Source organism: Cydia strobilella, chromosome 14, assembly GCF_947568885.1.
Source record: "Cydia strobilella chromosome 14, ilCydStro3.1, whole genome shotgun sequence".
Lineage (NCBI taxonomy): Eukaryota > Metazoa > Arthropoda > Insecta > Lepidoptera > Tortricidae > Cydia > Cydia strobilella.
Window position 1 is genome coordinate 13,143,188 of NC_086054.1, and position 60,948 is coordinate 13,204,135.

Consider the following 60,948-nt stretch of genomic DNA (forward strand, 5'->3'; position numbering starts at 1 on the left):
CGGAGACCATTGGTTCTCATTCCATTTATGGATAAAATGTTTGCAAGTAGTAGTGGGTTCGTGTTGACCAAGATAACCACAGAGTTGGAGCGCCCCGAGTCGAACTGAGGAGTCGGCAGACCTCTTCGAAGATGGCGGGATAACTACTTTTTGATAACTGATCAAAATTAACACCAATGAGTGAAGACACGCGGCTCTCAATAATAATAAATAGGGTCCGTGTGTCTCTGCCCTTATATCCGCTTAGATCGGGTGATCGATGCGCGCCTTGTTAGAGAACGTTGCGTTTGTTCTGTAACCCGACCTTTTAAAGCAATACATTCCGATATATTATCCAGTATAGGTATTTAGGTCTCGCAATTTAACTTGCAATGAGTTCAGCTCCTTCTCTTCAGGTAATCGATGAGTTCGATCAAAAATAACATCACGCATTTTTAGAAGAAATTTTCATGTTAACCCTTAAATCGGCAAAGGAAAAAAGTCTCAAAAAAACTGTGTTGCCATCATTAATGTAAAAATTATATCAAAATATGATGTTTAATAATGACACTCCCCCACTTTGTTCGGTTCAAATCAGTGCAGAGTAAGCTCGGGGGACTCTATACGTGACGTATTTAATATATATGTCTTTACTTTAAATTTTTGCTTTACTTTATCTATATTTTAAAGACATCATCATCATCTTCCTCGCATTATAGGGTAGGGTCGGTTTTGCAACTAATCTCAAGAATTGGCGCAGGCACTAATAGTTTTTACGAAAGCGACTGCCAAGATGACCTTCCAACCTAGGGTAAACTAGACATTATTGGGATTAGTTCGGTTTCCTCACGAATATTTTCCTTCACCGAAAAGCGACTGGTAAATATCAAATGATATTTCGTACATAAGTAACGAAAAACTCATTGGTACAAGCCGGGGTTTGAACCGCGACCTCCGGACTGAAAGTCGCAGGCTCTTACCGCTAGGCCACCAGCGCTCTTTATATTTTAAAGACACAGTGCTCTTTAAAATTACTCTGAATTTAGTCAACGTACTTGACGGTAAAACATTGTAGACGTCTCAGTCGCAACGTCGCAACCATAAAAATAAAGTGAAAATTTAAATAAAACTATCACATAATACATTATGGCGACAAAAAGTCGCATGTTGAGCAAATGTATTCAAGGGGCCCATTTTGGATTCAGCGTCGCATCTGTCATAGACAGTGGGCCCCTGGGGAGCAAAAACTGAATATTACAGATACGAGTATTATGCTGCGTTACTATGGTTTCGAGCAGTGAGGATTTTTATATGGCATTAAACGGCCGTATCTTTTTTTAAGTTAACCTTAAAGTTTGATTTTTACACAGCTTCAAGGGGATGTAGACCTGAATATATGGTTTTAATTTCAACTCGATACCTCCACGCGTTCCCGAGATCGTTTTTTTAGGGTTCCGTACCTCAAAAGGAAAAAACGGAACCCTTATAGGATCACTCGTGCGTCTGTCTGTCTGTCTGTCCGTCTGTCACAGCCTATTTTCTCCGAAACTACTGGACCAATTAAGTTGAAATTTGGTACACATATGTAACTTTGTGACCCAAAGACGGACGTGTAACATAAACAAATGAATTTTAAACATGGGGGCCACTTTTGGGGGGTAAATGAGAAAATTAAAAAATAAAGTTTTTCGAACTATATCGTGTTACATACCTATCAAATGAAAGAGCTCATTGTGAAAATCTCAAAAATATTTTTTTTATAATTTTAGGATAAACAATTTAGAAAAGAAAATAAAATAGGCAAAAAATGACCATTCCCCCCCTTTATCTCCGAAACTACTGTGTCTAAAATTTTGAAAAAAATACACAAAATAGATCTTTACCTATAGATTACAGGTAAACCTATTAGAAATTGCAGTCAAGCGTGAGTCGAACTTAATTACTTAGTTTTTGATCCGACCCCACGGGTTTTTTACTCACGTTTCACATAAAAAATACATTGTCTAAATTGTGTTATGCACGGAACCCTTGGAACGCGAGTCCGACTCGCACTTGGCCGGTTTTCCTTTTGAGGTTCCGGAACCCTAAAAACTGACAGCGTAACAAAAGAACAAGGAAAATTTAAAAGAGAATGGTTAGTAACCAACTTTAAATCGAAGAGGATTTGGTCATTCAAAATGAAAAATGATCAAAGAAAACCTAGATGACGTTCAAATCCCCGTAACATATAGTATGAATCTTCTCAAATGATTTTTACGCCTAAGACCCTAATCTGTTAAACAAAAGGCATTGTTTCTTTTGTGCGAGCGTTGGGCTACCGTATCTGAGCGTGTGCCAAAGTAACAATGTCAGTTCAGTTTAAAAATTAAATGGATTCAGTCCATTGGGACAATTTAATTTAGGGAGCTATAATATAGACGAATATTGTACGGTTAGTGTTAGTAAGAGACAGTGTACGGTTATTAGCTCTAGTAAAGCGATAGCAGGACTATACAAGGGCCACGAGCTACTTGGCGTTGATGCCAGAACGGTGAATAAGTGGTGAATAAACTCGTATCTAGATTAATTCTTCATTATCCGCACACTTGCACATTAGTTTACTGTATAATAGGCTATCAGTATTACCCTTTATACAACGTTTAATGAGCAAAAACAAAAAAAAAAATCTCGACATGTCACCAAGATGGCGGTCGACAAGTAACTCCCAGTAACAGTGTCCCAGTAAACTGGTGGTAGTGGTGATGGTGTCTGATTGTTGAACCAACGTAAAAATCATCAAAAATCGGCGCACGCGTTTGGAAATTTTAATAACAAAACTTCCGTGAGACACAGACATATTAAATATATTAATAACGGGTCACTCACGTACGTATGGGATAAATACGTGAGTGACCCGTTATTAATATATTTAATACGCGTTTGGAAAATTATGGAACACGCATACATAGACTAGTTTGCGATGCTCAATCGGATATTAAAAAGGCAGTTTTTATAACTGTTTTAAAAACTTTTTCTTAAGATATTTTTACCATGTGCAAGACTCATAGTAGGGTGCCCACGCCGCCCCAAGCGTCTAATACATAATGGATAACGGCCAGGCTAGTTTCAATAAAAGGATTTTTTGTATGCCCCTACATTCCTGGATATTGTAACATCGTTTTCTTCTTCATATTTATTCTCTTTTTACACGAGTCACGTTTTAGCGCCGTTTATAAATGATGTATGGACTATTATGGAAGTCTATGCTGTCATTAGAGGTTATTTGAAGTAGGTAGGGTCAAGGAGGAAACAGTGGCTCGGTAGAAAAAGGCCGAGTACAGTGGCAGTGGCCAAATTTTAACACGAGAGAGGCGATATTTGGGCGACTGAGCTACTGTTTCCGCCTTGACCCTTCTCGGGGTTGCGTAGAAAACTTAGCAGGTATCTTTATCCTGACCAAAAAAAGTTTTTTTTTTGTAAGATTTTGTTGTTTCATATTTTTGGAGTGACTTGTGTAAGTAAACATTCGTATGGATTTTACTAACTAAACTTACTTACCTACTCTTGAAATAATAATAAAAAATTAAGCTCTAAAATATTAATACACGTCCAAATTATATTATTATATACCCAAAGAAAGTTTCTGTTTAATATTTTAGTTGTCCGTATAATAATAAGCCATTTTTATTTACCGATGACAATTATTTTACGCAAAATTTTATGAAATAAATTTAATGGAAACAAAAATAAACTTCTCAAACAACCTATTTTTAAACTAGGATTATAAGAAAACGAATCCTTTGAAATGTATTCAAACTCATTCTTCCTGAAAAATAATTGTCACGAGACTGAAACGGTTGTCCGCGAAGATTTATTTAAGGTTTCAGCTTAAAACGTAGTCTACATTTCTCGCTAGGTACACTGGATGATCGTCATTTACAGCTAGATAAAATAACAATTGGGATTATGGGCTAAAAACCTCACATTAGAGAATTAAACCCAATAGACACCTCAAGGAAAACAGTAAGAAGGCGTAGTTTTAGGTAGAATACCGTAAAATGGGGTGAGTAGGGTTCGCGGGGAGAGTTGGGTTATGAATGGGGAGAGAAGGTATAAAAGGGGGGTGAGATGAGTTTTTAGGGCTACTGCTACAAAAATAATGTATTCCAATTTAAAATGGAGCTATAGTAATAATCATAATTAAAAAAAACGATCTAACAATCTTCCAAAATCACCTTTGTATGAAAACCTATTTCACCCGAATTACGAGGGACTACGGGGTGAGGTGGTTTTTCCTGTTTATCGTCAAAGTTATGAAATGGAACTACCCAAAATAAAATAAAAACTAGTATACAAACGTCCGGAACACTTATTATATAACCATTCAGTTTGCATATGTAAAAATAAAATGTTATCGAGGTTTGAATGTCAGTTTTGCTCCTACTCACCCCATTTTACGGTACATATTATATTTTGGCAATAAGACGGCAATAATTCATCCTCATCATCATATGATTCGTACATAATAATAATAAAAAGTTTATTTATTTAGACAACAAGATCTATTTTGTTAGTAATCTACAAACTAAAACCTAAAAACTAGGTTAGTATTCGTAATTCACTAATGACAACGTATTTTTAATTGAGTGTTGCATTATTGAGCACTCATTCCTTACAGCAATAACAACACACCAACATACAATACACCACAATACAATAATGTACATATAACAGGTACATACAATGTACCTACTTAAGTTTTACTGTGATAAAACTTTAACGCAGTAAATAACGTCTTTAGCAAGAAAATTATAAATTTTCACCATGAATCTAATTCAATTATTATGCATTGCAGTCGTGAAAAATATAATATTCAGCTCACACCTGGCTCCGCATTGTCTCTGTATTAATATCGCAGATTACATGCAAAACAAATTCTAGTGCAGATACGCCACTTAGAATCAAATGCGTTCTCTCTTTTTACATTAAAAACTAGCCACTTTGTGTTTGTGAATTGTTTGCAAATAATATACCTAAATATCTTTGCATTTTCGAAACTAGAGAGATATAACATACGGTGTAATCGCTAAATTGCGATCTTATCCAATTCGCTGAAATTAATTACCATACCAAAGTCACTACTGTCCGTGGATTCAAAATCAAAGAATAAATATTAGAAATACCTACGTACCTACAATAAAAAAAACAGCGGTATTTTATAACATGTCCTGCCGGGCCGAGTGGCGTAATTTCAAAACTTGAAGATATCAATTGTTTACTAAAAAGTTGTAAAAATTTTAAGAGTTACACTTACAACCTCATACGTTAGGTAAATCAATATTATTTTTGAACAGGATAATTCAGAAAAGTTCTTTTAACATTTAAAATGTATATCAGATCGTTTTCGTGGGGGAGTTTAATTCGGCTATATTTCCAAAAGTTATAAAGATAGACGAAAGGCAGTGGTATGGTATTAAAAGATGCAGGAGCTTACGGAGCATCGTAGGGTACTAGGGTCCAGGGTTTAGGGTCCAGGTTCTAGGGTCCAGGGTTTAGGGTCCAGGGTCCAGGGTCTAGGGTCTAGGGTCTAGGGTCCAGGGTCTAGGGTCTTGTGTCCAGGGTCTAGGATTGTCTAGGATCTAAGGCTAGGGTCTAGGGTCGTTCTATCTAGCTGAACTACACACTAAGTACTTTTTTTTTTTTTTGATGTTCAATTTTCAATGCCATCCGATAGTTGCAAGAAGTGCGAAATCTGTAACTTTCTTTTCAGGAGTTACATATCTGCTGCAATAATGTAATCCTTGTTAATGCTCGGTTCGGTATGCCGCGGGCGGCAGTGATTTGCCGATGATGAGTGGTCTGGAATGCAAAGACGCGATGTCTTCAGCTTCGCTGCGGGCATATTCTGGAAGCCTGGTCGCCACATGGGCGTAGCCAAGGCGTGACTCCTTTGCCCCCCTCTTTAATTAAGCTTATGGCTGGTGGCTGAAAATATCTAAACATGCACATCTCTTTGGGATTGTTGAGAATACGAGCGTGTTCCAAGTGTTGATTAATATCAAACACATTGGTAATTTTTCAATATTATTAATGGCGCCACAAAACCAACTGTTTTATGAAAAAGATTCATTCTTCATCTTTGTTACTCTGGTATCATGTCGACTAACATGTCTGGTATCAAGTAACAGAGGTGGACCAGAAAAAGAAAAATTGTATTTTTTTTAAAAAGCTGGGGAGGTTCAGCTTTTTTCACAATCCATACATCCCGCAGGAACAATATAGGCATTTGTCCTTCAGTACACCTGCATTAATAAGATATTTTTGGAGCAAGTGTGATGAAAAAGGAATTATAAATTTAAAATCTTTTTCGCAAACAAAATGGACATTGTGATTTGGTGTAGTGTAGATGCTCATATAGCGATCCTGGCAGGATGTATTAAATTGATGCTTATGTAAGTGTATTCCAATGATATATAATCGATGATCTTATGAATAAAGAGTAGTCTTATTTACAATCTGGTTGTATCAATACGTGTCCCGACTTCCATCCACATATTTATTGGAAGCGTTGCCAAAAATCTTAAATCAGCATAAGTTACACTGAACATTACCTTTCACATGCCGGAACGTGAATCTACGTTAGTAGGCATTGAACTCTACAGTACGGCTACCATGAGTTCCGTAAATGACAGTCGAAAGTGAGAAAGTTAAGGAAAATGTATGGAGTAATTGTACAGTGCCTCTACCGGTCACTTAAAAAACTAAAAAAATCAACTGGCACCATGAGTCACAAACGTTTTAACGTGAGTTTTCGATACATGCCTAACTTCACACCTAAAACGTTCTCTTTCTAACTATATAAAGAAAACTGAGCCAGAATTATTCTAGGTAAATACTTTACGCCGTTTACGCGAATAAACGTGACAGATGTCATCGAAAAATACGTGCGTTTTCGATGTGACATTTCTGTTAACTTGGAAACAACAATATTTGAACGAAATATTTTTATTCGGATGTTTATTACCGTTATATCATGTTACAAATGCATTTCCGATTAAATTATCATTTATGTGCTTAGTTAATCATTGTAGTTTTATCACAACTTACCTAAAACACACGAAAAAACAGAAGTATTTGAACGTACGCGAGTGTCAAACAGTCAAACAAGAGGCAAGTGCCCGTTTAAATAAATGGTCTTCCGGTTCGAGCGCCATCTTGATAGTTAGCATCGTGATTAATTACTTTGTTTTTTGCTTATTAATATTGTTTAAAGTGTAATATCGATAGCTTATTATACAGTAAACTAATGTGGTAGTGTGCAGTGAATGGAGAATTAATTTTGAAGCGCGTTTAACCAACATCTTGGAGTCAACGGCCGGTAGTCCACGTGCTTCTTGTAAAGTCTAGCTATCGATTTACAAGAGCTAACAAATCACCGTACACTGTCTTGTACAACCGTACAATTTTTGTCGTTTGTAAACCTCTCAATACCTTGATACTGGCGAAATAGTCCCACTGGGCTGAAGCCATAATTTTAAAAGAAGAAGAAGAAGTTTAAATAAATAACTACACTGTGTAAAGTTCGGTCGAATTAAACGCCTTATAGTAAAACTTTTGTTCCTCCAAGAAAACAACCCCACAAATATAGGTAATGATGGAGTGTTATTGTAAGGCCTAATCCTATCAGACAACCTGCCATGTCTGTCCATCGATGTCTTTATGATGTCTCGATACCTTTTCAAAATGCAAGGTAAATATACCATATGATTTGTGACTAATGTATAAAGTATGAATGTGTATAATGCTTAACGTAGGTAGCAGTAAACTTACACCTAAATACTCGTAACCTATAAACTTATTCTTTTTCAGGAGTATAACAACAATGATAGTAGCTGATGAAACTTGGAAACTTAAGTAACAGCTATGGAACTGTATGATCACAGCCACATCATCTGATGTGGCCGAATGTGCAGTATTCTGGATCTGACTTGGCCAGTAAACATCATTACACATTCAGAAATTATAAAAAACAGGAAGATATCTGAAGAATATAGTGTTATACAGTGCTTTTTAAAAACTAAATAAGAACAAAATATGTTGGTAGTGAAAGTTAGATGAATAGTTGATAAATCACCTAAACCTGAGTAATCTTTAGGTACTTTAACCGCTTCGAACTACATATCAATGCAATTTGTAAATAAAACAGGCCACAGGCAACTCTTGAAATTCTAAAAATGTTATTTAGTCATAGAGGTAGATTATGTACCTTCTGGAACGCAGCAATATTTCCAAGGTTGTAATAAATAGTAATAAAATGAAGTGGTATTTTTTGTTTAATAGGTTTGTAGCATATTTGGTAAGTATGTACAACTAACAGTAATAACTACATCTCATACTAACTTCATATATAAGTATATAAATAAGACTATATGAGATTTAACTGGTGACCGAAGAGCTGGCGGCTTTCTCGCACAACGTATCAGCATTGCGATACAGCGGGGAAATGCCGCCAGCATCCTTGGTACAATGCCTCAAGGGCCTATTTTAGATTTAAGCTAGTTATTAATTTCGTTTACGTAGTACCACTGTATATATCTTGTATGTAAATAAATATGAGATTTGATAATTTAGATTATCATAGTAATACCATTTTTGTTTGCTTTTATGTGGATGTAATCTGCTTGTCATTAGACCCAGTTCACACATACAGTTTCTGATACAGAAAATCATGTGTAATCAAAACAACACTATGGTTTAGCAAGAGGTGCATGGGCATATATATATATATATATATATATATATGTATAACATTTAAAACTCTCGTTTTGAACACATATTAGATTAGGCCCCATTCGCACGAGAGCTTAAAAAGCGTCGCGTTAAAACCCGACGTTGGAGCTTTTTTACCGTTTGTGATATTTGTGTTCATATGAACGCTTACTCCTGCAGTCCCTGCCTTGTGGAAGTGTAGTAATAAAAACACGCTTCATTTTTTAAGTAGTTTATTTGCGTATTCCGGTAAAAATGGTCGGGACTCGACTTCTTGAATTAATAATTCGGGATCGAGCTCCCACATAGTTATTTGTTACGAATGGTACGATATGCGTTATGTATTCAAACGCGTCTCGGCAGAGCCATGACGATTGACAGCAAAGATTGACACTCGACAACCATCTGACAGCAGCGCCGGCGCTTTTATAACGCTTGTGAGAACAGATACACGGAGTTCCGTATGGTCAATTCAATTTACGGCCAACGCTCAACGCCGAAAATCGAACAGTGCTCCACAAAAACCGGCCAAGTGCGAGTCGGACTCGCGCACCGAGGGTTCCGTACATTACACAATTTAAACAATGTATTTTTTATGTGAAATGTGAGTGAAAGGTAAATTGCGGTGTACGATTTGTGACGTATTTAAAAAAAACTACTTACTAGATCTCGTTCAAACCAATTTTTGGTCGAAGTTTGCATGGTAATGTACATCATATATTTTTTTAGTTTTATCATTCTCTTATTTTAGAAGTTACAGGGGGGGGGGAGGGACACATTTTACCACTTTGGAAGTGTCTCTCACGCAAACTATTCAGTTTAGAAAGATATGATATTAGAAACCTCAATATCATTTTTTAAAGACCTAGATACCCCACACGTATGGGTTTGATGAAAAAAAAAAATTGAGTTTCAGTTCTAATTTTTTTTTTCTATTTTTGTGTGAAAATCTTAATGCAGTTCACAACATACATCTACTTACCAAGTTTTAACATTATAGTTTTTATAGTTTCGGAAAAAAGTGGCTGTGAGATACGGACGGACAGACAGACAGACATGACGAATCCATAAGGGTTCCGTTTTTTGCCATTTGGCTACGGAACCTTAAAAAGCGCCGCGCTTAAAAACCGCCTTCGTGTGAATACATACATGGTTACCCATTTGTCATTCAAACGCTTTTTTAACGCGCGTTGAAAAAACTCTCGTGCGAATGGCGCCTTATTTACCGACTATAGTTGGTTAAACCAAATTGGCAGTAAATAAGAACAAAAAAACTATACTCATCCTTTTCTTTTGGGTGCTAGTACCAGTGAAAGAAAAAGATAGTATGATTCTCTCTGTCTATGTTTGAAATGAGCATGAATCTAGATTCATGTTTGACAAACTATAGCAATTTTATTTGGTATGAAGTTAGCTGCATAGTTCGTGTTTAATAATCAACTTCAAGTATATTATTATTTAGTCGATGTGGCCTTGTTAATGTTCAGTTACGCGTTTGTACTTACAATTTGTCCTCTAATTTGTTTGTAAAACTTATGAAAGTGGCTACATTAACTATGGATGAAGTCGTTTCTTGTGAAGGGAAGGGATGTGTCCACGTATTACTCAACGAAGGCAAGGTAAAATCGTTATACTTTGTAGAAAAACGGGATATCATTTCCGCGCCATAATCAACTCACGACTTTTGTATTCTCAGATAAGTCAGTTTACAAGGGCAGGTAAGTACGGCCGTTTACAAGGGATTGTTGTTTTACTTCAATTAAAGCGTAAATAATTAGTGTGACAGAGAAAAATGCCTGCAACTTGCAAACTTCGGTGTTCGCGGTAGGCCCTGATATGTTTGTAAAATTATATCTAGTAGTAGTATGAGTATGCCCTGTGCGCTTTCGGCTTGCCTTACTCCAAAACTCTAGGCACGCCACTGATGATTTAGCCCAGAATGTTGAATTCAGAGAATTATAAACATTATATGATAGCTTAAATAATATTATTAATATTAAATTAACAATAAACACATACATATAATATATACAAGAAAGTAAATTACGTTGACCGCGTAGACGTGAGTAAATATGTCAATGTCAAAACTGGTAGTTTGCTAAGGATTTCGATAGGTAATTTACCGTTTACTCATACGTTTGATATTTAGTTCTTTAGGTGACACCTAGAGGCGCTGTACAATACTCCGATATAATTCTTGCTCTGTTTTTTAGTATAACTTAGAAAGGGACAGCATCGTTTGCAGTGGAGTGAAGTTGGGCACATAATACGTAAACCGACGTAAATATGTGACGTACGGCGCGTTTATTCACTTAAGGTGGTTCGACTAGGTTACCCAAAGCTTAAACCCCGCTAGATGGCGTCACTTTCGCAAATTTTCAGGTTTTATTTTTTTGTGGAATAGTGTTGGTATCTGTATACTTAAAAGTATGTTTAGCGCACTCTTTACATAAATATTGAACTATTATAATAAACATTGAATACTTCATTAGTGCAAAAAACACTTTTAAAGTCGACAGAGTGTTTCTGTCATGCTATTTCCTACTATTACTCACACATGTAAACAGTGTTTCCGTGATGCTTGTAGTAGACAATTTCATGCAGTGTAAGTATGCTGCAATGGCGTTGCGGTATGTTCGTGGAAATACGTGCAAGAGGATTCGGGTTCGAGACTGGTACGTCAGGGGTACTTTTTTTTGTCCTTTTTGTGTTATCTTATGTTTCTTATACCTTTTATTCTTCGAATTCTTGTCCAATTCCGATATAACCGAAATATATTTCAGTGATATCGGAAACGGCTCTAACGATTTCGATGAAATTTGCTGTAAGGGGTTCGATCTAGCTAGGTCTTATCTCTGGGAAAACGAGCATTTTTGAGTTTTTATTTATGTTTTCTTTTTCTCCCAGATATTCAGTATTATTAATAAATTAGTTTATAACGTTTTATAAAAATATGTGACGTTTTGAACTAAAAGGTACCACATTGTCGGTTGTCGATTAGGTTGATTTCATTTTGAAGCTTTATGGAAATATGACAACAATAAGTAGGTACCCGTTTGGTTGAAAACGCCACATATATTGAAAACCTGACTTTCACAAATCTCACCTTTTTGGGTTCTTCCAACTCAGAAAGGATGGAGAATACTGACGATTCTTAGTAGCACTAGCCCAAGGAAGTCCAGGTTTGTAAGTGTCAGGTATCAGTTTTTTTTTTAAAGCGCTAAATATAGTTCTACAAGTAAAGCAATCCCTTACTGCCCAGCCTCTATAGTATTTTTCAAACTGGAAGGGTACGATGATAGATTTCATCTCCATACAATTTATAACCTAATAATGCCAAATGTTGCAAAATTATATTGAATTGAGATCTATCATCGTACCCTTGCAGTTTGAAATAGTTATTTACGATACAAGTGCGGAAAAGATAAAATTCGAAACGAGTGGCGACAGATTAAAACACGACCGCAGTGTTTTAAATCGACACGAGTTGCGAATTACCTATTCGCACGTGTATCGTACAACGTTTTACAGTACATATGGCCCTTTAAACTTTCGACATATGCATGAAAAGTGCTCTTTACGCACTAGGGCGAGAAAGTTGCACCATATGTACTGTAAACATATACGTTACCGCCCTAGTGCGGTAATTAGTACAATACGTGGATACGTCGAAAATGTAAAGGGCCATAATTATGTACTGTAAAACGTTGTACAATACACGTGCGAAAAGGTAATTCGCAACTCGTGTCGATTAAAACACTTCCTTCGGTCGTGTTTCAATTTATCGCCACTCGTTGCCAATTTCCTACTTTTCGCACTTGTATCGTAATGTACTAATAATAAAGTAGTAATTGTAAAATAAAATTAAAACTTTTTTTATATACATTTTTTGGATTCAAATAGGTACAGTGAGTAACAACATTGCATGGCCTTCTAATTATAACTATTATAGAAAACGGGATATTTATCATGTTTATTTATATTATTTATTTCTCGATATTTTGGCCGGTCTTGCAAGACCAGTCGTTGTGGAGATCCCTGGGGAGGCCTATGTCCAGCAGTGGATGTCTCGTTGGTGTAGATGGATTCACACAACAAATGAAATAACATTTTTTCATATTTGTTATCCGTAGTTGTCCCTGTACCTGAAAGAAAAATAATATCATGATAGCACAAAATCTCTAATGTTATAGGAAGAAAGATGATGCAACAATACGGATTCTAATAAAGTTATCATTTACTTACCTAGTAATAATTGTGTTTTTCATTCATAGACAAAATTCCATAATTGTCATCCCCAGGAAATGTTTTATTTTACTTTATTGCAGTGAGGATGTCCTTTTTCTGGCTAATGAAGGAAAACATTTTATTTCCAAGAATGCCTCTTCATTTTGCACAATACCTAAAAAAAACCTAGAGTTAGTGACACATTGACTATTCGGCAACCAAAACAGTAATAATTACATTATATAGGTATTGTTCACTGCTTATATCTACCATTACGGAAGAAGTGAGAATTATTTTCTAAAAAGATCGGCACGAGAAAATTACAATGTACAATGAAGGAATGAAACTGTACCTACCTTACGAAACTTCACCATCATGAATTCCGCTTCAATTGAGTCTGAATTTTTCTGGATTTTCGCGGACCAGAACACCGATGATTTTTGTAACTTGATTTAGACGTTGCTATCATTTTCAATTTATACAAACAAATTGACACAATAAACATGACCCTATGTGTCAGTGTCAACACTGTCAAATAAAAATGCACTAAACATGACGGCACTGCAAATCCTGCCAGGTTGGCCAGGCAACGTCGCCAACGTCATAGAGTGGCAACGCCGCACGCAACGTATTTGTACACGACATTTGTGACACACACATACGTAAAATTGATGAAAAAATTACGTTGATTTATGTATGATTTCTGTATGAAACAAAGTTTTTCTATTAATTTAGCGCAAACGAATATTCGAAAGTATATAAATGAGCAAATATTTGTGTAGTAATAGTGTGTAGTGCCTTAATTAAAGCAGATTGAATTTTGTATGAAAATCGAACCACCTTAAAGTAAGTGAAATTTACTCTGGCAACTGATGGTAGAGGTACTGTTAATTAATTAGAATTCATGAAAATGAAAAATGAAATAGAATTCAATAGGTCCTTATTGCGCGAATCCACATTCCGGGCATACGAGAGGTTAAACACAATAATTTATGATGATTTTAGACGATACCAAAATTATGTGTACTATTATTATTCAATGGTCAATAGTAAAACAATTGCAATGCACAAATTGATGTTTCAATTGAGCAAAATAGGAACTATATTTGCAAAGCGATACTAATGTTTCAGTTCAGTCTGTTAGGCAAACTAATTATGTTTTTAGGTTTGTACACAAACATCAATACCTTTTGTAAATATTTGATTGGTTTTACATTGTGGTTCTAATTTCATTTAGCTACTAATGGAATAAAATATTTTTTCTACACCAGCACTCTTATTTGTAGATTAAATGACTGCTAGTAGACCTGTACCGCTGGCTATATTTTGACCCCTAGGTTATAAAAATATTAAAGTCAATTCTGTTTTCGCTTATGAATACTTTGTTAAGATGTAAATCTTACATTTTGTTTTATGTCATATATATAATTTGCTTTTCTAGTAATTTGTTATTTTGTGGTAATTATTTTTTATTTTGAATTATCTTGGAGAAAAAAATATTCGAGAGAAAACATGTAACTGTGTTGCATTTAGGATAGTGTTTTTAGTGTGAAAACATAGTTTGTGTCAATTACGTCCACTGCAATCAGATACTATGTCATAATATTCTAAATGACACAAAAAAAAATTAGAGTTAAAAAAAAATACTTAGGTCGAATTTAATCGTTTAAATAGGTCCATTAAATGTTTTTGTGTCTTATTAAGGCATAGCTTCATAAGATATTTGATGATTTGGTTGTAACAGGCTGTCACCGTTACAAAAGAATATTAAAGATATTAGAGTTTACATCTTATTAATTTGAAATGCGGGATAAATAAGATGTATGAATTTGTGTCACTTGCATCCACTGCATAAACAAATATTACAAAAATATTATTTGCGTCCAAACGAAGCTAGCGGGCGGTCTGAATGGGCAACGGAGGCCGTGCAGGGTGGGGCCGCGGCGTGACCTTGCCGTACGCAACGCATGTTTACTTCGCCTGTGCGCCAAATTAACGCAACTTATTCAAAGAAGTTACGCAAACAACACAACAACAAGCAACAAGCAAGCAAAGAATGCGTCGAATTATCTTTTACCTATTTAAAACTCATAGATATATTATTATTATTTTTATGTCACCATTATGCAAAAGAACTGTAAGTACATGTTTGATTTGCGAGCGAGCTGGCAACATTGCGCAGGGAAATCTTAAAAATATCGCGTTTACGTGAACGCCACATACATTTGTGACAGTGATAGGGAAAAGGTACCACTAAAGTAAAATTTGGTTATTAATACCGTGACTTTCTTTCATTCTTTGATAAAAAAAATTGCTATTTATGCAACAAGTGCGGAAATCATCTTTACGCACGTGTATCATACAATGTTTTACTATGCATTGTGCGAGTAAATAAAAAAACATGTCATGGCAAATAAGTTTAATTATTAAAAGGAGTGTTTTAAATCGACACGAGTTGCGAATTACCTATTCGCACGTGTATCGTACGTTTTACAGTACATATGGCCCTTTATACTTTCGACATAATTATGCACGGTAAGTGCTCTTTTCCGCACTAGTGCGAGAAAGTAGCACCATATGTACTGTAAAAAAAAATTGAAAACAAAAAGCACTAGTGCGGAAAAGCAGTACTTTCCGCACGATATGGCTCCGTAGGAAACGCACTTTTCGAGCACATGCATTGTAAAAAAATATATAGGACTGCATCTCCTAAACCATGCGTCGTAGCGCAAAAATAATAAAATTTTCGTTCCCCTTTATGTAACCCAAAAGTAATACATGGGGCATTTCACGTCAAGCGGGCAGCAAAAAAATTGTCAGGTTCTGGATTTTGTTCATAGTTGGATTAATTGGACCTATATGTGAACAAAAAAAATTGGCATCATTACTTTTTTAATATATTGCTTCGTTAAAAATTTATACGCATTTGAAAAAACTACAAAATTTGAGGAACGGATTTTTTAAAAATTATTATTGCAATTCTTTCAATGGTTTTAATTATAACTAAATAGTGATTATTTGAGAATATTAGTTGATTTCTTTGAAAATTTATAAAAAAAGTTTTTTTTATCTTTTTTTCATATAACAAACCGGAAGTTAGTATTAAATATCTTTTTTTTTTCAACTTCGCATTTTTTTATATTTTTTATTTTTACACAATAATGTAGCTTATGGTGTACTAATGTCCTATAAAAAATTTTATAATGGCATCTCGATTGGTTTTGAAGGTTCATGAAGTAATTCGAAAGTACTGCGCGACGCTCCGTACTGAGCGGTAGTTCTATGTGGCAGTCTTTAATGGCCAATTACGGGTTTTTTTACTTTTGCGTAACGGAATTAAAGCAATAAACAATATTTCATCGGTTAAGATGTATAAAAGCAAATCATGTCTTATTCAATCGTGCCTTGTAGCGCTATCACTGATCAACCATATCTTGGAACTGAAAACAAAACGCTAGAGGTAACTTAATAACTATAGCTAGGTTTAGGCGGGGTATGTCACATGCTTAAGATGTCACTTTTGAGTTAGGTCACGTTCTGAGGACGTCACTTTCTGTACGTCACATTCTGAGTTCGTCACATTCTGAGTACGTCACTTTCTGAGAACACCACTTTCTGAGGCCCTCGCTTTCTGAGTTCGTCACTTTCTGAGTACGTCACTTTTATAGCAAAGTAATATTTAAGCGTATACCTGCATTAACAATGGATACCAGCAATCATATTAGCTGTACGGCATAAAAACGGCCGTATGCCGTACAGCTGTTATGATTGCTGGTATCTATTGTTCATGCAGGTATACGCTTTAATCTTACTATGCTATAAAAGTGACGTACTCAGAAAGCGAGGGCTTCAGAAAGTGGCGTTCACAGAAAGTGACGTCCTCAGAAAGTGCCGTTCTCAGAAAGTAACGTACTCAGAATGTGACGAGCTCAGAATGTGACAAACTCAGAATGTGACGTACAGAAAGTGACGTCCTCAGAACGTGACCTAACTCGAAAGTGACTTCTTAAGCATGTGACATACCCCGCCTAAACCGATCAGTGATAGCGCTACAAGGCACGATTGAATAATACATGATTTGCTTTTATACATCTTAACCGATGAAATATTGTTTATTGCTTTAATTCCGTTACGCAAAAGTAAAAAAAACCCGTAATTGGCCATTAAAGACTGCCACATAGAACTACCGCTCAGTACGGAGCGTCGCGCAGTACTTTCGAATTACTTCATGAACCTTCAAAACCAATCGAGATGCCATTATAAAAATTTTTATAGGACATTAGTACACCATAAGCTACATTATTGTGTAAAAATAAAAAATAAAAAAAAATGCGAAGTTGGAAAAAAAAAGATATTTAATACTAACTTCCGGTTTGTTATATGATAAAAAGATAAAAAAAACTTTTTTTATAAATTTTCAAAGAAATCAACTAATATTCTCAAATAATCACTATTTAGTTATAATTAAATCCATTGAAAGAATTGCAATAATAATTTTTAAAAAATCCGTTCCTCAAATTTTGTAGTTTTTTCAAATGCGTATAAATTTTTAACGAAGCAATATATTAAAAAAGTAATGATGCCAAATTTTTTAGTTCACATATAGGTCCAATTAATCCAACTATGAACAAAATCCAGAACCTGACAATTTTTTTGCTGCCCGCTTGACGTGAAATGCCCCACATGAAAAATACAATGAAAAAAAAAGAAACAAAATCTTTATAGGGCTGTATTAGCTGTATCTCCTATATCGTGCATCGTAGCGCAAAAATAATCAAATTTACGCTCCCCTTTAAGAAGCCCCTAATTAAGATTTAAAAACGCAAAAAAGAAAAAAAAGAGGAAAAAATCTTTATAGGGCTGCATCTCCTTAACCGTGCATCGTAGCACAAAAATAATCAAATTTTCGTTCCCCTTAACAAACCCTTAATTAAAACTTTAAAAAAAACCAGGAAAAAAACTTTATAGAGCTATTATAGCTATATATATAGATATAATATCTCCTAAACCGTGCGTGGTTTAGGAGATTAAAATAATAAAAATTTCGTTCCCCTTTATGAAGCCCCAAAGTAATATACTAAAAACACAACGAAAAAAAATAACAAAAAAACTTTATAGGGCTGTATCTCCTACACCGTGCATCGTAGCGCAAAAATAATTAAAAAAATCCCTTTAAGAAACCCCTAATTAAGATTGAAAAACGCAAAAAAGAAAAAGAGGAAAAAAAAATCATTTTAGGGCTGTATCTCCTAAACCGTGCGTCGTAGCGCAAAAATAATAAAATTTTCGTTCCCCCTTACGGAACCCCAAAGTAATATACAAAAAATACAATGAAAAAAAAAAACAAAAAAAAACTTTATAGGGCTGTGTCTCCTAAACCGTCGTAGCGCAAAAATAATCAAATTTTCGTTCCCCTTTGTGGAACCCCAAACTAATATACAAAAAACACAATGAAAAAAAAAAAACAAAAAAAATCTTTATAGGGCTGCATCTCCTAAATCGTGCATCGTAGCGCAAAAATAATCAATTTTTCGTTCCCCTTTAAGGATCCTTTAATTAATACTTAAAAAAAAAACAAAAAAAAACAGGAAAAAATCTTTATAGAGCTATATCTCCTAAACCGTGCGTGGTAGCGCAAAAAGAACAAAATTTTCGTTCCCCTTTACGGAACCCCAAAATAATATACAAAAAACACAATGAAAAAAAAAAACAACAAAAAAAATCTTTATAGGGCTGCATCTCCTAAACCGTGCATCGTAGCACAAAAATAATCAAATTTTCGTTCCCCTTTAAGAAACCCTTAATTAAAACATAAAAAAAACCAGGAAAAAAAACTTTATAGAGCTATTATAGCTATATATATATATATATAGATATAATATCTCCTAAACCGTGCGTGGTGGCGCAAAAATAATAAAATTTTCGTTCCCCTTTATGCAACCCATAATTTATATTTAAAAAAAAACGCAAAATTTAAAAAAAAAATCATTATAGGGCTGTATCTCCTAAACCATGCGTCGTAGCGCAAAAATAATTAAAAAAACCCCTTTAAGAAACCCGTAATTAATACTTAAAAAAAAAAAAACAAAAAAAAACCAGGAAAAAAAACTTTATAGAGCTGTATCTCCTAAACCGTGCGTGGTACCGCAAAAACAATAAAATTTTCGTTCCCCTGTATGCAACCCATAATTTATATTTAAAAAAAAACGCAAAATTTAAAAAAAAATCTTTATAGGGCTGTATCTCCTAAACCATGCGTCGTAGCGCAAAAATAATAAAATTTTCGTTCCCCTTTATGTAACCCATAATTTATATTTTAAAAAAAACGCAAAATTTAAAAAAAAAACTATAGGGCTGTATCTCTTAAACCATGCGTCGTAGCGCAAAGATAATTTAAAAAACCCCTTTAAGAAACCCGTAATTAATACTTTAAAAAAAACCAAAAAAATCAGGAAAAAAACTTTATAGAGCTCCCCTTTATGCAACCCATAATCTATATTTAAAAAAACGCAAAATTAAAAAAAAAATCTTTATAGGGCTGTATCTCCTAAACCATGTGTCGTAGCGCAAAAATAATAAAATTTTCGTTCCCCTTTATGAAACCCCAAAGTAATATACAAAAAACACAATGTAAAAAAGAAAAAAACAATAAAAAAATCTTTATAGGGCTGTATCTCCTAAACCATGCGTCGTAGCGCAAAAATAATAAAATTTTCGTTCCCCTTTATGCAACCCATAATTTATATTAAAAAAAAAATCATTATAGGGCTGTATCTCTTAAACCATGCGTCGTAGCGCAAAAATAATTTAAAAAACCCCTTTAAGAAACCCGTAATTAATACTTAAAAAAAAAAAACAAAAAAAAAACCAGGAAAAAAAAACTTTATAGAGCTGTATCTCCTAAACCGTGCGTGGTACCGCAAAAACAATAAAATTTTCGTTCCCCTTTATGCAACCCATAATTTATATTTAAAAAAACGCAAAATTAAAAAAAAAATCTTTATAGGGCTGTATCTCCTAAACCATGCGTCGTAGCGCAAAAATAATAAAATTTTCGTTCCCCTTTATGAAGCCCCAAAATAATATACAAAAACACAAGAAAAATAAAGAAAAAAATAATAACAAAAAAACTTTATTGGGCTGTATCTCCTAAACCGTGCATCGTAGCGCAAAAATAATCAATATCCGTTCCCCTTTAAGAAGCCCCTAATTAAGATTTAAAAACGCAAAAAAGAAAAAGAGAAAAAAATCATTTTAGGGCTGTATCTCCTAAACCGTGCGTCGTAGCGCAAAAATAATAAAATTTTCGTTCCCTTTTATGAAACCCCAAAGTAATAACAAAAAACGCAATGACAAAAAAAAACAAAAAAAAAACAACAAAAAAAAGTTTAGGGATGTATCTCCTAAACCGTGCATGGTAGCGAAAAATAATCAAATTTTCGTTCCCCTTAAGAAGCCCTTAATTAAGATTTAAAAACGTAAAAAATAAAAAATCTATATAGGGCTGTATCTCCTAAACCGTGCGTCGTAGCGCAAAAATAATCAACTTTTCGGTCCCCTTTATGTAACCATTAATTTATACAAAAAAAACGCAAAAAAAGAGTTTTTTTTTATAGGGCTTGATCTCCTAAACCATGCGTCGTAGCGCAAAAATAATTAAATTTTCGTTCCCCTTTATGAAACCCCAAAGTAATATACAAAAAGCAAAGTAAAAAAGGAAAAAAGAAAAAAACAATAAAAAAAAACTTTATAGGGCTGTATCTCCTAAACCGTGCGTCGTAGCGCAAAAATAATCAAATTTTCTTTCCTCTTTATTCAACCCTTAATTTATATTTAAAAAAAAACGCTTTCACTAAACTGCTGTAACTCGGAAACTTAGAATCCACAAAGGGGACTTTACTAAATTATGACACATATTAAAGCCTGACCAGTAATATATGATCATTGTCAAGAGGGCGCTGTTCATTCTCATGTATAGGGTGACAGTTCAGTATAGTATGAAAAAATATTGTATTTAATGAACATCATCATCAATGTAATTAATGTTGCTTGCCACGCTTAAACATAACAAAAATCACAATAAATTGCGTCTTAAAATAAACTAAAAAAGTCTACTAAAAATCGAAACAAAAGTAATTTTTAAGTCGCTGATGTGACATTCTCAATCAAAAGGTAGGTACCACTTTGTCGTTTACCATAAAGACGAAATTTGATTATATCTTTATACAAATAACCTGTCAGAGAAAGTGGTACCTTTTGATTAGGAACGTCACAAATGTTGGTCAGTATGAGGAGTGCAGCCTACAGTTTATTTTTAATTATATTTATATACCTACTACGGTAAGATTGATAAGACAATGTAATTATGCCTCCGAATGAAATAAATACACTGTATCGCAAAACTAAGTGGCGAGACAGCTCATAATGCCATCTCTTGGTTGGTCTTAACAAGGGTAAAGGAGATAGTATTAAGATCTCAGTCGCCAGCTGATATTGCGGCAAGTATAATAAGCACCCAACCCGCGTAGGTACCCTTCCCCGCGCACGCCCTTCTTGCTCAATTGAGTTTTATTTTGCCAGATAGTAAAAAAACCGTGGATCAAAATGACCCAAATTATGAATGATGTCTCAATGTGGTATTATAATATTGTAGACGTAAACTTAATAATATGAATTTTTTTTTGTGGCAGATACAGGGTGTTAATTAGAAAAAAAAATTTTTTAAATAAAAGCGGTGGATGAATTTGACACAGATTTGTTTGAATAACATATAACAATGTTCTGTAAAGTACAACACTTCACTTACCGACTCTAATATTTTTTTAGGCGTTTTAGGATCAATATTAGGTATTTATTAAATGCCATTATACCCGTGGATGAAAATGACACAAAATGCGTGTGTACGTCGGAAGCCACTTTGCCTTTACAGGGAAACAAAGAATTTCGTCTCGAATATTTTTTTTACAGAATGCTGATTGAAAAAAGAAATACCTAAATTTCTACCTAAGCAAATACCTAGGATGACACAAAACATTACAACATTATTAAACATTATTTTTATGGTCTGGAAACTATATATAAAAAATAAGCAACATTAATATTCTTATAACCTCAGAAGTTATTGGTACAGGTCTATAGTGAGATCGAAATCAACTTCATAATAAGCGCGACGCGTGGGGCCCCGGCGCAGTGTTATAAGGATCATAAGCATAACAGCAGTGTTATTAGGGATATTTATACAATATTATGGAACTGTTGTTTTTTTTATTCTGACTTCTAGACAAAGATCTACAAACCATTTATATAGGTAATAATGTTTCAGAACTACTTGACTTGTTTTATAGCTGTTTTTCGAGACTCTTTACCCTTTCTGCTGATGCGGTACGTGTGATGCATTATTTTGCTCACACGCACACACACACACACACACACACACACACACACATTGGAACTGGCTTGTAGATCCGCAACAGAAGGCCTACAGTGAACACAGAAGTTCCCAAAATGCGGGTATCTTTCTCTTTTACTCCAATTAGAGTGACAGAAAAAGATATCCGCAAATTGCGAACTTCTGTGTTCGCGGTAGGCCCTCAGTTTGATATATATGTACTTAGTATGAATCTTCTCAAATGATTTTTACGTCTGTTAAACAAAAGCCATTGTTTCTTTTCAGAGAGAGGTCGGCTCTTGTGTGCCATTGTGACCGAGCGCGTGCTACGGCGCGTGCCATTGTCAGACGCAATAGCACACAATGGCCGACAGCTCGATTAAAAGAAACAATGACTTTTATTTAACAGATTACCGTCTAAAAAACAATAATAATGTATTTTAAAAACGTACAGTTAATGGTATATATACAATCAAAAAAAAATAACTTAAACTTATCTAAATTAAACAATAAACTTTTTTTTTTATACCACGTCGGTGGCAATCAAGCATACGGCCCGCCTGATGGTAAGCAGTCACCGTAGCCTATAGACGCCTGCAACACCAGAGATATCACATGCGCGTTGCCGACCCTTTAAAAACCTGTATACTCCTTTTTTGAAGACCCCCATACTGTAGCCACTCGGGAAAACCTCGGCAGGGAGCTTATTCCATAGCCGAAGCGTACGCGGGAGGAAATTCCTCTTAAACCGCACAGTACGCGACCATTTAGGTGCTAGGGTGTGAGGATGAACGCCCTGCCGATGGCGAGCGGTGCGGTGATAGAAAGCGGCCGTTGGCATCATGTCAAACAATTCTTCAGAGCACAACCCATTGTACAGGCGGTAGAACACACACAAGGAGGCAAAGTCTCTCCTTAGACTTAACGGTTCAATACCGCTTGTGAGATTTGAAATGAATTAAAATAAATAGTAATGACATATACGCTATCTGCTTTGCCCGAAGGTTGACTGGTAGAGAATGTCTTGTAGCATTAAGTCCGCCTTTTGTACATTTGTATTTTCTTTTGTGCAATAAAGATTAAATAAATAAATAAATAAATAAATACGCTGTTTAGTAAAGGTGGCAAAAGTGCGCAATTTATTTAGTACCTACTGTTTGCAATCTAATACATTTGTATAAAGGAATGGTCAGTGAAGATTTTGACTAATTGGGATTTCCTTTAGATTTCTTTGATTTAGATTCATTTATTTCATAATACAGATTACATTATAAATTGCAGGCATGTCAATCTACAAGAATTCATATTATGATCGGCAAAACAAGGATGTCATAAGAATATAATCAATAAAATAATAATTTAAAAATTAAATAATTACAGAATAATAATATTTCAAAATAATGTGAAGATAGTCCTGTGGTATTATATTTGTTACATTGATATTTATATATATTACACGCGCGTTGCCGACCCTTTAAAAACCTGTACACTCCTTTTTTGAAGAACCCCATACTGTAGCCCCTCGGGAAAACCTCGGCAGGGAGCTCATTCCACAGCCGAAGCGTACGCGGGAGGAAATTCCTCTTAAACCGAACAGTACGCGACCATTTAGGTGCTAGGGTGTGAGGATGAACACCCTGCCGATGGCGAGCGGTGCGGTGATAGAAAGCGGCCATTGGCATCATGTCAAACAATTCTTCAGAGCACAGCCCATTGTACAACACGCATAAGGAGGCGAAGTCTCTCCTTAGACTTAGAAACTACAAAACTAACTAAAATATTTTGTCCAAAAAGACCTCCGCGAGCTGTACCGGGTGCAGGGGTGGATTACCGTCTTAGACGTAAAAATCATTTGAGAAGATGCAGACTATAACCGCAACCGCTTTTCAGAAATAGTGATTTTCCGTAGTCCAGAATACGGACTCGTCTCAGGCTCGAGGTCGTACTAATGAGATTCTTTGGCTCGCGGTTTGCATTTCAGATTCGGATCGTCGCCTGCCGCCGTGCCGCCCCGAGCGCTAAATGAGCTTTCGAATAACACTATTATCTAAATAACTTAATTTACTAGTAATCTCGTTTTGTAGGTTTGAAGGTGTTATTGATTATATTTCAAGGCCAGACGTTTATGTAATGAGATGTTGTAAATACTGTTACCAGTTCTCGAAAATAAAGCTTCTGCGAAAGTTATTTCATGAAATAATTAGTGTCGTGAAATCCACAGTATCGCAGTGACCATGGCTCTATCAGCATCGAAGCTACACGTCCGCACAGCGCAGGCACTTTCATGGCACTAGTTTTCACGTCGCATTTACACTACGAAATCAGTTGCATGATGACACTAATTTCACCAAAAAAACGCGCAGGGCACAAAATTCATTTGCTTTCATGAAATTAATGCATGTATTACGAAAATATTAAATTACATGTAAAACTAATGTCACGAAATGAATTTAACGCCACCAATTTCCTAATGTAATTCCAGCTTTATGTCACAAATATTAATGTAACACATTTTCCTAAACCATAAGTAAACCATTTATCGTACGTAGGTACTTTTTGATTCCACTCCCACGTCACAACAAAAAACAACTTTTCTAAAGCGCCCATCAAAATGATTTCCGTAACAGTAATCGGTTGTCCTTTCAAAAACCCGTACGATTTTGTCCCGGACTGTCCGGAGGACCCACGTCATGGGCACAATACAAGCGGTGTGTTAACAATGAGACGCCATTTTGAAAAAGCGGGAAAATCGCGACAAGTCAAATAAAACGAGCGTTTCAATTTGTTAGCGTTATGAATTACAATTGGTTTATTTCGTTTCGGTAAATGTGATTATAATGAGAGTTCTTACAACAACAGAGGCTCTACCGTTAAAACGAAAATCTAAATTTCTTTATCAGCCTCTCTATCGCTCGAATAATGCAAGGCAGATAGATTCGCGGTACAGTAGGACCTTAGATATGTGCATATAAGTGAATTTAGGCCCCATTCGCACGAGAGCTTAAAAAGCGTTACGTTAAAACCCGACGTTGGCGGTACATTACCGTTCCTAATGTGTTCACATGAACGCTTAAAAATCGCTCGTGAATCGAACTTCCTGCGTATTACGCGGATAGTAAATTATGAATTTAAATCCAAAATTATTGGCTATTAGCCAATAATATTGCAAGTAGGCGAAAAAAAAAACATTATTTGTACATCCCTTTCATGATCAACGATATTTAAAAGAGCATTTTGTGTCCTTTTTCAAGATTGGAGGCTTATTTAGCTATTTGTGCATGTCGAGTAAGCATATTTGATGAAATATTGGCAATTGAGCCCTCAAATACCAGCGCCGGCGCTTTTTTAACGCTTGTCAGAACAGAGTCACGGAGTTCCATATGCTCAATTCGATTAACATCCAACGCTCAACACGGAAAATCCAACAGTGCTCGATAAAAAAGCGTCGCACTTAAAAACCGCCTTCGTGTGAATTACATGCATTCATGGTTATCCATTTGTGCCATTCAAACGCTTCTTTAACGCACGTTGAAAAAGCTCTCGTGCGAATGGGGCCTTATACCTTCGTCACCAAAAAAAACAAACAAACAAACAAATAAGAACCGAATGAGGTCTCTGACGTCAATTCCACTCAAAAATGAAGTTACAAAAACAAATAGGTAGCCAGTGCAAGCTTAAACAAACCGGTCTCCGGCTCCATGGCGACAGCATCCTTCATAATCACTCACTAAATCTTTGAACGAACAAAAATGTAATGCATCACAGGAAAACAAGGAATTTTGTTTGAAAACAAAAGTCAATCACAGCATGCTACTTTCAATTTATACTTCAAACTCATCACACGTTTTAAAAGAAAGGCGGTTAAATACATCGGCAATTTCATCCGACCACAATTTAAGAATATAATTTTTAAAGCGAAATGGGGCGATCATCGTGTAAATATTGGAAATTCATAGTTCACGTCATCTGCATAATAATAACTGCCCATTGTGTCAACGAGAGATTAAACTACAAAATAATCATAAAATTCGAACGTCACTCAACTGACATAAAGCATATTCTTATTTGGACCGATCTCCCAGGGGTCCAGCAACAAGGCCAAACGCATTTCATCAAAAAAAAGTGCAGCAAAATCAATTGTTATTTTACTAAAAATAGAACCTTGTTCGGTGATGTCAGGTATTTTGATGCTATTGTTTTTAACGCAGTTGATTTAAAAAAAGATGAAAAAGTGGATATACCGAGTGAAAGAGGTGTGAATCAGGTGTATATTTTCGCTTCCAACGATTCTGCTGATAAGAACTACGTTTGTAACCCTATATATGACGGGTTTTTTAATTGGACTTGGACGTACAGGTACGTGAAATAATAACTCAAGTGTGTTTATGGGTTAAATATATTTTTTCAAAGGGTTACTCGCATACAATTTGCTAATAATTACTAAATCTTAGTAATTATTAAGTGCTTGTGCTTGGTCAAAATAAACTCAATATTTATTTGTTTCGATTAGCCATTGTTTCCATGTGAATGAATTCCATTCATAAAGCGGGTACGCACTTTTGCAGCTGTGTGTACAATACACTAGACCACCATTATTCGCACCATGTCTCTTGAGTATCACGCTACTTACGCTCATAATTCTGAGTTAAACACAAAATATTTTGTTACAGGCAAGACTCCACAATACCCTACAGATTCATATCAATATACAACAACCGCTCTGAAGAGCTCGGCTCTCATTTCCCATGGCCTATTCACACAGAACCGATCAACCCAACCATTAAATCTCTTTTCGCAACCAAGTCCAAAGGCGCAGCGGCCTTGTTAGACGAATGCAAATCTAACAGCAATCGAGAAGGCTTCATACAAAATCTACAGAAAGCAATGGCCAAATATAACCTCACTTTAGATGTCTTTGGCAATTGTGGGACAAAACAGTGTAAGAGAAGGTCATTTGGAGCATGTAATTGGAGGTTAAAGAATCAGTACTTCTTCTATTTAGCGCTGGAAGACTCGATAGACCATGATTTTGTTACTAATGCTGTTTTGAGGGCGTATAAGAATAATGTTGTGCCGGTGGTCTATGGTGGAGCGAATTATAATCAGTAAGTATCGTACCTATAAGTAAAATTGTCTACTGTAAGTAGTGTCTGAAAAGTCAAATTTAATCCGTACCTATAAGCCGATTGGGTAGTTTTGAATCCACAAAAAAATGTTTCTTGCTTATTTTAATTAGATAGCCTGTGCTAATGTCAAGGAGCTAAGACCAAAAACGTGTGAACGTGTGATGGGTATAGGTACTAGGTATGGGTAATATATTAAGGATACTGGAGCCTAATTTTTTAGTCAGAACGATCAAAATCAGTCTCCTATATCATTTTCAGCAACACTACAATTTTTTTTAGTTTCCTTATAAGCATTTGACATATTTTTTTCACTTTTCATTTACAGTTACCTACCACCCCATTCCTACATCGACGCAATAAAACTAGGTATCCCAGAAACAGCTAAGATAATCTACGAAAGCATCAAAAACAGAGAACAATACTATGAGTTCTTCAAATGGAGGAACCACTACCAAGTTCGGGCTTCTACCCCTCTAGATGCCTGCGCCCTGTGTAAGAAGTTCGCAGAACTGCAGTTGAAGGGAAGAACAAGTTATGACATGATTAGAAAATGGTGGTTGCCAAAGTATGCTGAACGGTGTTGGATAGATTCTCTGAGCAAGGAAACACCCGAGACCACGGTTTGAAGAAATAAAAATTCCTAAAGAATTAAAAAGACGTAATACTTAATTACTAGGATCGGTTTAAGTCACTTTGAGACTTATAGCGACCCAACTTGATGTGATGTGGATTTCAATACTAATATAATCAGAATGAAGTAAACTATTGCGACATTTGATGCAACTGTCGATGTCAAGATGATGGATAACAAGGGTCCTATTATAGAGCCTTGTGGAACTCCTGATGTTACAACATGAACATAATCGGACACACCTACCTATAATGAACCTGAATCACGTTAAAAACAATGTTTGCACAAGTTTCTGTAGTACTAACTATTTATGACATTCAATCATATTTTTTCTAAGAATGACCAAATGATAAATGACCAAAAGCTTGACAAAAATCACTACTCATCTTTCAATGCTTTTTTGTTTATTTTGGTCTGTGCTACCATTTTATAGATGTTGCCCGAAATAATAAATATTAATAAATTGAAAATTGAATCATTCAGGGAGATCAAAATGTGACATAATGAGAAATGTTACTTAATTAAATGTTTAAAACTAGCCTTACTACTATGTACATACCTTTCTAAAAGCGACGACACCGCATGTCATGCCGCCTTGTCCACCGGAAATAACCAAGTTCTTTAATGTTACCTACTTTACTTTCTCATCCAAATACCAATTATAGTCAAAAAGACCTACTCTATTTATCAAAAACTACCCTCATAACACCACAATAAAGTTAAACCCGCGGCTTACGTTCCCAATCGGGGGCGGATTAAAAGTTAAATTATTTTAACCGATTAAAACGTATGATAAAATGGCGCCCTGGTGGCCGATTCTGTTCTAACAATTTGATGTGATTTTCATCATGTTTCGATTTTGGATACCTTGAAAATACAAATACAAAATATCTTTATTTTGCTTAAAAATGTGGTACAAAAGGTGGTAAGTATCAAAGTATTTCGTGGTCTCACATTCTACCAGAAACAGGTAATCAAAATTATTACAAAAGTACCTAAATCTAAAGAAGCATTCATTGGTACGCATTTAGATTACATTACTAATATGTCATAACCACAATATAGATTCAGTAACTAATTATATCATACAATGTCAAGTTTGATGTCTAAAGTAATCAAAATATTCATCAACAGAGTAAAAACATTCTTGAATTAGCCAGTTCTTAAGTTTACGCTTGAATAAACTTATAACTTAAAAAAAAAAAAAAAAAAAACAATTTGTTATGGTTTTGGTTTGGTGGGGTTTGTTATGATTGGATTGGTGATAAGGACCTTAACTATCGTCTTGGTGATTGGCGTGCAACTCATGCACGACTTTCACTTCATTTCTCATGCATCAATTACCGTGAGCGATCTTCAAGTTCGTATCGAAACCAACTGGTTTTGAACTCAAAACCATAACATATTGTTACATCTGAATCGGGTTCAGTGTTAATTTAACTTGTGCATTGTCGATTTGTTTATGGCTGGCGACACGCCCTGCGTTGTTTTGGAGTTTAATTTATAGATTTACACATATTTTGGTGTTCGTTTCATGTAAAGTATGGCGGTCGATTTACAAAAACTGGAGCGCAATTCGAAATTACAACAAATTTGTTATTGATTCTTCTGTTGTTTATCTCGCCATGACATAGGTGCATTTAAAAGTTTCGAATCTATCTCCGCGTTTTATCGATGCATGTGATAAAATAAGTGTGAGTTCACAGGCAGACAGGCAACCTTGTACAGTCAACCGATTTGATTCCAGGGTCCTAACCCACTAGCCTGCTTTTACTAGGTACTATATAGATACGTGACATACATCACTCGACAAGCACTGTGGTAGAAGATAAATAAATTGATTCTTAGAATGAAGGCTGAATAAAGGCTTAGAAATCAAATAGGTTGACTGTACAATTCGAGATCTGTGGTATTAACCTACTACTTACCAAACATCAAACATTTATTCAGTAAATAGGCCACAGGGGCACTTTTACATGTAAATTTTTACAAGCAATAAATTTAACCAAAAATTACGAAAAACAATTACAAATATGAAATCAACCTGTACAACCTGTACAGGTATTAGAGTTAGACCAAGAGAAGTCTGCAACGATTTTGATAGCACACGCAGTGCAAGTGTCATTATACGTCATAATTTCATAGAAGTTTGACGTTTAACACTTGCACTGCGTATGCTAGCAGTTACAGACTTTTCTTGATCTAACTCTAGTTGATCCTATGACACAGCTTCATACATATGCATAAATGACATTATTATTATACCTCTATACAGTTAAGAACCATCTGCAGACAAAACCTAATCTCCATCTATCCCCCATATCACACGGTTAATTGGTATGCTAAGCGGGCCTTCCTTAGCGAACTTTTTGTTAGTATGCCGCGTTGAGCCAAAATGTCGGATGCGGACACACCAGGAATGTCTTAAGAATTAAAATTACTGGAGCAATTTTGTCTGATCTTACCATTTATACCGGTTGCGTCCTCGGTAGTGCTTTAGTCCTTGTTCTGAGCTCGGCAGCTTTGACGATATTCTTTTGGTTTTTTTTTTGTCCCCAAAACATGTGACGGAATGGAAGTTTTGTATGAGATGAAATTTAGTTTTTAATTTTTCTCATATAGTTTGTCAAAGGACTGTTTCATTTCAAACATAGACAAAAGAGAATCATACTAGCTTCGTCTTATACTGGTACTAGCACCCAAAAGAAAAGGATGAGTATAGTTTTTTTAGTTAACTGAGGCGTTAAAGTCCAAACTCAAGGTTTGCCAGCGAGCGATGGAGCGCAGTATACTAGGTGTTCGCAGAACTGATAGAATCAGAAACACGGAACTGCGCTCCAGAACTCGAGTTGTAGATGTAGGTGTCCAGACCGCTAAGCTTAAGTGGGACTGGGCTGGGCATGTCTGCCGCATGCACCCTGAAAGGTGGGCCAAAATGGTTACCGAGTGGGACCCACGGAACACCATAGATGGTGCTGGCCGGGGTGCAGGCAGGCCGAAAAGGAGATGGCGGGACGACTTAGACGCATTTTATCCGGATTGGCGGGACACTACAAACGACAGGGTCGAGTGGAGGAAACGAGGGGAGGCCTTTGCCCAGCAGTGGGACACTAAATTAGGCTAGTAAAAAAAAAATAGTTTTTTTTTGTTCGTATTTACTGACAATTTGGTTTGACCAACTATTAGGCATAGAATAAAATCTATCTACAGCTAGAAAGACATACAATAGCACTCGACTTTTTATTTTATTTGGTAGAATACGCAAATAAAAGCGTGACAGAAAGATCAGTCTGATCAGTCTTAACAAGACAACGAAAAGAGTTTTGACCCAGCTAAGCCCGCTTCGGAACACAGGCTCCGCTTTCCGACTTTTTCTCCTGAACGTGAACGAAACGCAATTGTCTCTGTCGCACTAATAAGAAAGAGTGATAGAGAGAGATTACCGTACCGCGCGTTCGCTACGGAGCGTTTGGAATCTTAGCTAAGCACCCAGATGAGATAATTTATACATTACCTAAAATACTGTTCGAATGTTGCTATTTTGACTTGCGAACGGGCACGTTATGAAGTAGAGGAGAAAAAGTCGGAAAGCGGAGCCTGTGGACCGAACCGGGCTTAGCTGGGTCAAAACTCTTTTCGTTGCCTTGTTAAGATAATTAGCACGTTACGTAACTAATGTCATAAATTTAAAGGGCCATATCCGTACACGGTGGGAAGAAGTAGATACCTCGCGGGAAAAAATTAAAGAAATCTGAACCCTATGTAATTCTATTTTAAGTTTAAATATCTTCAATAAAATATCTCGAGTTATCAACTTCTTCCCGCCGTGTACGGATATGTACTGTAAAATGTTGCACGATACATGTATCGTAATTTGATCGTAATGTACTATTTTGTTTCCGGAACTAGGTTAAGGATTAAAAATAGAGAAGTCATAGAACAGGAAAAACATACTTATATTTGAAATTAATTAATATTTACCTACGTTCCACAACCCAAACTTAAAAGGAGTAGGTATTTGAAACCCTACAGACCTTTTTAAGTGTATGGACACCCTTATATTGGACATACGGCATTTTGGCTTAATACAACACTAGTGCGGTAATCTACATTTCTAATCGGTACTGAGAGAAACCGTAAATTTTGACTCGCATCGCATACATGCCATTAAAACTGTAACGCACTAAGGATAATATTTGCCATGCTGTTTTCAACCTTAGTTACTTGTATTAAAGTTTAAACGTTCCGTAAATTAGATTTGCATACACTGGTTCCTTAAAACTAAAACGTATTATAGATGAGATCATTAAAAATCTAGTTTGAGCTTTGTTGTGTTGTGTTTGAGTTTAAAATTGTATGTCTGCGTGTTGTTTTGTTTGCAGAATGAGATATCGGTGATTCGCATAGTATAGGACTAAGTATGTAAATTATTGCAAACGAATATGGTTTGAAACAAGCTCACAGAAAAGTATTTTTAGGATAGATTAGATTAGTCTTAAAGCATACGTCGGTACTAATTTTACTTCAAATATTGCTCTTATTTGATAAGTAACAAAAACATACACGACACAATATCGTTGTGCCTTTACCAGGTTTTTAACCTTTTGGACGCCAATGACGGATATATCGGCACCGGAGGTCCATCGCCAAAACGAATTAATCCGTCACAGACCACAGAGCAACATAGACCTACGTGCATGTGCATAAAGTTCAATTTCAGTTTTGACACTTCTGTGACGTGGCGTCCGAGTGACAGATTTTACTACAGGCTTACTATGTGGTAAGCCACAGAGGTCGTTACTAATTTAACAATTTGTTATGAGTTTGAACTGGTTTTGATACGACCTCAACGATCGTCTGCACGGCAGCACGTGCACGTCAACAAAACACAAAAGATTCGACCCTCATTTCTAATCTACTCGACAATATTTCTGTAAAAGGTAACTTCAATTCAAACTGTGAGAGCAGAGACTGTTTACCCAAGAAATAGTTTGCAAGTCAGGCAATTTACCAGAAAAGTAACTTATTTTTATTAAATTATTTTTTCTGCCGAGGATAAATGTGCTTCTTTTATTTTATTGTAAATTTCGATAAATAGTAGTTTGTTAAACCAAGGGATGAAATGATGCCTTTCACCAGAGTTAAACACTACTTTTAATTTCGAATACGAGGAAAGCAAAATACCTACCTACATGTAATAAATTTAAGTATATAGGTAATTTTATACAGTACATATGGTGCTACTTTCTCGCACTGGTGCGTAAAAGAGCATCACTTTTCGTGCATATGTCGAAAGTTTAAAGGGTCATATGTACTGTAAAACGTTGTACGATACACGTGCGAATAGGTAATTCGCAACTCGTGTTGATTTAAAACACTCCCTGCGGTCGTGTTTTAATTTATCGCCACTCGTTTCGAATTTCCTCTTTTCCGCACTTGTATCGTAAATAACTATTATAGCATTTCTTGGGGTTACTTTCAATCTTTCAATATCAATTAACCGTTTAGGTAAAAGTATCGTTGTTTATGGAATAGGGAGTTAAATACCTATCTGAATGAACCAAATCTCAATTGCTCAATTGCTTATCGAAAAAAATTAAAAAATTTGTACTTGGAAAGTAAAATGCCCGCACAAACTAGGTACCAATAGCAGGGGTGCGAAACTCTTCCTTCCGTGTATTCTCGGCTCCGTTCGGCCCAGCATTGCTCCGAGCAGTTATTAGGGTTGACACAACTTGACGTGCCTGTGCGTGCACGACCACAGATAAGATAATGACTTGAACTTTGAGTACTTAGACAACCCTAAATAGCCGAAAGGGATAGTGCCATATATTAGAAAGGGACAGCATGATTCGTCCCTGAACCGCTGTCAAACTTCAGTTTTGTAGGAAGTTTCCTTTCTGTACTATTATTTGTTCTGTGCCAATAACCTCATAATCAAGCCTCCTTTGAGCGAAACTTTTTAAAACCTCGCAGAAACCTCTAGACTAAAAATTAAACAGCCGTCGCAGACTTGCAATCTAACTTCAACAGAACCAACTAATTTACCTACGCAAACATTGCCGACGGCGATGTGGATTGCTTTTTCTCTGGACTCCATTTAACTTGAGAAATTCACCTTTGCCTGGTTGATTATGGGAAAGTTTTTTAAATAGTTTAGCTAGACTAGTGAAGAAAGTAGTAACTTCAAATTTTATGTCGATATGTACAGAATTCTTACTGTCTTAAAAAAAGCAATACTTAAGATAGTTTAATAGTTAAAGATAGTTTATTATTCAAGTAGCCATATTACAATGAGCTTATGAACGTCAAATAAAGCTACACCGGCTCTAACCCTACACCTCTGCCTCGAGAAGATTTAAATCACCCCTCAATTGGAACAAATCGGAGGGACACATCTTTTCAAAACATTACACCTTATAATTAACATGCATTACGAGTAAATAAGAAAAATACAATTTAAATTACTATAGAATGCATGCATAATTACATACCGTAAAATGGGGTGAATAGAGTCCGCGGGGAGAGTTGTGTTATGAATGGGGAGAGAAGGGATGAAAGGGGGGTGAGATGGGATTTTAAGGCTACTGCTACAAAAATAATGTATTCCAATTTAAAATGGAGCCATAGTAATACTCATAATAAAAAAAGACGATCCAACAATCTTCCAAAATCACCTTTGAATGAAATCCCATCTCACCCCAATTACGAGGGACTACGGCAGAGGTGGGATTTTCTGTTTATCGTCAAAGTTATGAAATGGTACCCAAAATAAAATAAAAACTAAAATACAAAAGTCCGGAATACTTATTATATAGGTACACCATTCAGTTTGCATATGTAAAAATAAAATGTTATCGAGGTTTGAATGTCAGTTTTGTCCCTACTCACCCCATTAAACTACAGTAGGGATTTTTCTTTATAGAAATTTGATTTAAAAATATATGAAAGTACATCACATCATACAAATACGAGATACTCTGTCAGAAAACATATCAATTACTTAAAAAATAAAATAAAAAAAAACGTAATAAAAGAAATGAGAATATATATTATAGACATTATAGTATAATATATAAATCTGACTATCGATCTAAGAATTGAGTAGGTACCTACTTTAACCACTGGTACATACCATACCATGGTATGGTACCAGAGGACCGCGCAATGAGAGAGGCAAACAAAGAGTTAGTAAGTATATGGTCTAGCGTAAGATAAAGACAGTATTATATGATTCTCTGTGTCTATGTTTGAAATGAGACGGGTAATATTATTCTCTCACAACAAGGACTAAAGCATAGAAGACGGGCAAAAATGCTTCGCAAACATGTATAGGTACCCGTCCCTAACTTCCTTACGAATGAGATAATATGTCAAAAAGAGATGTATATATGTTTGTTATTCCTCATTTGTGTAGGGTGTCACAAGTTTGATAATTTGCTAGGGATGTAACTGTGTCGACTTTTTATATCGATAAATTATGCATAGGTTTATGTGCCGTGTAAAAAAATAATCACGAAATTGGCAAACTATAAGAAAGCTGTAAATGTCGATAGGTTATTGATCTGAGGTCGATAAATAAACAGTACATCACTATGCCAAAAATATAACCTTTCATAGATAGCAGACAATTTCGAAAATCTATACAGACTTGAATGCAAGTAATAATTACATAAACATCATATCGATTTCAATGTTTAGGTCAGGTCCTATAAATTAATTTCTTCAAAATTGAACAAAACTCACCGATTAGAGGTTACCGGTTCGTGCGTATTTTCTTTTCTTCCTGTACGCGATTTACAGCCCTCGATCACACATTATCACATAGGGAACTTCAAACTATTACAAATAAAACTCAGCACGTTTTCCAACAATCTTTCAGGAATAGCAACAATATAATTAAAATTAAGCAAGATGACCGCTGAAATTCCGCGAAATATTTCAACTAAAATAATACGACTATGTCAAGTTTATGTCATGTTGTTACAGTTGACTTATATACTCTTTGGTTTACACCTACCCTACTTTGCACCTACCTGTGAAATAACGAACATATATTTTATAGCTGGTCAAGCAAATCTTGTCAGTAGAAAAAGGCGCGAAATTCAAATTTTCTATAGGACGATATCCCTTCGCGCTTACATTTTTTAAATTTGCCGCCTTTTTCCACTGACAAGATTTGCTTGACCAGCTATATTTGGCTGGATTAAGCTCTTGCTAGACGGTCGCCCACAAGGCCCTCGGACCGCGTGGCCTTGGTCTGGACGGACCGTGTACAGACAGTTGTTGTCTCCAACAATATTTCATAAGCTCACTCCAGACTACGCGGCGCGAAGCCGCGAACGCGAGTGTGGAGTCGATTTCGCTGATTAGCGCACTCACGTTCGCGGCCTCGCGCCGCAATTCGCGCACGAGTGTGGAGGGCCCTATACAAACATTACCAAGGTCAGACGGTCTGAAGGCTTGTCAGCGACCGTCTAGCACACTCGTTTTGTGACAATACTGAAAAAAACGAAAGTATTTGCAGATTGTTGTCTCACTCACTCTCAGACAAAAAGTAATAGCGTGTTGTGAATACGATACCTTTTACCAAGCTCTTATTTTTACCCGGCTTCTATGCTTTAGGTATTATTTTGAGATTCCCTTTGACAGTATTGGGCCAAATTATAGCCGGTCAAACAACTTTGTCAGTAGAAAAAGGCACGAAATTCAAATGTTCTATGGGACGATTACCCTTCGCGCCTACATTTTGGAAAAAAAAAACGTAAATGGCTTAACAGCTATATATTATACTACTCTTTGCTTAACAGACTATTATCTCTGCAGTGTATGACACCCTTAAGAAACCATAAAGCACCATAAAGCGTTGAGGCAATCGGCTAAATTCCCTAGAATCCACTTTTGAAAGACCATAGAGTAAATAGAAGAAAAATGTTTGACATCTAAATTGACAAGTAAACGAAAACATCTGTACTATAAATTCAGTAATTTACTCCTATTATTAACATAAAAATATTCACTCCCATGACTACACCATCGATGAGAAAAGTTCGGTTAAAGTTTAGGGGTTGTACTTTGTTACATTATTTACTTTTTGTGAAGTTAGGTTATGTTTTGTTATAAGTCAATATAGCTTCGAGATGACATGAGTTTTCGAGTGAATGCCTTGAAAAAGTAGGCCTTATAAGGGAGTTAGTATAACGCAGTTTACTTCAGTTTTCCGTGATGAGTGAACGTGAGAGTTCAAGTAGTTCGGGGTCTGCGGACCCTAAGAAAGATGAATCGAAAAGTTCATCTCAGCCTGTGCCTACTGGACCAAGGTACGAAAATTGCACCTTTCCCCGGACCTTTGTTACCGGTGTTATATGATCCTTTGTTGTTATATAATTTCTACTTTTTCCGACCTAACAAAGTTACTTTAAATCTCCTTTGTCTTTCTCAAACAAGTAGCTCATAATGGAAAATATTTATTGATTTATAATTATGTCTTATAAGAAATATAGCAATACTATTTTATCTCAAGTCCTTGTTTTAATTAATTGATTAATATTAACACAGGTTTTTTTAAAATCGAATTTGAAAAGCAGGGAGTTGCTTGCAGTGATGATGTCACTCCTGATGAGATCATACATTGTTTTATTATCATTAATACTTATTCTGTTATTATGAGTCTTCTTCTTCTTTTTAGATATAGTTTGCACATGCACATCATCCTGGCATCATCATAGTGGCAATGCCATTAATAATCATAATAATTTATACATTTCTTGAATGTGGTACAATAAAGATGTAAACAATCAATTTTTGAGTTTGAGTGATTTTTGAGTAGTTAAGTTTTGAGACAAAAATAATAGAGTTACGACCTTATACTACATTATACTAAATTTAATGACCGATTCGGCGACGACCTGGTGAAGGTCGCGGGAATTCGGTGGATGCGAGCGGCACTGGATCGGTCGGAGTGGTGAGCCTTGGGGGAGGCCTATGTCCAGCAGTGGACGTCTATCGGCTGACATGATCATGATGATGATGACTAAATTTAATAAATATGCGGCATATAGTCTAAAAAATCTTTCAGAGTAAAAAGCATTTTGTACCAAAAAGTCCAACAAATATTTCCTAAATAGAGGCATTTCGGATTCTCTTATTAAATTGGGTAGCTTATTATACAATTTGGGTGCCATGCCATAAACACTTTTTGCACGCAAGGCTGTTTTTGATTAGCCGGGTCCTCACAGAGCGAACATACGCGCGAGGCAATTTCCTCGCACACAAAATGGCCAGTGTAGACATGCCTTGGCTGAGATGCATGTGTTATATCGATATTTAGGGATGTGCCTCGCGCGCCCGTTTTGCGTGCAACGAAATTGCCTCGCGCGTATGCTCGCTCTGGGTGGACCTGGCTATTGCTGAATATGTTTTAGTGTAAAATCATTTTCACACCGCTCTATTCAATGGACATCTGATTGGTAAAATTAAAACTTTAAAAGTTTACTTGGGCGAAGTTGGGCACCAACTGTGAAATTAGGGTTACAGCAGATAGTTTTGGCAATACATACTTATTTTCCATGATTTGCAACATTGATAATGCGGTTTTTAACATAATAAATATGTTGTTCGAAAATAGACTGAATGGTCTCTACATTAATTAAATACCAAAATATTATTACAACATTCCAGTGCTCATAGCTACTATGCCAATGAGCCCATCCAGTTCCGTGTGCGAGGCTCCACCATCACCGGAGCGTCTCCACCGAGCTTTGTGACGCTGGACGACATCATGAAAGCCGCACATGGCATGCAGAATATGGCACTGGCCCATGAGATTGCTGTTGATAATGACTTTAAGCTGGAGCCTTTTGAACCACCAGATAACAGGTAAAATTAGTAAGATTTTTTGATATTGTTCTTGTAAGATTAAATTGAATTTTTGAATTAATTAATTAAAATGGCAATACATTTCAAGGTCAAAAATTTAATTTCTCACTTTTTGCCATGTTGCTAAATTTGGGACATCTGGTCATGATACTTGTTTTTAGGGTTCCGTACCTCAAAAGGAAAAAACGGAACCCTTATAGGATCACTCGTGCGTCTGTCCGTCTGTCACAGCCTATTTTCTCCGAAACTACTGGACCAATTAAGTTGAAATTTGGTACACATATGTAAGTTTGTGACCCAAAGATGGACATGTGACGTAAACAAATTAATTTTAAACACGGGCCACTTCTGGGGGGGTAAATGAGAAAATTAAAAAATAAAGTTTGTCAAACTATATCGTGTTACATATCAAATGAAAGAGCTCACTGTGATAATCTCAAATATTTTTTTTTTAGAATTTTAAGATAAATAGTTGAGAAGTTATTCAAGAAAATAGGCAAAAAATGACCATTGGGGGAATGGTTTTTATCTCCGACACTACTGGGTCAAAAATTTTGAAAAAAATACACAAAATAGATCTTTACCTATAGATCACCGGAAAACCTATTAGAAATGTGCAGTCAAGCGTGAGTCGGAATTAATTACTTAGTTTTTGATCCGACCCCTACGGGTTTTTTAAAGACATTTCACATAAAAAATACATTGTTTAAATTGTGTAATGTACGGAACCCTTGGAACGCGAGTCCGACTCGCACTTGGCCGGTTTTATGTCTACTAAGTAACTACAAAAAAAAGCCATAAGTCATAAACATTGACTAGCTACCTACTATTAATAATTTATAGATTATTCCTATCTGAATCCTTCTTTTGCTAGTATGATCTATAATTTACTTATACAACAACTATTCAAATAAATGATGCCTTGGACAGGGATTTTGTCATTTAAATAGAACACTATGCACATCCCCTGCTGTCATCAACCTATAACCACATAACAAATAATAGTACTAAGTACAGAAGGTTCACTCTAACAAAACGCGTCAATTACAACAGATATGACCGCAAGGAGGCGCAAGCGCGAGCAGGCGTCCGTTCCGTAGCAGTGCGCGGCAACTACTATGGCTAGACACCAAAATTGGTGTAGGCCGCATGTACGAAATCGCGGAGTGAGCCACGCCTGCTATAGCTGTGTGCTTTTATTATACCTTAGTATTAATAATTCGTTTACAGCTATCAAAAACTGGTGAAGGAAACAATGCACAGAGCATACTTCGACATTCTGAGAGAGCAACTCAACTCTGACCCTCCTTGTTACAAGCAGGCTCTAGTGTTACTTGAAGATGTGAAACAAGTAAGATATGAAACTAAAATTATGTAGAGTTAGACCAAGCTAAGTTGGCAGCGATTTTGATAGCACAGACCTATATACATACCTTGGTCTAACTCTACATCCTTCTTGCTTGACTAGTGCCAAAATACCTACATATGGGAATGCCTACTATTCCGTCTCTCAATTTCTAGCTGAGGTTAAAATTACTTTGATATTTGTAATTTGTGTGTTGTGTTCTATAGTGCAGAATTTTTATTTTTTACATTATAATTTTAGAATTTTAAATACCTATATTGACCAAAATTAATTAATTTTACTATCTGTACTTATTACTACTGTAACTGTTTGTTATCTGTTTGGTTTGACAATGTATAATCAATACTGAATAAAGGAATATGAATATGAATGCCATTCGAGCAAAAACCAGCAGTAACTCCAGGGAATTGGGACATTGACAGCCCATCTGGCGAACTCTGGCTGAAAACAAGCCATTTTTGGCTTAGCAGTTAAGAAACATGAAACTGCGATTTATTTAGTGTTTAGAACTTTAATAAATGAAAAAAAAAACTAATTGTAGAAGTCTTTTTTTCATAGATGGCTTTTACTCCTCGCTAATTTTAGCAAGGTGGATTCTGCCAATGTTGAAGTGTAGACTTTTGATCTAGACAAGTGTTAAACTTCACCACTCATTTTATGTTAAACGCGCCATTTCGAAGTAAAATTTTAATTTCCAGTTCAATGAGGGCTAACGCGTATGAATTCGCCGCTAGGGGCGCTAGTGTAGATGGTGGTCTTTTCCATAGTTCGAAATGTCAAATGTCACTTGTCACTTCAGTGACTGACAGCTGTTCTTTAGTCTTTTGGACCACCATCAACAGAGGCGCCAACTGGTGAGCAAAAAAACGATAGCCCTCATTGGCGATAGCGAATATTTGACAGATTGCATTTTCATTGCAAATATGCGTTGCTAGTGTTCGTATGTCGTAGTGCAGTCATAAATAATCATAATGCATTTTTATTAAATTTCCATTTTCCACAGGGTCTATTCTCCATTCTGCTCCCCCGCCACACTCGCATCCGCGAAATGATCGAAGAAGTCATAGACTCAGATTTCATTAAACAACAAGTAGAGAACAACAGTTTAGACTTCGACAAGTACGCCAAGTTCGTCATAGATCTTATGGCCAAGCTAGCCGCCCCGGCCAGGGATGAGATGATACAGAACATCACCACGCTCACTGACACTGTAAGATATCTTTATTCTTTAACACACCGACAGTTAATATCATAGGCTGATACTTTATTAAACAGTAAGCAGAGAACAGCAGTTTAGACTTCAAGTCAACGTCAAGTACGCCAAGTTCGTCATAGATCTTATGGCCAAGCTAGCCGCCCCGGCCAGGGATGAGATGATACAGAACATCACCACGCTCACTGACACTGTAAGATATCTTTATTCTTTAACACACCGACAGTTAATATCATAGGCTGATACTTTATTAAACAGTAAGCAGAGAACAACAGTTTAGACTTCAAGTCAACGTCAAGTACGCCAAGTTCGTCATAGATCTTATGGCCAAGCTAGCCGCCCCGGCCAGGGATGAGATGATACAGAACATCACCACGCTCACTGACACTGTAAGATATTTTTATTCTTTAACACACCGACAGTTAATATCATAGGCTGATACTTTATTAAACAGTAAGCAGACAACAACAGTTTAGACTTCAAGTCAACCTTAAGTACGCCAAGTTCGTAATAGATCTTATGGCCAAGTTAGCGGCCCTGGCCAAGGATGAGATGATACAGAACAGAACCATGCTAACTGACACTGTAAGTCTTTTTTAATAATAATTCTTCTTCTTTCCATCCTGTTCCCCCTGCTGGGGTGTAGGGTCGAACCTTTTTCTTCCACTGACTCCGGTCCTGGGCAGCTTGGGCAGCTTCTCCATAAGTGAGCGTTTGTGATCCAGTTAATGTAATAAGATTTTTTTAGTTACTATCCTAGACAGAAACTTGTTACATCAGTAAGTAGAGAACAACAGTTTAGACTTTGACTTGAGTATGGGGTAGTTGCCCGTTGAAAGAAAAGTACAACTACAGTCAGCGATAGTTATTTATGCTGGGCATTTCCCGCAAATCGACATCCATTGTGCCTATTTTTCGTGAAACGAGGTAGCGCTACTCTAACCACCCCAGCTCCTCCACGAAGCCTAGCAAAGTCTTCAGGTTGCTAACTGCCTACTTCAGTGTGCAAGGATTCCCTAGGTATTTGCTCATGTTTACTTCTACCTGTTAACAGTCTGGGAGAATATGTTTTGTTGTTTCCTCTTCTTCCATGCACGCTCTGCACATGGGGCTGTCAGTTTTACCCATATTATGTAGGTGTTTGTTTAGTGTGTTAAGTCCTGTTATTAATCCTACTATTTTACGTAGTTATTTTCTCGGTGTTTTAAAGTCAGCGATAAAAGCTTGTATCAAAACAGAAATTATTGTCAAAAAAAATATTTTTAAATATTATTATTAACGTTTTATTACTTTAGTTTCTCTAAAAATGACAAAGAATAATGTAATACAAAATTGAACCATCCACCACAGGTGGAGATTTTCAAAGCGATCCTAGAGACCCTAGAAGTACTGAAACTGGATTTAGCGAACACATTGATCGCAATGATACGACCGCACGTGCAGAAGGAGAGCGTGCACTACGAGAAACTGAAGTTTGAAGAGATGCTTAAGGTTACTGAAGGTAATAAATGTGACGTTTTCAATCAAAAGGTACCACATTGTCGGTTGTCGATAAGGTTGATTTCTAATTGAATCTATATGGAAATAGCGCCTTACTGACAATCGACAATAAGTACCCTTTTGGTTGAAAATGGCACAAATAGGGATGATGACACAAAGGGTCTCCGGCAAGCTCGGTTCTCTATACAAACGTAGTTCCGCTATAATTTTAAAACGACTAGCTAGATTACTCTGAAACTTTGTACTTACAATAGGATAAGGTATATCTATGTCTGTAATTAGTTTATGTAGCTTTAGATACTACAGTTAAAAAATACAGCGAATTTAAGTTTTTCATATAAAACTTGTTTTTGCTCTATTTCGTTTGTTTTATAAACTGGAGCTATATAAACTTATTTCAGACCTAGATATACCTCATGTCATTGTATGTGAAAATTTCAACTGTCTAGCTATCACGGTTCATGAGATAAATCCTAGTGACAGACAGACAGATGGACAGCGGAGTCTTAGTAATAGGGTCCCGTTTTTACCCTTTGGGTACGGAACCCTAAAAAAAGTAAAGCAACTATATACATAAACGCAATATTTCACCGACAAACTTACAATTTACTTGTTTTTAGAATTCCGTACCCAAAGGGTAAAAACGGGACCCTATTACTAAGACTCCGCTGTCCGTCTGTCTGTCACCAGGCTGTATCTCATGAACCGTGACAGCTAGACAGTTGAAATTTTCACAGATGATGTATTTCTGTTGCCGCTATAACAACAAATACTCAAAACAGAATAATATAAATATTTAAATGGGGCTCCCATACAACAAACGTGATTTTTTTGCTGTTTTTTCCGTAATGGTACGGAACCCTTCGTGCGCGAGTCCGACTCGCACTTGGCCGGTTTTTTAATACTTCAAGATTCGGATTTTGACTATCATTTCTGACTTTTGTGTTGCTTTTATGCAAAGGGTCCCATATAGACATTTGATCCTAAAAACAAACCTGATCGATTAATACCATTAATGAAAATTTGTCATCTAGCCTATTGTTTATTCAAACCCGGGGTTCATTTGTAGGTTTCGTCACCTAGTCAATATCCTGTAAGGAAATTTCGCGTATTTCGAGCTGTATAGGTGGTCAAGCAAATTTTGTCAGTGGAAAAAGGCGGCAAATTTAAAAAATGTAGGCGCGAAGTTATCGGCCCATAGAAAATTTGAATTTCGCGCCTTTTTCTACTGACAAGATTTGCTCAGTAATAATGTAATGGCATAAATGGTAGGGGGTTATTTAAATTTAATAGTTATTTCTCATGAAACTAAACTATAATTTGCCTTCACTGTAAATGTGTCTCAGCGCCCTATACAATAAAGTCCACTATTCATTATTCCCTTTCAGACGGTCTTCAGCACACTCGGGCATGGCTATCACGTCACATAGACAAGACCGACCTAAGCTTGCCTGTCACAGACGCTAATATTATTAGGAATGTGACGGCCCAGACTTTAGCAAAGGCGTACCTAGAGTTGTTAGAGTGGGATAAGGGATCTGACACATATCCAGAGGTAAGTGAAAGCACCTTCGTCATATAGACAAGACCGACTTAAGCTTGCCTGTCATAGACGCTAACATTATTAGGAATGTGACTGTCTAGACTTTGGCAAAGGCGTATACCTAGAGTTGTTAGAGTGGGATAAGGGATCTGACACATATCCAGAGGTAAGTGAAAGCACCTTCGTCATATATCTAAGTCTGGTAGTGACAAATGCTGATATTATCAGAAATGTGACGGCCCAGACTTTGACTAAGGCGTATCTGGAGTTGTTAGAGTGGGATATTGGCTCTGATCTGAGTGAGACATGTCCAGAGGTAAGTGAAAGTATATACGTCACATAGACAAGACAGATTTAAGTCCGCCAATGACTGATGCCAAATATTTTATAAGATGTTACACCTTATAAAACAAAGTGTCGACAACGCGTGCTCCTGCCGTAGTTACTCGTTATGGAGCGAAACATCTCGAGAAATCTTCGACTTCAAAATACGTTAGTGGCCCTTTTTAATACATTGAATGTGTCTATGTTTTACGGAAGTTTTATAAAATTCTTACATTTTATTTCAGACGGTAACCCTAGACGCTCCTCGCTTCGCAGAACTCGGTACACAAGTGTACAGATTAATTTGCGTGGCGTCGCTCATACTGTCCAGCCCTACGTGTGGAGATGCGAGCGCAGCTGCGCGACACAAGCTTAACCTTAAGGAGAAGATCGTGATTATCCTAGGAGACACTGCGACTGATACGTGAGTAACAATTTGATATGAACAATACCTCAATAAATATTTTCCCACAAATCGTTTTTAGGGTTCCCTACTTTCTTTCTAGTAAGTTGTCCATCTTGACTTACTTAAAATCCGGCCAAGTGCGAGTCGGACTTACACACGAAGGGTTCCGTACCATTAACTATAAAAACGGTCACCCATCCAAGTACTGACCCCGCCCGACGTTGCTTAACTTCGGTCAAAAATCACGTTTGTTGTATGGGAGCCCCACTTAAAGCTCTATTTTATTCTGTTTTAGTATTTGTTGTTATAGCGGCAACCGAAATACATCATCTGTGAAAATTTTAGCTGTCTAGCTATCACAGATCATACAGCCTGGTGACAGACGGACAGCGGAGTCTTAGTAATAGGGTCCCGTTTTTACCCTTTGGGTACGGAACCCTAAAAATTAAGCAAAAGGTGTACAAATTAGAATAGAGTAGAATAGGAATAATTTATTCGTTAGCACTTAGCACACACAAATGGAAAATTATACAAAACAGAGAAACATAAAAAAGAAAAAGTGCCACAAAATGGTCTCACCTCAGCATGTTGCTGGCGACTTCCAGCGCTGATCTTCCGGTGAGACCATCCGGTGAAACAGTCACGACAGGTAACAAGAAAAACAACAAAATTAATATATAACATACAAATGACAAAGACAGAAATAAGTTAAAAATTACTTGTGGGATGGGTTGGTTTTTTCTTATTGTTCTTGTTACTGAAACTGAAATTGCCTAATTAATTGTACAACATGGACCCTTGCCCCTAAACAATCTATCTAGATGTTTTTTTTTTGTTTTGAATTAATTATGTTTTTTCGCTGTTCTGTTTCTGGTTGAAGTTTTTGGACTCATTACACTAAACAGTATATCATGGTATTAATTTTATTTTTACTTTTTTTAGGCAACTGAAAGCAGTGCTGCCATCTGTCGCCGAAGAAGTTATAGTGGTCACCGATCAACTACTGGACTCCCTTGACCAGCAACCGTTGACAGCAGACACTAAGGAACTTATCCGGACCCAGATTATCTCCCTGAGGGACCCCGAGCATAGAGTCAGGCAGATTGTTCGTGAGTATTTACTCAATTAGATTTTAGGTTATACATAGACAGTGTTGCCATCTATAAATGAATGAAGAAGTGAATGACGTGTTAAGGGGCTCCCTGGCGCCAATGTTCTTCGATCTGAATCCCTTGATTTTCAAATGTTTTTTTGTAGCTTATCATATTATATAATAGCAACGGCTTTAAGCAATATAGTATTCCATTTTAACTTCAAAGTTCATTGTCTTCGAGATATTTGGCAACATGCTGAGATGAGGCCATTTCGTGGCACTTTAATCTTATTTTATGTTTTCTTTCATATTATGTAATGTCTTGTTTGTGTTTACGAAAAAAATCTTATTCTATTTTATTCAAAGTTGAACAATTTTAGGCCAAAAAACTGGTTTTCTGCTGACTAGCTTTTAGAGACGTCACAAATGAACCCAAATATGTAGATTTCGTATATGTAAGATCCTTCACAGCAATTGAGTTACGAATTAAGTGTTTTTTTTAGACAATGTATAAAAAAATCATAAAAAAATAAGTATTCATTTCTTTCAAAATCCGGCAGACAAGAATGGAGATAAAAGATTGAAGAACCGATAGCCGTTATAATGGCCGAAGGGTATCGTGTTTCGAAGATTCCGGGGCAAACTGCCGAATCCGACACAAGACCAAACGAATCCACGAAGCCACGCCCATTTGTCGCCTAAATAGTGTTTAGTTTTTAAGTTTATAAAATGCATTTAGGTATATGTTATTCTGTAAGGTATTTCTAATATGGGCCTTGTTGCCTGATTTAAATTTTTAAATAAATAAATAAATGATTCTACCTGTAGTGCAAATGTAGGAGTAACGGCTCAAAACTTGTCAAAAATCGATGAAAACTGCGGGGAGCCCCTTAATGTTTTACTTAGTTGATTTCTTTTTTTTTTCAGGTCAAAGGGTCCTAGAATTCCTGAAAATGATCCTAGTGTGCGCGGGTGGCTCTCGCCAGATACCCGTCGGTCTCTCCGCCTTAGCTCCCGAACTCACCAACATTTCGGGCACTCTCCTCCGCTACGTGATGCACAACAAAGCTGTATTCACGAGTTACTATATCGACATTGTTACTGAAGAGCTCAGTAAGGGCTAGGTTGAAGATATCTACTACTTGATTCTGTTTATTACTTTGGAATCTACGTAACGTTATAAATAAATAAATATATTCTTCCCTTTTTATGTCGACATTATGGAAGAGTAGAAAAGAGACGACACTGAACTATAGATTAAGTACTACGAGCGTACAGTCGAAATCAGAAATAAATATACATTTCCTCGCCATAATCCATTGCATTGACAAAATGTATACATATTTATGAACTCGACTGTACAAGGATGAATCAACTTGTCACGTTCTCCTAGGCCACTCTTTAAAGTCTAATTTTAAGGCATTTATACGCACTAAAACACGCTTTTTGTGGTAGTTATAAACCCTTTCCATAAAGGGTCCTAAACCGTGTCAGTAGTACGTGGTATACAGTTTCTTCTAACTGTGCTAATATTGTCCCCTAGCTGACGGGACAGAATAACCGCTTAGGGCTTGTGAACATATCACGCGAGGTTCGATAGGGAAAAAAATCACGTTTTTCGTGTACGTGTATTTTTCTACGAAATTTTCGACTGAAAATTTTTCAAAAAAATACACGAGGTTTTATGTGGTTTAGCCAAGAACCTCACCAAATATCACCGAGGGGGAGGGGTGGTTAAAAAGAGGGGTGGTTGGTAGTAGCAGATGAAACCTCGCGTGATTTGTATTTGTGCACAAGCTGTGAAATATCAAGTTTAAGTTTCTGATTTAGGTCACAAGGTGGCAGACGCTCTAACGCGTCCCTATGTAACGATGTTACGAGACATTCCTCTGTGTTTTAACCTCGTAAGGCCCACCATACAATTCCCTATTTTTAATTTGAACCTTGTTGTATAGAAGATTAGGGTGACTTTCGTTTGTTTTAGAAAACAATGACACAAAAGAAATGCTACTTAATTCGGTTAGTGTAAGGTTCAAATTAGATTGAAACAGAGTTTACATTGTAATGCACATTGGGCCTTACGAGGATAAGTCGATTCAGGAAAACATTGCGCGGATTTTAAATGAGAATTTTAACAGTTCTATAAAAATTTCGCGCCAGTTCTTATGAATTGACTATACGTCTTGCATGAATTATGTAATTGAATATTGACGACACGATAAAATATGAATGAAATGAAATAATATGAATTTTGTGTTATATACATTTTTACTGCTAATATAAGATAATTTTTTTTTTACTTAGTACTAACCCAGGTAGCAAAATCACGTCAAATGACGTCAGCGACGTCGTAATGACGTAATAATGCCGTCATTATGACGTCGCTGACGTCATAATGTCGTCATTATGACGTCGCTGACGTCATTTTGCTACCTGGGTAATTTTAACTCATAGGATACTATTTGATGCCACTAAACAATTTTTGTTTTATTGCAATATTGTATTGTTGCGCAAGGCATACAGTAATTAATATCAATTGTTTTTATTTACAACCAACCAACTAATTCATGTATTATTACTTTCAAATGGTGCTTTATTAACTTTGTACTTTAAACATTAAAGTTACCTTTTAACAAAAAAAACTCATGTTGTTTAAGAAGTGTATGCCTACACTCAAAAACAGTCTCATAATGTTTACTCTTTAATCTACTTACATGAAAATGTAGTCATTTATTTGTGTAAAAATTACCTACTTTTTGTAGAAATATTATGTAACATGTGGCTGTGCCCTAGTTACTTATAAAAATGTCAAACATTTATAAGTACCTACTCTACTGTCTTATATTATGTGTGTTATGTGTTATGTAATACTGATAATTGTACTTTTTTAAGTATACCATTGTTACCCGAAGATGGGTAACAATGGTATCCCCATTACTATGCTTTTTATGAAAATGAAGTTTTTAATGCTAACTTTATTATCACAATGTTTAGTACCTACTTATAGAATAGATATAAAAAACATTTTTAAAGTGAAATATAATAAATATTAATTATTACTAAAAATAAATCAACATAATGTAACAAATATTTGTAGGACATTCTTCCAAACCACATTATTTTTTTGGAATCAACACAATTTTATAAATTAATACTTAAATAAGTAAAGAAAAACCTTGTTGTCAACATATATAGAGCAATGCTGTAAAATCAATATTACGTTTTCTAAGTCGCAAATGGGAACAATTTTTCACGTTATCAAAATCGATTGTTTTTTATTTTTATGAAATCAAGTGAATAGCCTAACTAATAAAGTATCGCTTTTGATCTATGCTACTGTTTTTTTTTCGGCAGCTGCCGGACTGCTGCCCCCCTCTGTTCCTACCTGCCTACGTCCATGTTTGAATACCTTACTCGTACCAGGGGTGCGAAACTCGCTTCGGCCAAACTCGGCTCCGTTCGGTTCAGCATTGCTCTGAGCGATTCTTAGGGTTGCCACAACTTGACGTCCCTTTGCGTGCACGACCACATATAAAATAATGACTTATTTTGACAACCCTAAATAGCCGAAAGGGATAGTGCCATATATTAGAAAGGGACAGCATGATTCGACCCTGAACCGCTGTCAAACTTCGGTTTTGTAGGAAGTTTCCTTTCTGTACGGTAGTACTATTTATTTATTCTGTGGCATGGCGTTCAAAGAAAAGAAAAAAAAAGATAATCAGTCAATGACTTTAATTCGAACCGATATCTTATAAACTACAATACACATAAGTCTAAATTCACTAGTCGGAGCCGCTATGTTTAGATGAGGCGCTAGATGCTGATCCACTTCGAGAGCCCTGCAACAAATATTTAATAAATCTTAATACAAGTACGCATTACCCGTTTCTAATTTAGCTTAGGCCCACTTGCACCATTCCACTAACCCGGGTTTAACCGGTTAAACCTGGAGTTACCATAGTTACCAGTACAATTCCGACTAGGGAATGCAATAACCGGCCAAACATCATAACCGGTTTCGGTTACGGTTCTGCCCGAAAAATAATCGATGATCGATTATAATCAGTTACGGTTATTTTCGAAATTTCGACAAAAAATTATAAATTTACAATCAAGTAATTAAAAAATTACGAAATTAAAGACCAGTTAAAGTAAAAATATGTTTTGGACGTGATACAATATTCAAGCAAAATATTTCATAAATAAGGGTAATAAATTTGGTATATTGACGTTATTAAAGTACACGAATGACAACAATTATAGTCACAGGCGTCACAGCCAAAAAAGGCAGGATTTTGCAGTCATTGGAAGATCAATTCATAGAACTTAAGTCATAAATAAATAACCGTCACCGGTTATTTGAGTTTCTAATAATCGGTTATGAAATTTTGTCAAAATAATCTGTAGTTATAACCGATTTGCATTCACTAATTCCGACAAGGTTCACGATGACGCGCCGCGCATGATAGGCACGGCGTTCAAAGGGTTAACCCCTTAACTTATGTTTTCTTATATTTAATATGAACTTCCAGTCTATGGTACTAGCAAACATTGAACCCATTAACACTTATCAAAGTACATATAACATTTTGAAAGTAGGCAAGATTAACCTTTTCGACACCGTATCAAAACACAAAAGCTGTCACTCTGATGTAACGTCACCGAAGTGTCAAAACTGAAATTGAACTTTATGCACATGCACGTAGGTCTATGTTGCTCTGTGGAGTGTGACGGAATAATCCGTCTTTGGCGTTGGACCTGCGGTGCCGATATTGCCGTCATTGCCATCCAAAAGGTTAAGAACCGGGCCTTCGTGGCGCAGGCTTCTTTTATTTATCTCTTACCCGTCTCGACCCGCTACCAGAGCGGCCACGACTCCTTTCAGATCCACTCCCCGAGCTCGCTTTTGAGCCTTTGGAAGACGCTAGGCTCTCAAGCCTTTAGAAGAGGCCCGTGAAGCCCGGGAGGGGTTACTGAGCCTTAACCTTTCGTATGCGCATGTCAAAAAATTGCCATATAAATAGCAATCTAGACAACTTAATGTTTAAGTTGAATATATATGGAGCAGATCTGCTCCTAAGCATACGAAAGGTTAAGATGACAAATTCATCAACCGAATACCACGTGAATCACTTACCCGTTTCGACCCGCTACCAGAGCGGCTACGACTCCTTTCAGATCCACTCCCCGAGCCCGACTTCCTCGAGCTCGCCTTTGAGCCTTTGGAAGAGGCTCTCGAGCCTTTAGACGAGGCCCTTGAGCCTTTAGAAGAGGCCCGTGAGGCCCTAGAGGACGCGCGGCTGGAGCGCTTGCTGGCGCGGGATGATGCGCGGGAACTCGCTTTGGAACTGGCTTTGGAGCCCTGAAAATAAGAATATAGGTAAAAAAAGTAAAACAAGCCCTCTTGTATGTAATCGTGAAGAGAATGAATACCATATTTTTGCCATAGGATGTGGAATTTAAATACCCTTATAATTTTGAGACCAGATTACTTAAGAACTCACCTTGGCCATTCGCTAGTACTACACACCTACCGACGCGATAAAAAAAGCTTTTTCTCAAAAATGGACGGCAAAGTCGACATTGCCGGTTAAAAAGTAGGTCGCGAAGTGCGTAGTTTATGGTCAGTCAAAAAATTAAAAAGTTAAAAACATTGCAGTCTCGATTTCGGGACTGCAATGTTGCATACAAATTCCATTATTTGTCGAGTTCCAAACTTTTTAAAAGTTGAAGTGGCCCTATCAAATGAAGGCATAGGTCCATTAAACAGCCAAACAGATGATCAGTACTTATTATTATAATGTTGGTACCGCGACTATTTAGGTGTCTCAAATAGGTTGGCGTATTTTCAGCAGAAAAATACACTTCCATTTTTAATTAAAAAAATTAAACGGCGGCAAAGCAAATCTTTTTACTTTTATCTGTGAAAATATATACATAAGAACGTTGCTTCTGTAAAATATTTCTATTATATTTGCATTTATTGCGCCATTTTTGAGAAAAGCACTATATATGACTCGGCTGGAAGGCTACTTGCTGGCTTCGGATTCAATTAAACGGACTCCCAAGGTCGTCCGTTTAAAACGAATCCTCAGCCAGCAAGTAGCTACTTCCAAGCCTCGACATTAATGTACTATTATATCTACGCAATAAAAGAAAAAGACGTCACTTCGGCCGAGCCGCACGACGTCTTTTTCGCTCTTATTACGTGGACATAAAGTTTTTTTCTATCGGCTTTTGCAGATTCCGCATCGAAAGGTGTAGGAAGAACCTTAACATATTGACTTTTAAAATAAACATGGTTTTACTAAAAAAAGTGGATATGTTACCTTTCCACTGCCCTTAGAGCTGGCTCGAGATCCCCTGGAGCTAGCACGAGACGATGCCCGCGATCCCGAACGGGACCGGGAACGACCGGATCCAGACCTAGACGCGAATACACATTATCAGATACACTGTTATGTGTCTATGCCGCGGCGGCTATGGGCCACAATACAATGATTTAATATAAACAAATACAGTGGTGAAGTAAGAACAAATCTGGGCGATAATCATCGGCGAAGACGCACCTGCAAAGCCCTTATCGTTCAATTTCCAGGCAATAAAAAGGGTTAGTCCCCGCGGCGCAAGCGAGTGTGAAAGTGCGAGGCCGTTTTACCTATTAGCTACGCCACTAAGGGCCACTTGCACTATTCACAAACCCGGGGATAAACCTGGAGTTACCATGGTTACCAGTACAATTTGACACTGAGTTAACGGTTTATCCGGTTAACCACGGGTTAGTGGAATGGTGCAAGTTGCCCTATAATATGCATTTCGGGTAAGATGTTGTCAAAAAATCATCTTTGCCATTTTAAGTTCAGAATTAAATTTTGATTCTCTTTGCTGACCCGAGATCGCGTCCATGGGACTCGAGGGTTTCTAAATAACTTTATTATAATTAATGTCCAGTGGTATTGGTACCTCGCAGACCCAGACCGCGCAGAGCCCGACCTCGATCTTGACCTCGACTTCCGCGACGCCGCCGAGCCCGAGCGTGACCTTGACCGTGACTTGGATCTCGACTTGGATCGCGACTTAGACCTGGACTTGGACTTGGATCGCGATTTGGAGCGAGATTTGGATCGCGAGCCGGAGCGGGACCGCTCTGAGCCGGCTGGGGATTTTGACCCTGATTTGGAGCGGGAACGAGATCTGGAAATAAATTAATTTCTTAAGAAAACTAAACAATTTGAAAATATCAACAACAATCTAAACACAATATGCAGCAAAAGGGCGCGAAATTCAAATTCTCTCTGGAAGGACAACCCTTTGCACCTGCATTTTTTAAGTTTGTTTGCTTTTTTCTTCTGACGAAAATGGCTTGTCAAACTATATATCATTGTCTAACTAAGAATTCACAACACAATTCTTACTGAGCTTTCAGTGGGCGATTTGGTAAGAAACTCCTACATTACTTATTTAATTGGAATGTGTAGAATACCTTTCTTTTTCTCCATTCTGTTCTTGTTTTTCCTCTTCTTCCTCGTCCTCTTCCTCTTCTTCTTCGTCATCCTCTTCCTGTTTGAAACATAACATTTATTAGTTTAGCATGAATAGTGAATTTTTAGTTTTTAGACACTTAGGCGTTGCGGATATATGAGAAATCTGAATTAAAAAACCGGACAAGTGCGAGTCGGACTCGCCCACCGAGGGTTCCGTACTTTTTAGTATTTGTTGTTGTAGCAGCAACAGAAATACATCATCTGTGAAAATTTCAACTGTCTAGCTATCACGGTTCATGAGATACAGCCTAGTGACAGACAGACGGACAGCGGAGTCTTATTAATAGGGTAGCGTTTTTACCCTTTGGGTACGGAACCCTAAAAACCAACAAATCAGACACACTTTTGGGTTTTTGATTCATTATTTAAAGGACTTTTCCTAACGGGCTCCAACTGTTTCTCGCAGCCTCAGTAGGCGGTGTTCATCAGCCGCGCTGAGCGGCCGGTGTGTTACTACGAGCTCTATGTCAGTTACACTAGAACAGTGGTTCTCTAACTTTTTTGGTGACGGAACCCTTTTGGAAAGCGAAATATTTGACGGAGCCCCAAATAAAAAAATTTCGTTTGTCACTGTAGACCAGACATACCTATGAAAGAGCTGGGTTTTCGCTTCTTATTATTACGAGTATTCTCGAGGAGCCCCAACAGAGGCTTCGCGGAGCCCTAGGGGTCCGCGGAGCACACTTTGAGAATGGCTGTACTAGAATAATTGGTTGCCGCTGTTTTAAATGTGAAAAAACTTCAAAATGGCGCCCAATTTTTTTTAGTTATCTGAATAGGCTCTTTTCTGAGCCTCAGCTGAGCTTGAATATGGAATATTACGCGAAACTCTGAGCAGGGGGCGCCACTACCACAATCTGAGGGTCTATCACAAAACAAGAAAATCTAAATTTCGTTATCTAACATCTCTGTCACTCTTGCATATTCGAGCGATAAAGAGGCAGATAGCGAAATTTCGGATTCGCGTTTCCCGGTAGTTTCTGCAAATAAACCGCCTTGGTGCATCAATGTCATATTTTATTATCTTTGAAAACTTGTCAAAAAACTGTTAAAGGCATAGTATGTATAAGTTACTCTATGGTTTACTAAACGGGCTACTGCTGCACTCTGGTGGCAGAACATTGCAGTAATACCCCCTATTTGGCAACAGTTACCTGAACAGGTTCTAGTTGTTTGAGTCTGGTTAACGCGGCGCTGGTTGTAGTACACTGCGTGGTTTCTCTGGAGTTATACCAGGCCTATGTAACTCTCCGCGCGAGCTCGGATTCATACCTACGACTTGATACTACGCTCACGCACGCACGTCACTGCGCGCTACGCCAAAGAAATGTCTTCGTCACGAACAAATAACACGGCTTGAGGTGTGGATGGATGCAGAAACAACAAAACAAATAAAAAATATAGTTTTTTCCTCTTTCGACGGATGAGGAAAAGTAAGTAGACATTCTCAATATAGGTACTTACACCTACCGTTATTATTTTTACGACAGTTACAAGCTACGACTATAAAACTGTTTTAAAGATGTAGGTAATGTTTTTTACGACACATTTATAGCAAGACATCTACCTGAGACACCTAACTATTTGAAAGAAGCGTCGGCAACCCTAGCGTTGTGCCGGTGCGCGCGGTGCGGGGAGCGGCGCGTTGAAGGTCACTCCATTGTATTTTTGTGTAGGTATCAAAACGGGGTACTTGCGTTTTCTTTGAGAGATAAGTATCTGTTCGTAAGAACTATTATATAATCTGTGGTTATACTAGTAGTTACCTGGACGGGTTCCAGCTGTTTCTCTCGCAGCCTCAGTATACGGTGTTCGTTAGCGCCGAGCGGGCGGTGCGTCACCACGAGCCGGGTCAACGCCTGAGCCGCGACGCCGGCGCGGGCGCGACGCTTGGACAGGCGCACGCGGGTTTCTAGCTCGTTGTAGTAAACTGCGTGGTTTCTCACAACCTGGAGGAGAAATAGAATACATACTCACTAAAGTATATACTAAAATACTTAATTATATTAATTAATAGCTGTTTCGTACGTGGAATCCTATGTTATTTTTCCCTGCCAACACTACTGGGTGTTGCCTAAATAAATTGGCCTATGTACAGTCCAGGGCTAATGCTTACTACATGACAAATTTTATTAAGGGTATCGGCTTTAGTAGGTAATTTGACTATGAAAAGGTAACAAGCAAGCACAAATTTCAAGTACAATGATGTCACTAAGTATTAAATTATCATTTTTAACTGACTTTCATATGTATCATTTAATTTTATGGCTATAATCCGTACTAATTAAAATTATTTATCTTATAACTTGTACAACAAAATATGCAGTAAATATTTACTACAATCAGATAAGCATTGGTAGCACAGATGTAAGAGCGTTGAGCTAGGCTAGTTTCCCAGGATCAGATCGAATCTCGTCAGACAGTGAATATTTTCAAAAATTGCCTTAACATATTCACTTGCACTAATATGCTAGGTATGTTTATTTTGTGTAGGAAGAAGACGGCATCGTGGTGCTGCGGATGAGGGGGGGCTCAAATAGCATCCTGAGAATGATAGCAGAAAGGTGGGACTCGGATATCCTCCGCCGATATACCGACCTTCATGTCGTACGACCTAGGAAATAAGTATTTTTATGTTTTTATGTAATAGGTAGTTTACTAATGTAGTTTCACAAGTGTCTTGTAACTAACAATTTATGGATCTCAGCTATCATTTTTTTTTTGTATTGGAAATGGGACGCTTGGCACTGAAAGTGTTAAAGGACTTACCAAGAAATAATTCTCCTCATAACCCTTAGAAGCCTTGCTCTTAACGTTCCAGTTGTATTCCCTCGCCATCTTGTACTCATAAGTATCCCCGTCCAGGTACGGAACGCTTTCGGTGATGTCTCTGCGGCGTTTCAGGATTGTGTCTTCGGTGGGTAGGCAGTAGGCTACGAATTGTTCTCCGCTTTCGTCCATCACACCTCTGTGAAAACATTAGAAGTGATTCAATTTTACACCACCACATGATGAGAGAAACCCTGGATAAGTGGACAAAGGACCTTGTAGAGTCGTGTCCTAGATATAATAAAAGAAAGAGTGGTCCGCAAAAGTTTAGATGGTCGAATGATAAAAGAAAAATAGATGGAGGTAAATCGATGCAAACAGCAAAAGAAAGAAACAAGTGGAAAGCTATGGAGGAGGCCTACGTCAAAGGAAGAGTTGAAGTTAAAGTCCATGAAACCAAATTAATATATGCTATGTACCCAAAACTTCAATAATAAAGGCTATTTACATTACATTTACATTATAGGTACAATTTTACGTAAAATTTTAAGGTAAGTGACATTTTCACTCGGAATATGAATGACAGACTGAGAGGACATTCTCTTCCTGTCTAACCGTGTAGTGAAAGTGTGGAACAGTTTATCCGTAATCAGTGCGCCTTCAGTGAACTCCTTTAAAAACAGACTCGACAAACATTTTACGAATGGAGAAAACACAAGTTCAATACATTGATATGCACGTATCAGCTATTTTAAGCTGCCTGTGCATTCGTATATAATAATAATATAATTGCATATTAATATGTTTATTATTATTATGTAGTGGCTCTTATTTGATATTTGTTTTAAAACAGGCTCATTTACAAATCTGCTATTTGGGTGAGATAATATGAGTCGCTTAACTCGAACTCAGGTAAATCCATCTGTCAGATTATGCAATTTTGGTATTACGAAAACGTAATAGGGTAGATATTTGCTGGGGGTCGAATGGATTTACCCGAATTTGAAGTTAAGGGACACATATGTATGAGGATGAGAAATGTATTGTTGAAGATCATTAATTAATGATTATAATTACTTAAATTATAAAACACTAAATAGTATCATTTTCTAATCATTGCCCCTGGTTGGACAAACTTATTTTAGTGTTCAAAAATTTTACAAATATGTTAGTGAGATGCCAATCTACAAAACAAACAAATGCGAGTCAGACTCGCGTTCCGTACATTACACAATTTTTAACAATGTATTTTTTTATGTGAAATGTGAGTGAAATGTCTTTAAATAACTAAGTAATTAAGTCCAACTCACGCTTGACTGCACATTTCTAATCGGTTTTTGTGTCATCTATAGGTAAACTATTTTGTGTATTTTTTTCAAAATTTTAAACTGTAGTTTCGGAAATAAAGGGTGGGGAATGGTAATTTTTTGCCTATTTTCTTGAATAACTTCTAAACTGTTTATCCAAAATTATAAAAAAAATATATATTTGAGATTCTCACAATGAGCTCTTTCAGTTGATATATAACACAATATAGTTTGAAAAACTTTATTTTTAAATTTTCTCATTTACAGTTGATCCAGTAGTTTCGAAGTAAATAGGCTGTGACAGATGGACAGACAGACAGACAGACGCACGAGTGATCCTATAAGGATTCCGTTTTTTCCTTTTGAGGTACCAAACCCTATGCGCATTCTTTGCCCATCCGGGTATAAAAAAAAGGTACAATTAATTACTGACCGAATCATAGCCTGTGACATAGCTTCAATTTGTCCAGCAACATTCTTATCTGCTGGTGCAGGATCCGTGTCAAATATGACCTGCGCACACGGATACTTCCACATCTCAAAGTCTGGGAATACTGGCATAACCTCTACGGGCACAACTCCTGGCTTGCTGTAGTGCTTCTCGATCGGCATCTTGTTGTCTTCAAATGTCTTTTCAATGGCCTTGATCTGGCTCTCACGGTCCATGTAAAGTGTCTCTTCGCTGAATATCTTCTTGACATTGTAACCGACTTTAGCTTCAACCTGTAAATGTTGTTAAATGAATTTGTATTCTTATTTACCTATTATAAATATCTAAATGAATTAAATTAATGTGATAACTGATCTTATAAACAATAAATAACTTTGGAACATTTTACTCATAAGGTTATTAAATACATTACCAAAACTATGTTACGTCATTTACAGTTGTAAATAAAAGTTCATTTCATAAAAAACGGACAAGTGCGAGTCGGACTCGCCCACCGAGAGTTCGGTACAAATTTAATTTTTAATATTTGTTGTTATAGCGGCAACATAAATACATCATCTGTGAAAATTTTAACTGTCTAGCTATCACGGTTCATGAGATACAGCCTGGTGACAGACAGCCGGACAGTGGAGTGTTAGGAATATGGTCCCGTTTTTACCCTTAGGGTATGGAACCCTAAACAAGGTTCATTTTAGAAAGAACCTTCATAGAACACCAGTTATTATTATTAAAAAATATAAGTAAGTGTAACCAATCTTATGGCAGATGTACCTTAGGTAAAGTTACCTAGGGTACAGCTGCCCTAAAGCTAAGGCCTGAAGGCCAGTGCCTTTACTGACCTTTTCCATAGACTGAGGCTGGAACCTGGTCTGCTCAGTGGAGATGTACTCCGAGCGACGAAGCCACGACACATTCTTTGCATGATGCCGCGACCTTTTAGAGTCCTGAGGCGTCAAAACATCGTCTTCTAACAATTTCTCGTCCGCTGGGTCCAGGACTGCGTTGCCATCGCCTTGGTAAATGTCCCGGTTTATCAAATCTATGTGGACTCCCAAATCATGCTCTGTAAGGACTTCATACCGGTAATTCTTTTCCAATGAGGTGGGATTGTACTGTATGAAACGAGTTGACGGGAAAGGATATGTAATAAACTTTAAGTCAAATGGTATATCTGGCAGCGTATTACAAAATTTTACGCGGGTCACAAGCTCCGACCTGTAATGAAAATAATTATGTTATGTATAGAAATGCCTACGTAGCGGTAGGATTGTTATGTTTTGAGAAACTAACCTTCTTTCACCAGTTCTTTGCGGGCGTTTGTCCCGTTCCGGCTCGTTGTTCTGAACCGTCGGCGGCATTATGGGATTCACTTTGAATACGTATTAATTAACAGATGTTAAATTTTAACGCTGTTAAAAACATTTACAATCACTATAACTTTAGTGATTTAGTCAGTTTGACAACTGATCGAGTTGTTGAGGTCGGTTGGTCGGTATCGCTTGGCGCAAGTAGTAACAAAAATACAATATGTATGGAAATGTGCACAATACTAATGGCGGATATTGCCCTCTCATTCTCTCAGTTTATCCATCTTACTTCATCTGATAGTCGCCATTTTTATCTGCTAGGGCCTACCGCGAACCACGTTCGACGTATCGCCTCTCTGCCGCACTTGTAAATTCGTACGTATGTGTGACAGGGAGGCAACACTTCGAACGTGGTTCGCGGGCCTACCGTAATCTGTCGCCGTATTGTGTTTTAAGGAGCTTCAAAAATTTCTGTTCGTTTTCGAGCTTTTCGTCGTATTTTTAGTTTTAATTCATGTAATCATTATATAACGAGTCGGACTCGCCCACCGAGCGTTCCGTAATTTTTAGTATTTGTTGTTATAGCGGCAACAGAAATACATCATCTGTGAACATTTTAACTGTCTAGCTATCACGGTTTATGAGATACAGTCTGGTGACAGACAGACGGACAGTGGAGTCTTAGTAATAGGGTGCCGTTTTTGTTTTTACCCTTTGGGTACGCAACCCTAAAAATCATTTACTAAAACGGATTGCGCATATTTACAAAAATACGACCAAGGAAACAAGAACTTATGCTATTTGTGGAATTCTTGCCTACCGATGTTAAAATAAAGAAAGGAAATTTATGGCGCAATTTCCTTTGTATTCTGACCGGTAAGCAAGAATGGATAATTGTTAGTCCCGTGTAACGTGAAAGTACGATTGTATGCTTTATTCGTTAAAAAATTCTAAAAATTGTTTTGTTCGTAACACTAGTGCAGATCTTGGTAACTATCGATAACTAGGTATTTTTCATTTACAGACAGTGGGTGAAACGTCGTCACTTGCAGCAGATTCTATTCGGCATTTCAAGCCGACGAGCAGACAAGAAACGGCAACAAATGTAATCTGCGAGAGTGGCACAAAAATTATATTATGTTTTA

General features: G+C 36.8%; 3 protein-coding genes across 3 annotated transcripts; 2 read left to right on the forward strand and 1 right to left on the reverse strand.

The window, feature by feature from the left end:
* Window positions 1-26,223: 26,223 nt before the first annotated feature.
* On the forward strand, window positions 26,224-28,094 carry LOC134747157 (alpha-(1,3)-fucosyltransferase C-like). Its single transcript, XM_063681738.1, has 3 exons — window positions 26,224-26,698; window positions 27,013-27,447; window positions 27,794-28,094. Exons 1-3 carry the CDS (start codon window positions 26,262-26,264, stop codon window positions 28,092-28,094), a joined length of 1,173 nt encoding a protein of 390 aa, XP_063537808.1. The 5' UTR covers window positions 26,224-26,261.
* An 8,940-nt stretch (window positions 28,095-37,034) lies between these two features.
* LOC134747226 (T-complex protein 11-like protein 1) lies at window positions 37,035-48,750 on the forward strand. Its single transcript, XM_063681829.1, has 9 exons — window positions 37,035-37,419; window positions 38,780-38,977; window positions 40,208-40,328; window positions 41,347-41,553; window positions 42,907-43,057; window positions 44,445-44,611; window positions 45,169-45,347; window positions 46,272-46,438; window positions 47,350-48,750. The coding sequence occupies exons 1-9, from the start codon at window positions 37,325-37,327 to the stop codon at window positions 47,544-47,546; spliced, it is 1,482 nt and encodes a 493-aa protein (XP_063537899.1). The 5' UTR covers window positions 37,035-37,324; the 3' UTR covers window positions 47,547-48,750.
* Window positions 48,751-50,141: 1,391 nt separating this feature from the next.
* Window positions 50,142-59,976, reverse strand: LOC134747257 (RNA polymerase II-associated factor 1 homolog). The gene is made up of 10 exons (XM_063681872.1): window positions 59,787-59,976; window positions 59,336-59,711; window positions 58,479-58,768; window positions 56,739-56,937; window positions 55,736-55,918; window positions 53,909-53,985; window positions 53,389-53,619; window positions 52,755-52,851; window positions 51,563-51,787; window positions 50,142-50,264 (listed from the first exon to the last, which is right to left on the reverse strand). The coding sequence occupies exons 1-10, from the start codon at window positions 59,852-59,854 to the stop codon at window positions 50,208-50,210; spliced, it is 1,803 nt and encodes a 600-aa protein (XP_063537942.1). The 5' UTR covers window positions 59,855-59,976; the 3' UTR covers window positions 50,142-50,207.
* Window positions 59,977-60,948: the final 972 nt, after the last annotated feature.

Coding starts and splice junctions, on each gene's coding strand:
- LOC134747257 (XM_063681872.1), bottom strand. CDS start 59,854: ATGCCGCCGACGGTTCAGAACAACGAGCCGGAACGGGACAAACGCCCG. Junction 55,919..56,738: donor ATGAGGAGAATTATTTCTTG/GTAAGTCCTTTA, acceptor TTTCTCCTCCAG/GTTGTGAGAAACCACGCAGT. Junction 53,986..55,735: donor AACAGCTGGAACCCGTCCAG/GTAACTACTAGT, acceptor TGTTTCAAACAG/GAAGAGGATGACGAAGAAGA.
- LOC134747157 (XM_063681738.1), top strand. CDS start 26,262: ATGGGGCGATCATCGTGTAAATATTGGAAATTCATAGTTCACGTCATC. Junction 26,699..27,012: donor AATTGGACTTGGACGTACAG/GTACGTGAAATA, acceptor ATTTTGTTACAG/GCAAGACTCCACAATACCCT. Junction 27,448..27,793: donor GGTGGAGCGAATTATAATCA/GTAAGTATCGTA, acceptor TTTCATTTACAG/TTACCTACCACCCCATTCCT.
- LOC134747226 (XM_063681829.1), top strand. CDS start 37,325: ATGAGTGAACGTGAGAGTTCAAGTAGTTCGGGGTCTGCGGACCCTAAG. Junction 38,978..40,207: donor TTTGAACCACCAGATAACAG/GTAAAATTAGTA, acceptor ATTCGTTTACAG/CTATCAAAAACTGGTGAAGG. Junction 44,612..45,168: donor GATCTGACACATATCCAGAG/GTAAGTGAAAGC, acceptor ATTTTATTTCAG/ACGGTAACCCTAGACGCTCC.